This window comes from Solanum lycopersicum, chromosome 1, assembly GCF_036512215.1.
Source record: "Solanum lycopersicum chromosome 1, SLM_r2.1".
NCBI classification, from domain to species: Eukaryota; Viridiplantae; Streptophyta; class Magnoliopsida; order Solanales; family Solanaceae; genus Solanum; species Solanum lycopersicum.
The window spans coordinates 8,319,664-8,391,752 of record NC_090800.1 but is presented as its reverse complement, the minus strand read 5'-3'; the positions used below and the strand labels follow the sequence as shown (position 1 = coordinate 8,391,752).

Here is a 72,089-nt window from a genome sequence, read left to right as displayed (position 1 = left end):
CTATGAAACATACTCAACAAAGTAAAACTAGAATTATATGAAAGAGGAAAACTAAAATTATTTTGTATTTATCTTACGTACCTTCTACCAACAAACTTAAGAAAGAAAAATAACATTACATGAAAACAAATATAATAATGTAATTTTTTTGTTGTAGTAATATGATGGAATCAAGAAATATATTTAAACATATCTAGAAATATTAATATTATCAATGTAATAAACTACTCATCCTGAGAATAAAGTATTGCACAATCAAATAGAGGCTAAAGAATTTGTATTTATAAGCTGTGAATATTCATCTTAAAAATATATGTTATTTGGCTCGAACCAATAATTTTAATGTTAGTTTAACATAAAAAAAAGAACTATTTTGATCATCAAACACCCCTCTTAAAAAATGCTATGTTTTGTTAATTATAGATGATTAATGTAGCATGCAAATATCATGCTAATGAGAGATTATTTATCAAGAGAAAGGTATATGACATGAGAACCCAGTTGTAAAATTCTAGAAATTGCTAAACTAGGTGATATGCCTTAGTTCGTGTAACCCAATAAAGAGTTATTGTTCACGACCCCCTGGAATAATTCATAAAGGCCATGTTTGTATGGTTTGACTATGTGTCCTTAACACAGTTATGAGGTGAAGCCCATTTTTCCTTCGCATTCGTGGGCTCTCCATATCGCGATTGAGAGAAGACACTAACAAGTCATGACCACCTTTGGATATTGTGATAAGTGTAATATCTCGCAAATTGAAATAACTTTGAATGATTTAAGGATTGGAAATAGTGGTTTTTAGAAGGAATAAAATATGGTATTTTTGTTAAGTGAAACATAGTTGATTTTTTTGATCAATTTCAAATGACCATAACTCCTAGAACAAGATGAGTTAGGCGTATTTCCATGTAAGTTTGGGAAGCTCTTGGAATAATATTTCTGACGCTGATGTGTTTGCGCAATTCTGAATTCGTATGAGTGAGTTATTTCCTTTGGAAGTTCGGCTATTTGATTAATGAAAGTCTAATATTATTTTTGGAAGGTAATTTAATGGGGTAAAATAAGATTTTAGTTAGTTTATCAAAGGTGAAGTTTCATACTAGGGCTTTGAGAAAAGAGAAAAGAGGAGAAAGAAGGAGAAACAAGTAAGATTCGTCAAGATCATGCATTATTGGTTATGAATTTCGCCACCAATTCAATCCTACGAGGTATGTGAGATTTGATAACATTAGGTTAGTTCACACGCACACCAACCATGATTCATTTAAGCGAATTTAAGTATTTGAAAGTGTAGAAATCCCTCACTCCTTTCATATTCTTTTTTTTTGCGTTAGAGTTTATCTCTAAAATGTTTCCCTCTAATTCGTGCTTGTGTGTGTTTCAGATCATCGTGCCTCCAAGAAGAGCAGCACAAGGTCGTCCTACTAGTAGCAACTTCGAAGAGCTAGAGGTACCTAATGCACCGAATGTGAAATCTCATGGAGAAGTCACCTCCACTGAATACCGTGAGACTACTAGGATGTTAAGCCAAGCGATGAACAATAAAGTCGCGCAACAGAGAGAAGCTCGATAGGATAAGTGTCAAGCCTAGAGCTACCCCCGTGACGCAGAGACGGAGCCTAGGACCACAAGTCATCCTAAGCTAATCTTGTTGGCATGATCATGAGCATACTACAGATAATAAACTGATGCAGAAGATTTATCTTAATTAAATCTTAAAAGATGGGGAATACCCATATTCTATAACTGAGATATTTGAAAACAATGAGTTTAATACAAAGAAGTTATTAACTCTATATTATGCTGAAACTAACTATGTCTAAAATAAGACTCGAAATTGGATTGGAAATACTGGGACAAGCCCTCGCTAAATCTAGCGAAAACTGAAACTAAATGACTAAAGACAAAAATGAAACTCATGACAGTTGTCCTCGGAGAATAAGGACTCACCACTGAATCTGCTGAACTGGAGATCAAAAATTGATCTACGCGTGATCTCGATGCAGAGAACCTGAACCTACATCAAGAGAAGATGCAGCGCACGTATGCGTTAGTACTTGAAAGGTATTGAGCATGTAGGATATAGTAAAGCTGAAATAAAATATAACTGAACAAGCATAAAAGCAAGTATAATAATCTGACATGATAAATTGAATTCTGAGCTGACTAGATGCAATGAACAATTTATAACATGCTGAAACTGAATACTGAATATACTGATAAATGGTCAATGTAGAGAGTCTGACTTAACTGTGGGAACTACTAATAACCGATAATAAATCCACATGAGCTAAATGTTGAATCTGATGTATACACCCCATTGAGAGTATCCAATATAGCCTGCAATGGTATAAAGGCATGCTGGCGTGATCATTAAACTGATTGCCCTCAAAGGGGACTTACAACCTATTTGGCTAGTAATTCTGGGAATATTGGTTAGGCTAAGCCCTAGTCGAACTCGGTATTATGCTACTCCGAATGAAATTTTTAAAGTTACGGATTATGGCTGAGTTTTTTTAGATACTGGATAGCTTGAAACTCAACATGCAAATAGAGAATGCAACAATTAATCTGGTAACTATGCATTTATAACTGAGCATGTATATTTGAAGAGTCTGAAATATCTGACCTAGCATGAGTAGTTCAAGAACTAAAGATATACAGAGCAAGGGTTCTGAAATTCATGTGATAATCTAAGTAATAACATTATAATCTTATTTGGAACATAAAACTAATAAGTTCATAAAATTCTGTTTAATTTCTAAAAACCCTAGATCTAATTGTGATAAGAGAATCAAGAATCTGACTGAAAACTAGGGATCCAATGGGTGAAAGAAAGCCACTAGTGAAATCTCACATACCTGGTGGTGAAATTCACAAAAAATTACTTAGGTTTTGGGTTGGAACTACTTGAGCTTGTTCTGTTTTTGAACTAGGGTTCTTGAGTTTTTTCTCCTCTCTTGCTTCTAATTTTCTAATTTTTGATATAATGATTTAACTTAGATATGCTTTAGTTAGGTTTCTTTGCTTTAAACTGACTAAAATATGATGATTTAGGGTCAAAACGTCATATCCTAGGGTTTAAACGAATTGGGGAAGGTCCAAAAGGCTCCTCGGAAAGTTGCTGGCGGACCAAACAACGGCCTGGACTGATAGTTAGTTGACTGGGCCTGTTTGATAGACCTCTACTAAAATGGGCATAACGTTTTACTCGGAGGTCTGATTTTAGCAAGGTCAGTGTCTTTGAAAATCTAATTCAGTTATATATCTGTGGGTAGGTCACACACCTAATTCATTTTGTACTAAGATTTGTGACCATTTGAAGTTGACCCAACTTCATTGCCCTTAACTGTCTGAATATTTTCCAACTAGGTCAGACATACAGACCGTAGGTAAACCTACTGACCATTTTGTTCATCCGTAGCTCTTGTCACATAGTTGGTGAATGGGGGTCTCGATCGACGAACACGAACTATGGACAATCGTGGAATTGGAAGGATAGAGTTGAGGATAGTTTGCTTTCATGGATGCTTCTGCTTCCCAAGTAGCTCCCTCTACGGACTGACTTCTCCACAGAACCTTGACTGAAGAGACTTCTTTGTTTCTCAACCTTCTGACTTGACGGTCAAAAATATCAACTGGTACATCCTCATAGGAAATATTATCTTTCACTGCCACACTCTCCAATGCCACAATAGAGGCTGAATCACCCACACACTTCTTCAAAAGTGAGATGTGGAAGATCGGATGCATTGCTGCTATTTCTGCTGGCAACTCTTACTCATATGCCACCTTGCCAACCGTTTTCAAGATCTTGTAAGGGCCTGCATATCTAGGACTGAGCTTCCTTTCTTTACAAATCTCATCACCCCTTTCATAGGTGAGACATTTAGAAAAATCCAATCATCAACTTGGAACTCTAGTTCCCTTCTCCTTACATCTGCATAAGATTTATGACGACTTTGAATTGTCTTAAGTCTATCTCTAGCGAGTTGCACTTTCTCCATAGCATATAAAACTGAGTCTGGCCTTATCAAAGTTGTTTCACCTAGTTCAAACCAACCAGCAAGAGATCTACATCTACGCTCATATAAAGCCTCATAAGGGGCCATCTGAATGCTGGAATTGTAAGTATAACCGTAGGCAAACTCAATAAGAGGAAGGTGGTCATCCCAACTACCTTTGAATCGATTACACAAGCTCTCAACTTATCCTCTAAGGTCTTAATGGTATTCTCCACTTGCCCATCTGTATGTGGATGAAATGTTGTACTAAGGTTAACTTGAGTACCAAGACCTTTCTGAAATGATTTCAAGAAATGAGAGGTAAACTATGGACCTCTATCTGATATGATAGACAAAGGGACCCCATGAAACATCACAATCTCATTAATGTAAAGCCTTATATAGTCTTCTTTCGAATATGTTGTCTTGACCACCAAGAAGCGATAAGACTTATTCATCCTATCAACTATCACCAAAATGGAGTTATGTTGTCTACGAGTATGCGGTAATCTTGTGATGAATTCCAAATTGATGACATCAAACTTCCAAGTAAAAATATCAATCTCTGGAGTCATACCCCCTGGTTTCCGATGTTCTACCTTGACTTACTGGCAATTGGGGCACTTACTCACAATGTCTGCTATATCCCTCTTCATGTCATCCCACCAATAGGCTTCCCACAAATCGCGGTACATCTTAGTATAACCTGGATGAATAAAATACCTAGAGTTATGGGCTTCATCAAGGATAGGCTTTATCAACTCACCCACATCAGGTGCACACAATCTACCCTGGTAGCGAAGTACACCATCTCCCTCTTGGGACAAAACTTCCACACTCTGATTATGGAATGCACCTTTAAGTTCAAGCAAGATTGGATCACTGTCTTTCTTTTCCTTAACCTCAAGTACCAAAGACGATACTTCCCCATTTTGAATTGTTACACCACTGTTTGATATGCTCATAAGACAAAATTCCAAGCGAGCAAGCCAGTGAAGATGCTTTAGTAACTCCCTCCTTTCTTCCTCGGCGTGGCAATGTTAACTTACTGGCAATTGGAGCACTTACTCACAAAGTTTGCTATATCCCTCTTTATGTCATTCCACCAATAGACTTCCCACAAATCGCGGTACATCTTAGTATAAACTGGATGAATAATATACCTAGAGTTATGGGCTTCATCAAGGATATGCTTTATCAACTCACCCACATCAGGTGCTCACAATCTACCCTGGTAGCACAGTACACCAACTCCCCCTTTGGAGAAAACCTCCACTCTCTGATTATGGAATGCACCCTTAAGTTCAAGCAAGATTAGATCAATGTCTTTCTTTGCCTTAACCTCCACTACCAAAGACGATACTTCCCCATTTTGAATTGTTACACCACTGTTTGATATGCTCATAAGACAAAATTCCAAGCGAGCAAGCCTGTGAAGATGCTTTACTAAATCCATCCTTTCTTCCTCGGCATGGCAATGTTAACTTACTGGCAATTGCGGCACTTACTCATAAATTTTTCTATATCCCTCTTCATTTCATTCCACCAATAGACTTCCCGCAAATCGCGGTAAATCTTAGTATAACCTGGATGAATAATATACCTAGAGTTATGGGCTTCATCAAGGATATGCTTTATCAACTCACCCACATCAGGTGCACACAATCTACCCTGGTAGCGAAGTACACCATCTCCCCCTTTGGAGAAAACCTCCACTCTCTGATTATGGAATGCACCTTTAAGTTCAAGCAAGATTGGATCACTGTCTTTCTTTTCCTTAACCTCCACTACCAAAGACGATACTTCCCTATTTTTAATTGTTACACCACTATTTGATATGCTCATAATACAAAATTCCAAGCGAGCAAGCCTGTGAAGATGCTTTACTAACTCCTTCCTTTGTTCCTCGGCATGGGATACACTACCCATGGATAATATACTAAGAGCATATGCTACTATATTCACCTTTCTAGGATGGTAACACAAACTCATATCATAATCATAAGGTTTTCAAGTGATCTCCACTGGCAAAGATTCAACTCTTTCTAGGTGAACACATACTGAAGGTTCTTATGTTCAGTGAACATATCTACATGAATACCATACAAGTAGTATCTTTATATGTTCAGTGCAAATACCACTGTTGCAAGTTCGAGGTCATGAGTTTGATAGTTCTTCTCATGCGCCTTAAGGTGCCTAGAGGCATAAGCTATCACCTTACCTCTCTGCATTAACACACAACCTAGGCCAACCTTGATGCATCATAATATATCATATAACCATCTGAACCCTCTAGTAGAGTCAAGACAGGATCTCTAGTAAATCTAATTTTCAATTCTGTGAAGCTTTTCTCAAAATCAACTTACCATTAGAACTTGACTATCTTCTGAGTTGCCTAGTCAATGGTGAGGATATGGATAAAAATCCATCCACAAACCTTTTGTAATAACCTACTAGACTTGAGAAACTACAGATATCTATAGCATAGGTAGGTCTAGGCCACTGTTTCTTGACTTCTATCTACTATGAATCCACTCGGATCCCTTCACTAGATACAATGTGACCAAAAAAAGCAACAAATTGAAAACAAAACTCATATTTACTAAACTTCGCGAATAACTGGCGATTTTTAGAGTATGCAGAATAACACTCAAATGAATTGAATGTTCTTCCTCACTCCTAGATTATATGCGGATATCATCAATAAAGACGATAACGAACAAGTCCAAGTACTGTTTGAAATCTCTATTTATCAAATCCATGAAAGTTGCAGGATCATTTGTTAGGTCAAACGACATAACTGCAAGTTCATAATGACCATACTGAGTTCTGAAGGCTGTTTTTAGAAGGTCACTATCTCTGACTCTAAGCTGATGATAACCCGATCTGAGGTCTATCTTTGAAAAATGGCTAGAACCATGAAGATGGTCAAACAAGTCATCAATCCTAGGAATCGGATACATATTCTTGATTGTGACCTTGTTCAACTGTCTATAGTCAATTCACATTCTGATAGAACAATCTTTCTTCCTTACGAACAACATCGGTACACCCCATGGTGAAATACTAGGTCTGATGAAGCCCTTATCTAGATGTTCTTTCAACTTCTCTTTCAATTTCATAAGCTCTGCTAGAGCCATTCTATAAGGAGGAATAAAAATAGGTTGGTTATTTTGAAGGAGATCAATTCCAAAGTGTATTTCCCTTTCGAGAGAGACTCCGGGAAGATCTTCTAGAAACACGTCTGGAAATTCACAAAGTACTAGAACTGACTCAAGAGTTGGGGTTGCAAGGCTAGAATCCTTAACCCAAACTAGATGATAGAGATAACCCTTAGATATCATTTTTCTGGCCTTAAATTAAGAAATAAATCGACCCATAGGCGCTAAGCTACTACCCTTCCATTCTAAAATTGGTTTGTCCCAAAACTAAAAACGATTAATCCAGTTCTACAATCAACTGATGCATAACATGAATGTAACCAACCCATGACTAGAATGATATCAAAGTCTACCATTACTAACTCTACTATATATGTTGGGTTCTGAGATACTCTGATAGGGTAATTTCTGTATAGTCGTCTATCTATAACTGGGTCACCGATTGGAGTAGAGATAGAGAAAGGTTCTTAGAGAGTTTTTAGACTAACAGTGAATTGGATTGCTATACTGAGTTATAAAAGACAAAGTCATCTCTATTGTCTTTCCACTTGAATTCGACCGTACGTGAATAAAATCCTTAAGCTACTTGGATGCCATTTCACCCTATAACTACCGGTTACTTGCACAAATACAAATATTTATTGACCTCATCAAGGAACTTATATGGGTCCTCACACAACTTGGGACCCTGAAACTCAGGTGAATCTTTCTAAACAAATGTCGAATACTAGCTGCCACTAAACCTCCATTGTTATTAGTTTGAACTCGAACCTTCTGATTGTTTAAGGTTGTCATACTTTTATCCAAAAGCTGAACTGGCGTTCTGAAACTCTACAGTAGAACTTCTTTATCTGGTACTTGATGAACTTCGTTAGAATTGTGTGAATTAGAAGTCCATGACTAAGCTCTAAGAGGAGGCATGATCTGAAATGTAGAACGTCAATATAGAATGGAATAAGATCATACCTCACGCACGATAAGAGTAACAAAAAAGTGAAGTTTTTCCGAAAACACTTTAAAGCATCCCTCTCATTAGATGTGGTGCACTTCACACCCATGAAAAAGACTCTACTTAGTGCGGATTTTCAGACTACCTAGGACACTTAAACCTAGTGCTCTGATGCAAAGTTTTGTCATGCCACAATCTACCCCCGAGATGCGGACATGGAACCTAGGACCACAAGTGATCCCAAGCTAACCCTACAGACATGATCATCAGCATACTAAAGATAATAAATTGATGTAGAAGCTAAATCATAATTAAATATGAAAAGATGGGGAAAACCCATATTTTATAACTAAGATATTTGAAAATAATGAGTTTAATACAAAGAAGTTATTAACTCAATACTAAGCTGAAACTAACTATGTCTGAAATAAGCCTCTAAACTGGACTAGAAATACTAGGACAAGCCCCAGCTAAATCCAAAAAAAAACTAAAACTAAATGACTAAAGACTGAAATGAAACTCATGATTGTTGTCCTCGGAGAATAAGGACTCACAACTGAATCTGCTGAACTGGAGATCGGAAATCGATCCTTACGTAATTTGGATGCTGAAAACTTGAACCTACATCACGAGAAGATGTACCGCACGTATGCGTCAGTATTAGAAAGGTAATGAGCATGTTGGATAAAGTAAAGCTGAAATAAAATATGACTGAACAAGCATAAAAACAAGTATAATAATCTGACATGATAAACTAAATTTTGACCAGACAAGATCCAATGAACAATTTATAACATGCTGAAACTGAATACTTGGTATACTGATAATCAATGCAAAGAATCTGACTTAACTGTGGGAGCTACTAATAACCAATAATAAAACCACATGAGCTAAATGTGGAGTCCAGTGTATATGCCCCATCAAGAGGACCCAATATACCCTACCAAAGGTATAAAGTCATGCTGGCGTGATCACTAAACTGATTTTCCATAGAGGGGACTTACAAACTACTTGGCTAGTAGTTATGGGACTATTGGGTACGCTAAAACCTAGCCGCACTTGGTATTATGCTACTTATCAATAAAATCTGTAAATATATTGATTATGTCTGAGCTTATGTAAATACTTGATATCTCAAAACTGAACATGTAAAATGAGAATGCAACAATTAATTTGGTAGTAATGCATTTATAACTGAGGTATGTATATCTTAAAAGTCTGAAATATTTGACCTAGCATGTGTAATTTAATAACTAAAGAAATACAAAGCTAGGGTTCTGAAATTCATGCTATAATCTGAGTAATAACATGGTAATCCGATTCGGAACATAAAACTAATAAATTCATAAAGTTCTGTTGAATTTCTAGGAACCCTAGATATAATCGTGCTAAGAGAATCAAGAATCTGACTGAAAACTATGGATGCAATGGGTGAAAGGAACCACTAGTGAGATCAAACATACCTGGTGGTGAAATCAACGGAAAAATAAATAAGTTTCAAAGATGGAACTGCTGGAACTTGTTGCGTTCTTTAACTAAGGTTCTTTAGCTTTTTCTCCTCTCTTGCTTCTAATATTCTAACTTTTTATTTAATTATTTGACTTAGATATGTTTTACTTATGTTTCTAGGCTTAAACTGACTAAATATGATGATTTAGGGTCTAAACAACATAATATAGGGTTTAAACGAAGTGAGAAAGGTCCAAAAGACCCCTGGGAAAGTTACTGTCGGACCAAACAACGACCTGTGGCGACGGTTTGTCGTCTAAGCGATGCCTTATTGTTGGGTCCGTCGACTAGGCCTGTTCTACTGGACTTTAATAAAATGGTAATAACTTTTACTCAGAGGTCTGAATTTAACAAGGTCGGTGTCTATGGAAAGCTAATTCAATTATCTATCTGTGGGGTAGGTCATGGGACACCTAATTCATTTTGTGCTAACTGTTATTACCATTTGAAGTTTACCCAACTGCATTTCCCCTTAACTATCTGCAAATTTTCCACCTAAGGTAAGACCTATGGACCGTAGGTCCACCTACGGACCATGATGGTCATCCATAGCTCCTGTTAGAGAGTGGTTGAATGCGGGTCTTGATCGACGGTCATGGACTACAGAGCGTCTTCTGACTTGCGGACCGTCATCTTACCTACGGACCTTTGGTCCGTCCTTCGATCAAGACTTAACCAATTTTTTTCTTTGCTGAGTTTTTGGGAGTTTCAGATCCCATCCATGGTTGTGCAGGATGGACCGTCGTATGTCCTATGGAACGTCGATGCCACCACTGGTTGCACCTACATATTTTTCTGAAAAAACTAATTTTTGGTCTATTTTGGCTACAAGGTGTTACAATGAGGCAGAAACCTCGAGGATTCGTGAGATCTTGATAATTAATCCTCCTAGCTTCACCGGTTTGAGAACTATAGAGGATCTGAAAAAATTTGTGAAAGAGTTTATGAAGGTCTTCAATGTGATGCATGTGGTCAACATAGAGAGAGGTTAAATAGACGTATTTTAATTGAAGAATGTATCTAGGACTTGGTTTGATCAATGAAAGGAGGACAAAGATGAGGATGCACCACATCCAAGTTGGACTCGCTTTGATGAAGACTTCTTGGGGCATTTATTTCCCCAAGAACTAAAGGAATTAAAGGAAGGGGAGTTCCTTAATTAAAAACAAGACTCCATAAGTGTTGATGAGTATGGGTTAAATTTTACCCAACTATCTTGCTATGCTCCGGAGATGGTAAAGTATATGATGAGCAGAATGATCTTGTTTATTACTGGCTTGGGACGTGCTTCAAGCAAAGGAGGTAGGATGCAATGTTGATAAGCGACATAGACATATCCAGGATGATAGTCTTTGTGCAACAAGTTGAGGAGGAGAAGTTGAGGTACCATAAGGAGTATTGGAACAAGAAAGCTAAGACTGGGAACTAGTCTGGTCAACAGAAGGGTTGTTCAAGTAGACAACAATTTCAGAAACTAAAGGGGCGTGCACCATCATCTACTAGTGCACATATGCCTAGAAATAAAGATGAATATCATGGCTAGAATTCGCAGAACTTCAAGGTTAGACCATCCCAATCCATAGGTAGAGTGACACAATGAGGTAGTTGGGCTCCATTATAAGGTAGGTGTGGTAGAAACCATGCCAGTAAGTATGGGGATGACCAGTCGGGTTGCTTCAAGTGTGGTAAAGAGGAGCACTACATGAAAGAGTTCCTAAGAATAAGCAGGGAACTGGAAATCCGGGAAATAGAGCCCAATCTTAATTCAGTTGATCCACAAGACAAGGCTGCACCTAGAGAGGAATTTTCTGTATAGACAGAGGGTCAAACAACCTCTATGCAATTATTAGCCGCCAAGAGTAAGATAACTCTCCAGATGTTGTCACGGGTATGATCAAAGTCTTTACTTTTGATTTTTATGCTTTGTTGTACCTAGGAGAAATTTTATCTTTTTCAACTCCTTATGTTGAAAATCAGTTTTAGATTCTTCCTGAAAAACTTTATGAACCCTTCTGTGTTTCTACACCTGTTGGGGAGTGTATCGTGATTGTCCAATCCCCATCAATCACAAAAACACCATGGTTGATCTAGTAGCGTTAGACTTTGTAGATTTTGATGTCATTCTATGTATGGACTGGCTTCATACCTGTTATACGTCAATAGATTGTAGAACTCGAGTTATCAAGTTCCATATTCCTAATGGGACAGTCATAGAATGGATTAGTAGTTCAGCAGTACCAAAGGGTCGTTTCACATTAGTTTCAAAGGGGTTTATCTATCACTTTGTTTGAGTTAATGACTCAAGTTATGAGGTAACCTCCCTTCAGTCAGTTCATATAATAAAAGAGTTTCCATTAGTTTTTCCTGATGATCCACCTGAAGTCCCTCATGAGAGAGAAATAGACTTTGCCATAGACATCATTCCAGATACTCATCCTATCTCTATTCCTCCATACGTAATTGCACCATCAGAGTTAAAAAATCTGACAAACAATTGAAAAATTTGTTAAACAAAGGCTTTATTTGACCAAGTGTCTCAGCTTGGGGTGCTCTGGTTTTATTTGTGAGAAGGAAAGATGATATCCTTAGCATTTGTATAGATTAACGTTAGTTGAATAATGTAACCATCAAGAATAAGCATCATCTTCCAAGGATAGATGATCTTTTTTATCATCTTTAGGGTGCTTCTTGCTTCTCAAAAATTGATCTCAAATCACGCTACCCTCTGTTAAAAATTAGAGAATGTGACATTCAAAAGATAGCTTTTAGAACAAGATATGGAAATTATGAGTTTTTGGTTATGTCATTTGGTTTGACAAATGCACCTACAACATTAATGGATCTTATGAACAGGGTCTTAAAACCTTATTTACATCTGTTTGTAATAGTCTTCATTGATGACATATTCATTATTCAAGGAATGAAAAAGATTATACTAGTCACCTTAGGATAGTTTTAGAGAATTTTAAAGATAAGGAGTTATACACAAAATTCTCCAAATGCGAGTTTTGGCTTGTGGCATTCTTGGTCACATCACATCTGCTGATGGGATTAGAGTTGATACCTAAAAGATAGAAGCAGTTCAGAGTTAGACTAGACTCGTATCTCCAAAAAATATAAGGAGTTTCTTGTGTTTAGATGGCTATTATAGGAGATTTGTTGAAGGGTTTTCATATATGTTGTCTCCTTTGACCAAGCTAACTCAGAAGATAGTCAAGTTTCAATGGTCTGAAGCTTGTGAGAAAAACATTCAAGAATTGAAAAAGAGATTGACTATCGCCCCAGTTTTGACCTTACCAGAGGGTACTCAAGGTTTTCTTGTGTACTTTGATAAATCAATAGTTGGTTTAGGTTGTGCATTAATGCAGAATGGCAAGGTTAAAGCTTATGCCTCCAAAAAGTTGAAGGTTGATCACGAGAATTATCTGACTCATGACTTAGAATTGGATGCAATAGTTTTTGCTTTGAAGATATGGACTCACTACTTGTATAGTGTTCATGTTGACATATTCACTAATCACAAGAGCCTCCAATATGTGTTCACTCAGAATGATCTATATATCAGACAGAGGAGGTGATTAAAATTACTCAAGATTATTACATGAGTATTCTTTACCACCCATGTAAGGCTAATGTAGTTGCTGATGCTCTACGAAGGTTATCCATGGAGAGTACCAACCATGTTAAGGATCAAATGATTGAGTTAGCTAAAGATGTGAACAAACTTGAATGCTTGGAATTCAAACTTATGGATTTTACAGAAGGGGAAATAATGGTGACGAATGGGGATGAGTCATGATTAGTTTCAGAGGTGACATAGAAACAAAACCAAGATCCATTTTTCTTGACTTGATGTCAAATGCTCATAAGCAAAGAGTATTAGGTTTTGAATAAGGGGAAGATGGTGAGATAAAGTTTTAAGGTAGGTTGTGTGCACCTAGGGTGGATGGTCTCCAAGAGAGGATCGTGGATGAAGTTCATAGCTCTAGATGTTCCATTAATTCGGGTTCCACAAAGATGTACTGCGATTTAAGAGAGGTATATTGGTGGGAAGGCATGAAGATGGGCATGAAGAGTTTGTTGCTAAGTGCCCAGATTGTCAACTAGAAAAAGTAGAATACCAAAGGCCAAGAGGTTTGGCTCAGAATATAGAACATCCGAAATGGAAGTAGCATATGATTGATATGAAATTTATCACATGCTTCCCAAGATCTCACAAGTATCATGATTCTATTTGTGTGATTGTTGATAGAATGACAAAGTCAACCCGTTCTTGTCAGTAAAGACGATTTTGCCGAGGATTATGCTAAGTTATACCTTCAACAAGTGGTAAGACTTCACGGAGTTCCAATTTCCATTATTTCAGATGGTGGTGCACAATTTAGTGCACATTTCTAGAAATCTTTCCAAAAAGGTTTCGGTTCAAAGGTGAACTTAAGCATTGTTTTTCATTCTACGACAGCTGGATAAGTTAAGGGTATTATCCAAGCTTTAGAAGACAAGTTGAGAGATTGTGTACTTGACTTTAAGGGGAATTGGGATAATCACTTACCTCTTATTGAGTTCTCTTACAAGAATAGTTACCATTCGAGCATCCAAAAGCTCCACATGAAGCTCTTTATGTAAGAAGATGTAGATCCCCAATGTCAGGGTTGATAGAGTTCACCAAGATATGGATAAGGTGAAAGTGATTCAAGAGAGATTCAAAATGGCACAGTCTCCAAAAGTCCTGCAAAGATGTTAGGAGAATGTCGTTAGAGTTTGAGGTTGATTGGGTATATCCAAAAGTTTTACCTATTAAGGGTGTTATAAGGTTTGGTAAGAAGAGGAAACTTAGTCCCCGGTATATTGGTCCTTACAAAGTATTCCAAAGAGTTGGTAATGTATCTTAGGAGTTGGAACTACCCCAAGAATTAGCAGCGGTTGTATTCCATATTTCAATGTTGAAAAAGTGCTTGGGTGATCCATTACTGATTTTACCAACTAAGAATGTTAAGATTAAGGATAGTTTGCCTTTGAAGAGGTTTCAATCCAAATTTTAGATCGTCATGTTCACAAGATGAGAACTAAGGAAATTGCATTAGTCAAGGTCTTTTGGAGGAACCAATTCATTGAAGAAGCGACTTGGAAAGTGAGGAGGTTATGAAGAAGAGATAACCACGTCACTTTGAATCAAGAGAAAATGCAGATAAAGGTACTAAAATCTCTTCTTAGCTCTTTATAATACTATGTGTAAGCATGTCATTACTTTGTTGGTTGAGGGCGGAAATGATGTTACTACCCTTATCTAACTGAAAGAGTTCTTCTTCGAGAATGAATGTTCCCAAGGGGATATATTGTAACATTTTGTAACTCAAAATAACTGGGAATAAGCCAAGAAACAAAAAATAATGTCTTTGCAAATAAAGGGAAAAATTTGGAAAAACTCCTAAGTTTAAAAAATGAGTTTTGGTCATTTTCAAAACGGCCACTTCAAGATCAAGAGGAGTTAGCGTAAGTTCCTTATATGCATGGCAAACCCTTGGGACTTTCCAATGGCTCCAGCCTTTCTTTTAGAAGTTCGGGGTTGTTGGAGTGAGAAAAGTCCCATCCGGATTTTAGTAAGAGTAAAGTAATCTTTTCACCCTACTATTTCATAATTTGTTTTAAGGCTTGTTAGGGGTAAAATAGGACTTAAGTCATTTGTATAAAATTAGAATACGCTGAGGTCTTGGTAGAAAAAAAAGAATAGAAGAAGGTGATAGGATAAAATGCGAGTGGAATTCGCCAGGGTGATCCCAATAAGGTATGTGAGATCGTTCTGTGGTGGGTTATTTAACCCACACACCAATGTGTTTAATTCAGCGCAATTAGAGTAGATTGAATGATGAACATTGAAGTTCCTGACGAACAATTGTTGAATATTTGTTGTTGAGTTGGAGTATACCTTTACTTTTTCATTCATGTTTCTGGGATGTTTTAGGAGCCTAATCTATTTGTTATTGAGAATATTACTAATCCCAAGTTCTTGGGGAAAGATACATGGGTGTAGAGATGAAAAATGGATAAGAAAGTTGAAATTCCCATTTAACAGACCTCGGGGTGCCGCGCCTACCAGAGATCCTAAAGACAGGCTCTTTCAAACAAGACCTGGCACGCCTCGCTAAGAAGAGTGACTTAGACCAAAGACTTTTCATCAATCTTTGGCGCTTCACGCCTCTCAAAGCTCCAAGGTCATCTAGAGACCCCATTCTCTCCATCTCTTTTCGTACTAGTTCCCAAGTGATGTACCCACTTTTCTTAGTTGATTCGAACACTCAAAATTACATATAAACATCATGAAATCATCTATAAAAATGAGATAATGATCCTAGAATCCATAATCCATTCAAGGGAAGTTAAGATAAAAGTCAAAGAACTTAAGAGTCAAGTATAAAAGTTATGGAGAAAGTCAAAGTAAATTCTTAAAGATTTCAATAGTCTTAAGCATTTTAACTTTGTTTTAAGGCTCAAGATACAACTTGAGCAAAGAGTAATGAGTTGATTTGAAAACTCAACTGTTATAATGGAGCTAAGTATTCCCTAAGAGTTAAGTTTCAAGTAAATCAAAGATAAAAGAGTGGGTGCATTTCTCAAAGAGCTATAAGGGAACTAAGTAGTCTCTAAGAATTGACAATGTCTTCAAATTTTGAGAAAAGAAAGGAATCTAGACTTGTACAGAGCCTTTAGCTAGTTTTAAAAAAAGGGAACTATGATTTCCAATTCAGCTTTTAAAGCTAAGTTTGAGCAATTACCTCAAACCAGAGAATAAGTTGTTTCAAAAAAAGATGAGTTATGTATTTTTTTTTGTATTAGAATTGAGCACCGATATGGGGACGTGACTTCATAAAAACTAAAGAATAGACGAGTGGATCCACTTAATAGTTCAGGTTCAATACCAACTGCAAGGTATAGAGAGGTCCTATTACAACGTGAGGTAAGATATTGTACCATCACTTAGGCTCATAGTGATGACAGTCGTTTAGAGAATCTCCCCATAAAATTGTATTACTTTCATTATAAGTAAAGTTGAGTTTGTTATTGCATTATCTTTAACGAACTAAGTTGCTTACACTTCTTTTACAAGGTATGTATACATATATTGCATGGGTCTTTACTATTTATATTGAGTTAGTACTTCATGAGTTGAGCAGAGCCAAGTTAAGTTCTTCTTAGTCGTATCAAGCTAAAGTTGTGGTTTAGTTTTCCAGCTTGCATACTCTTACATAAATAACTGATGCCAGTTGGCCTGCATCATCTTATGATGCAAACGCGGGTAACCGGGATTAGCACCCAATACCTCGTTGAGCATTCGGATTCAGTGGTTAGACTCCTTGCAGTCAAGAGGACACTTTTATTTTCTTTGTAGTAGTTTAATTATAGGATGTTGTTGGGTCTGTCCCAATATCCATCTTAGTGTTATTTATGTTTCATAGACAGTTAGATAGTTTGTTTGAGTCACTCCCTTGAATTGCAGATGTTTTTCTTTGAAAATTTAAGTGTCACTTTGGACAAAATATTATTTTTTAAGTTTTTTATTAGGAATGTTCTCATTTCATAATTGAGTTAAGTTAAATCTTCCGTTGTATAATGTAAGTCGGGCCAAGGGTTAGCTCAAGACCAGAAATAGTCATAGAGTGCCGGGCAAATCAAAGGTGTAGTCTCGGGGCGGGACACCTTCACATCATGATTGTAAGTGTTTTATGAGAATAACATTTCAACAACAGAAGAAAAACAAAACCAAAAACAACAACAACAACATTGACACTTCAATATTGAATTGACCTTGTATGTCTAGCCGTATTTGATCGTGTTTTATGTGTTTGTTTCGTATGAAATTTATGTGAGAGGTGTTAAAAATATATACAATCATAATTGGGTTGTAATTTTCCGGAAAAACATCCCCAAGGACCAACCAAGGGTCCTTGAGGTACGACCCAAAACTGTTGCTAACACAGTCCCAGGCAGGCCCCAGACAACGGAGCAATCGACGGCTCGTGGGGACGGTTTTGTCATGGGGTGCTTGTCCATGGGTGAAGAGGGAATCCTTTGGAGGATACTATAACCATTGACAGTGGCCAGTGACGGCACATCGTGGTGGTGATGCCCCTTCGATGGGCAAGTCGTCTATGAGGCAGTTTTCTGCCTAACTTTCTGTAATGTTAGGGGTTAAGTTGGGATTTCACCCCAAGTCTTTTAAAAATAGGAGGACAATAATTTTAGTTTTTTATGGGTATTTTAGAGTATATAAGTCATTAAAATCTCATTATAACCCTCATGTCTAAATCAAAACCCCTTCCCTTCTACAGTTTCTCCAAAAAAACCTCCATGTGAGTTCAAAGTGAAGATGGAGCTTGAATATGGGTCTTCAATAAAGTTTCTTATTCAATTAGATTTGGATTATTCAAATAAGTTATGGGTGTTTTTCATCTAAGGCTTCGTATCACCTTAGAGAAAATTTCAAAGATGATTTTCAAAGATTTCAAAAAGATGAAAAAGTCCAATTTCTACTCTAAGTCTTTGGTTCTTGCATAAATGGTTTCAAAATGTTAAGATATTATCTTATTGATGTTTAATTGATGTTTTTCAATGAAATTATCCATGAACCCTTGATCTTTTCCAATCTGTAAATTTCACTAAAATATGGGTGAATTGATTATGTTTTTATATTCATGAAATCATGTGTAGATTGTTATGTTCTTTTGATTCATGTATAGATTATGTATGTATGATACAAAGGATGATCCAATTTGATTAATTTAGTAATGGATACTCTTAGATGTATTGCATGCTAAGCTTATTGAATTGATATTGACTTAAGGCTTATGACTTCTTATGTAATTTTCTATGGCACTTCTAATGATGCAATAATTATATTCAATTGATAATCGAAATGGATGATTTAGCCTTAAAATTGAAGTGGTAACATGGAGTGGAGCATGCTGACCTAATTCATTTATTTTTATATTAGTTAGACTTCAATTATGTTGTGATTGGTATGGTCCACTTATGGTGACGGTGTTATGTGTTTTACTTGCAATTGACGTGGCCTTGTCGGCGTTACTTTATGCAATATGATGATCATGGCCTTGTTTGCACTACTTGAAATACTATAATATTTTGTATAGTTGTTTTATGTGAAATATGAGTATATATATCTATATGTGAAGGAATATGAAATTATGTGTTCTTGTAATGTATCTTAGGAAATCATGTAAGCTATGACTATGAGCTTCTATGTGTAGTCTTCGAGTTGATGCATGGTTGTTCCTACTTGACTATATGAGTCTATAATAATTATATCGATGATTATATGGTAGGGTGTAGGATGACTTAAAGATGATAATGGTTATTCATATGTTCTTATAGAATGACTAGTAATATGTGTTAAGGTGAAGTACGTGGTGTCTTGTCTTGTTTGACTTGTGTCCCTTACTTATATGTTGTATGGTTATGAATATGTGATGTTTTGACTTCGGATGATTAGATCTCTTAGTCTTGAATATATAATTGATATGGGACCTTGAATAATGCTAAGAGGGTCTTTTATGTGAAACCTTGAACCAAGTGAAAAGGTTATGTATGTTGAAGTTGAAAGTCGTAATGGTATCCTTCAAAGTAAAGGATGATGGACTTAAGGTTGATTTGCTGGAACACCATCATATCAAACCTTAGGAAATTCATAATAAGCTTCTTGTCACGATTAGAAGGTATCCTTAGTAGGACCTCTTTGGTACGGTAAATGTTATTAGGTTATGAACTTTTTATGGAACCCTCTTATGTGAACCTTTAATGTGAATTACTCTATGAGAATAAAGGCTAGCACCGAGTGAGTATGGCAAGGGGAAGTATTTCTAGTTAAGTATGAGACTAGAATACAAAGCACACCCTTCATATTACTTAACCATGTGCCTATATTAGGATGTGTCCTAGTTCTACTATTGTCATCGGATTAGGTTAGAACTCCGGATTCCATTAGTTTCTATAGGTACATGTCGGTTATTGCCTATTCTCATCATGTGGGATACCTATTAACATTTGAGAAGTTCTATGAAGTTTAGGTGGTGGTATGGGACTTTATCTAGACAATGCACAATAGGCTTTGAAGATGTTATTTGGAATCTTTAGGTCTTGTATAAGACCATTACTTGAATGTTCGTAGTGTGATGAATGTCTCTTAATGAACTAATGAATAGAATTACTCAAGTTTAGGAAGTATAATAAAATGAGGTAGTAATTATCTAGAGTAATTAAGGGTTGTCTAGTTAACGTGTGAATGGTACATAGGAATGGTCACTTCTTATATTACCTAGATAAGTCTTAAGAATGACTATAGTTAGGGAAGTTGGTTGATTAAGTGGACATGATCTAAGCCTTAGGTAATCTTAAGGATTATATAGGTAATAATGAAGAGGTCACGATGGATGTTGTCTTCTTGATTTACTTAAGTAAGTCTTTTGATAGCCTTTTGAAGGAGAATGTAGTATCACCTATGTGCTAATTTTTTAAATGAGAACAATTCTATTTTAGGGAGTCTATTGGATCTCTTAAGTGGGTGTGTAAGGGATTGTATAGGCGGTCGCTTCACAACTCACTCAAGTGAAAATTAGAGTCACCTTGGTAGGAGAATGTCATGTTCTTATGTTAATGCCTCTTAAGTGTGTATGTGAATCATTATAAGTAATCTTGAGGGTCTTTTAGGCACATGTAGAGAGCGTGTATGGGCGATCTCTCTTGGTGTGACTTAAGTGAATCTTAGGATAACTTTTAGTGAGAAGATCACATGGTAAAGGGGGTTTAAACCAAAGTGAAGTGACTTCACTTGTTTTGCTAAAAACGTGACTTCTTTCCTAAATGATTTCTTATGTGTTTCTAAGTTGTTAAATGTTGTTATTATGATTATAGTATGATGTTATAATCGAAGTTCATAAAAAGCATTCTTATTACTAAATATCCCTTTTTTCATAATTTTGGCATAGCTTCCATACTTAGTACATTTAATGTGCTAACCCCTTCTTTTACTTTTTGACTAAAGTGTAGGGAAATGGAATCTTGATTTGCCATGAAGGATGGATCGGTTTCTAAGTGTTAAAGATGAAGTATTGGTGAGTCCTCATCGATTCGAGGACAATAGCCACATGTTCCTTTATGTCTTAAGTCTTTATTTTATGTCTTGTATAGGGTATGTCTTAGTTGTGGTATGAACCACATCTAGTAGAGTCTTGTTTATAATGTGAAGAGTGCCACATTATAAATAAGAGGCTATTGGGTGGTAGGAAAAGTTTCACTTCTTCATTCATCTAATCGTGCCTAAGAGTTTGATATATGGTGTTTTCCCCTTGTTTCCCTTATATGTTGGTCCCTAGAGGGTGAATTTATGAAGTTTGCGTTGAGGGAGAGAACATATGAGATGTATTAGTTAAATGAGGTGTGATAGATGGTGATCTTGTCTTTATATTTGCTTGGTTACCGTTTGAAGGGTATGTAAGTGGGAAAGAATGGTAAGATATAGTGTAAGAATGTGAAGGAGTAGTTGTTAAGATAGTTTGATGTTGTTAAGACCCCAACCATAGGATGGGAGGTAATGGGATTTGAAAGAGTAAAAGTGAGTGCTCCTAGTAAGGGGGATGTAGTGGTTATATAATGAGATCTTTGACAGCCTTCAGTCTCCACGAAATAGAATTGGGTGATAAAGTATTAGTATTGTTTAAGCTACGTTGAGGGAGTTACTTATAGTAAATGTTATGTTGACCTTAGAATGGTTTTCTCCTAATTGGGGGAGTATGGTGAAGGGTAATGCTTGTTGGGATTGAGGTGTCCTTAAACATTCATAATATGTTTATTCAAGCCTAAACCAAAGAGTTATTGGTAACTTGGTTGTAGAGGATTCTTTTGTTGAAGATGAGTTCCTAACTTTCTCCTTATAATATGCATGCTTGATTGAAGTTTTGGTTGAAATTGAATTTCATCAATTTCTTGCATTGTGTATTTTATGAAGTGATGATTATTTTGTAAAATATATTTATATGATGTTACCGTGAATATTAGCATGCATATATCATGAATTGCCTAGAAATTGCATCTTTAAAAAAAATTGCTCAAATCACTATAATGCACGCTGCCAGTTTACAGTGAATTTTTTTGAAATTTGACTAATTGATTCTTTGGTCTAAAATTGTTGTAATGTGGTTAGAAATGAATTATAAAAGTATTATATTGAATATAAAATTATATTTTGCTATTTGGAATGAAGCATGATGAGTTATAGAATGTTTTCTAGTTTCTTGTTGTATTGTGATTCTCTTTATTATGTGAAATTGATGTGTTATTTTTATTGGGTGTTATATGGAATTTTTATGAGTTTAAATTTAATTCTTACTCTTGGAAGTGTTCGGAGAGTGACAAGTGTCATTCGAGAGGATGAATGTTGTCCAAGTGGGGGAGAATGTAAGACCCCGAAAATGATTTAGGTAAAGCTAGAGACTAACACGGTTTCAATGGCAATATAAGGTCCTAATTTGGTTTGTAATATGGGTAAGAGTAAGTATCTTAGAGTTTACGTGCATTGGAAGTCAAACGTCAAAGGACGACTAGGACGTTCGACGACTAAGTCACCTAAGGTCCTCATATATGGTTTTATGTGTTTATATGTGATGCATGAGCTTATATTGTTCTTAAATGAGTTTATGTAGTATTTATAGTCATTATGTCAAGTTTCGTGAAGTTTCGAGGTCAAACGTCCATGACGTTCGAAAAGTATGCCTTGAATTGACCTTGTACATCTAGGTGTATTTCGTCGAGTTTTATGTGTTCATTTAGTATGAAATTCATGTTAGAGATGTTAATTTATACACGATCATAATTGAGTGGGAAAAGTCCGAGCAAACATCCCCAAGGACCAACCAAGGGTCCTTGAGGAAGGGCAAAAAATTGTTGCCAACACAATCCCAGGCAAGCCCCAGACGACGAAGCAGTCGACGACTCGTGGGGCTGTTACCGCCCCGTCGAAGAATGTATTCATGGGGTACTTGTCCATGGGTGAAGAGGGAAGCCTTTGCAGGCTACTATAACCACGGACGTTGGCCAGTGATGGCCCGTCGTGGTGGTGATGCCCCGTCGATGGGCAAGTCGTTAGTGAAGCAGTTTTTTACCAGCTTTTTGTAATGTTAGGGGTGATGTTGGGATTTCACCCCAAGTATTTTAAAAATAGGAGGACGATTATTTTAGGTGTTTATGGATATTTTTAAAAAAAAGTATATAATTCATTAAACTCTCATTACAACCCTCACATCTAAATCAAAACCCCTTCTCTCCTAATGTTTCTCCAAAAACCTCCATGTTAAATATATTTTTCTTATTAACTGAATTTATTTTTTCTGATGCTCTTTCTATGAAACATACTCAACAAAGTCAAACTATAATTATATGAAAGAGGAAAAATAAAACTATTTTGTTTTTTATCTTATGTTCCTTCTACTAAACAAACTTAACAAAGAAAAATAACATTACATGGAAAAAGAACTCTTCGATCAGCACCTAGAGCCTCGTTGACCATTCGGAGTAAGTAGTGAGCCTCCTTTCATTCTGGAGGACCCTTTTATTTGTTTTCTAATACTTCATTTATTGGATGTTGTGGGGTCTGTCCCAACATCCATCTTAGTATTGTAGAGGCTTCATAGAAAGTCACATAGTCAGTTTGAGTCTTTCACTTGAATTGCAGATGTTTTCCTATGAGAATTTAAGAGTTATTTGGCCAAACTATTATGTTTTAAGTATTTATAGTAAGAATATTCTCATTTCATAATTGAGTTTAGTTAAGTCTTCCGCTGAATTAAGTAAGTCAGGCCAAGGGTTCGCTCAAGACCAAAAATAGTCATTGGGTGCCAATGACGTCTGTAGTGTATATTCGGGGCGTGACACTTTCACATCATTATTGTAAGTGTTTTATGAGAATAATATTTCAACAACACAAGATAGACAACAACAACAACAACAACATCATTTACACTTCAATCTCAAAGTACCCTTAAAGCATTTACATAGGTTTCATATGATCATGCATATAATCATACATTGTCCTTTTAAGGTTAAAATTCTAAACCTTGCTAATTTGGGTATTCTACTATTTCAACTAAAGGAATTTTGGGAGTCCATTGGTTGAAGGAACCCATAGATGAAAGCTACCATACCTCAAATCGAATTTCTTATCTTCCATGGAGAATTTTGATCCTTGACTGCAAACCCTAGTTGAATCTTTTTCTTTTACAAGTTATAGACAAAAAATATTCGAGAAGAATTGGTTTTCTTTTCAAATTTAGGAAGAATGAATGAAAGGGGTCTAATTTAGGGGTAAAAAGACTTATATAAAAGGTTATAAAGGTAGGGAAAATGACATATTATAGAATTTAAATAATTAGGAAAATACCCAATTAACCTTAAAAATAAACTGCGAGGTGACCATCAACAAACCCCAGTCACGGACCACTGTCTTGCCCACGGCCCGTACTAGTGTACAGTCATTTGATGGTTAGAGACTATGTTTCGAGGTTCAAACCATAGATCTGACCAGAGATCGTGTTCTTACATACATTCTATATTGAGCCGGTGTTCTGGACCTGTAAACTAAGGCAGGTATCAAACCCATGGACCCAACCTATGATCCATATGTCCATCTACGAACACCGATGGTGGTGTTAATGGGTGGCACCTTAGGTAGTGAAATGTTTTTCTTTATCCTTTTTGGATATGAAGTTTACAAAATTATTGTGTTTGGTGTGCCTTATGTGGTGAGGTTTTACTTGAAATCATGCTTATTGAATAGTAGAAATTTTCTTTTCAGTCCAATAATCTAGCTTTGGTGAATGCAAGAAATTACCTCGGGCACATGTTTTGGGAGAAAACCCAAATTACCATACCTTTTATGACAACCTTGTGAGGGTGTGCAACCATCTTGACACTATTTATGCTTAAACATTTTGTTGGCAACCTTGTTGAAGCCTCTTGAACTATATTCCTATAACTTCTTACCCATGAATCCCTTTTGAAGTATTCATTTCTACGAATAGCCAACTTAGGCATGGCCTAAGTTGGGGGTGTGGAATTCAAATTGGAAAGAAAGCAATCTTGAAGGAAAGACATACTCGAATGAGCTTGTTAACTAAGGTTCAAAAATCTAAATCCTAAAGTAAGAGAGAGCCGAGAGAAATAGAAGATAAAGATCTGTTGAATTATCTTAGCGAGCCTAACTAACATCGCTGAAGTGGTCATGCACTAAATTTTGGGTCAAATTTTTGTAAACTATAAATAGTTAAAAGGAGAAATAAATAAAAGAGTTTTTTCAAAAGAGAGAATTAGAGATTTTTACATTAGAGTTTTCAGTTTGTATCTTTGTATGAGTTTGATGGATGCAATCTCCCTTGATCTCAACTTGCGGACTTCTCTATCTAAAATAGCAACAGGCTCCTCCTCATAAGAGAAATTCTCATCAAGAAGAACTGAATCCGAACGGATAATGTAGTTTCCATCCGCATGGTATCTTTTGAACATAGACACATGAAATACCGGATGTACTCCAGACAGCCCTGGAGACAAGGCTAATTCGTAAGCCACCTCCCCTACTCGCTTAAGCACTTCAAAGGGACCAATATGCCTTGGGCTTTGTTTACCTCTTTTACCAAACCGCATCACCCCTTTCATGGGCGAAACCTTCAACAAGACTTGTTCACCCTCCATGAACTCTAAGTCTCTAACCTTTCGATCTGCATACTCTTTTTGTCTACTTTGCGCTGCTAGAAGATTTTCTTGAATAGATTTCACTTTCTCTAATGAATCCCTCAAAAGGTCAGTACCCCAAGGTCTAACCTCAAATGCATCAAACCACCCAATGGGAGACCTACATATCCTACCATACAATGCTTCAAATGGAGCCATATCAATGCTTGAGTGGTAGCTATTATTGTATGAAAACTCCGCTAAGGGTAGGAAGTTATACCAATGACCACCAAATTCTATCACACATGCACGAAGCATATCCTCCAACACTTGAATTATTCGCTCAGACTGACCATCGGTCTGAGGATGGAACGCAGTACTAAGGTCCAACCTAGTACCCAATTCCGCATGCAATGTTTTCCAAAACTTAGAAGTAAACTGCGTACCTCTATCTGATATGATGGAGAGTGGAACCCCATGCAATCGAACAATCTCTAAGATGTAAAGTTTGGCTAACTTCTCTGCGTTTTAAGTCACCTTGACCGGAATGAAATGAGCAGACTTAGTTAACCTATCGACAACCACCCAAATAGATTCATACTTACCCATTGTCTTTGGAAGACCAACCACGAAATCCATTGCAATTCTCTCCCACTTCCATTCAGGAATGGGCATTCTCTGAAGTGTTCCTCCGGGCCTCTGGTGTTCATACATTACTTGTTGACAGTTTGGACATTTGGCAATAAAATCAACAATATCACGCTTCATTCTACTCCACCAAAAGTGTTGCTTTAGGTCTCGGTACATCTTGGTTGCACCCGGATGTATCGAATACCTTGAACTATGAGCCTCTGTCAGAATAGTGTTGATCAAATCATCGACGCGGGGTACACATACCCTTCCCTTAATCCTCAAAACACCTTCCTCATCGATTGTTGCTTCTTTAGCCTCTCCTTGCAACACTTTTTCTCGGATCCGGATCAATTTTTCATTATTAAATTGCTCTCCCATAATCTTGTCAAGGAAGGAAGATCTTGCCTCCACACAAGCTAAAAATCCTCCCTTCTCATTCACTTCTAATCTCATAAGGTCATTAGCCAGAATCTGAACTTCTCTAGCCAATGGGCGTCTAGAAGCTTGAAAGTGAGCTAGACTTCCCGTGCTTCCCGCCTTTCTACTTAAAGCATCCGCTACAACATTCGCCTTCCCCGGATGATACAAAATAGTGATATCGTAGTCCTTCAGTAGTTCCACCCATATCCTCTGTCTCAAGTTCAAATCTTTCTGAGTAAAGACATACTGTAGGCTACGATGATCCGTGTATACTTCACACTTAACCCCATATAGATAGTGTCTCCATTGCTTTAATGCAAACACTACCGCAGCCAATTCCAAATCATGGGTCGGATAATTTCGTTCATGCACTTTTAATTGTCTTGAAGCATAAGAAATCACATTCTTCTCTTGCATTAGCACTGTACCCAAAACCGAATAGGATGCATCACAATAAACAATGAAATTCTTACCTTCCACTAGCAAGGTGAGAATTGGTGCAATAGTCAACAGAGTCTTGAGCTTCTGAAAGCTTTCCTCACATTCGTCCGACCATACAAATGGAACATTCTGCTTAGTCAAGTTCTTCAATTGGGAAGCAATAGAAGAAAATCCCTTGACAAACCGACGGTAGTACCTAGCTAACCCAACAAAGCTCCTTATTTCGGACACATTAGTAGGTCTTACCCAATTCTTCATTGTCTCAATCTTAGAAGGATCCACCATCACTCCATCCTTAGAAACTACATGCCCCAAGAAGGACACTGCATCTATCCAAAACTCACACTTAGAAAACTTGGCATAAAGCTTTTTCTCTCTCAACATTTCTAATACCATTCTCAAATGCTCCTCATGTTCTTTCTTACTCTTTGAGTATATCAGTATATCATCAATAAATACGATCACAAAGAGATCCAGATATGGCTTAAAAATCCCGTTCATCAAGCTCATAAACGCAGCAGGGCGTTCGTAAGACCAAAAGACATCACTACAAATTCGTAATGCCCATACCTGGTTTGAAAAGCAGTCTTTGGCACATCCGTTGCCCGTATTTTCAATTGATGATAACCGGATCTCAAGTCAATCTTAGCGAAGACACAAGCCCCTTGTAACTGATCGAACAAGTCATCAATGCGAGGAAGAGGGTACTTGTTCTTAATTGTTACTTTGTTCAACTGCCGGTAGTCTATGCACATCCAAAAACTTCCATCCTTCTTCTTCACAAACAAAACCGAAGCACCCCAAGGAGATGCACTTGGTCTAATAAAGCCTTTGCTTAGCAACTCTTGAAGTTGTGCCTTTAACTCTATTAACTCAGCGGGAGCCATTCTATAAGGGGGTATAGAAATGGGGCGAGTACCCGGTTCAAGATCAATGCAGAAGTCAATATCCCTATCTGGTGGCATACCAGGAATATCTGCAGGGAACACATCTAAAAACTCACGGACTACCGAAACCGACTCAATCGAAGGTACTTGGGTAGTGTCATCCTTGAGATGTGCCAAGAAAGCTAAACACCCTTTACTAACCATTTTCTTAGCATGAATAAAGGATATGATACGCACCGGATTGGAAGTGTAGTCCCCCTCCCACACTAACGGATTTGTCCCAGGTTTGGCTAACGTCACAGTCTTAGCATTACAATCCAAGATCGCAAAATTCGGAGAAATCCAAGTCATACCCAGAATTACATCAAAGTCAACCATTTCTAAGATAACCAAATCTACATAAGTGTTAATCCCCACAAAAGTTACCAAACAAGACCTATACACTTTTTCAACTATCACAAACTCACCCACCGGAGTAGAAACACGAATAGGCATATCAAGTAATTCACAATGTAAATTAAGACCATTAGCAAATGATGAAGATACATAAGAAAATGTGGATCCGGGATCAAACAATACAGAAGCCATGCAATCACAAACCAAAAGATTACCTGTGATGACAGCATCAGATGCCTCCGCTTCAGACCGCCCAGGGAAAGCGTAACAATGGGCACTATCGTTTGTCTGTCCGTTGCCCCTACCATGTTGTGATGTAGTGGCTCCAGTTTGCCCATCACCCCGGCCATTTTGGTGACCACCATTACCTCGACCACCACGTCCTCCATAATAACGGCCTCTACCATGACCACCTCTACCTCTAGCTATTGGGGGTCTATAACTCTGTTTTGGACAATTCCTCCTAATATGTCCAGTCTCTCCACATCCATAACACTCTCTAGAGTAAAGCATATGTCTCTCAGAGAAGTGTTGACCGGTCTGAGGTGGACCCCCAACTACAGTCTGTAGTGAAGACTGAATTGGTCGAACTGAGTAACCTCCGGAACCCTGTCCTCTAGAGTAAGAACCATTAAATTCACCTCCCTTTCGAAACCTTTTTGATGTCGATGCCATGGTGAATTCATCTGGCTTCACTCCTTCCACCTCTACCACGAAATCTACTACTTCTTGGAAGGATTTTGCCGTAGCCGCTACCTGTAAGGCTGAAATCCGCAACTCTGAGCTCAAGCCCTTCACAAAACGACGAATCCTCTCTTGTGGCTGAAACAAAGTTGGGTGGCATATCTGGATAGTGCACGAAACTTAGCCTCATATGCAGTAACCGACATCCTACCTTGCTCTAGACTTAAGAATTCATCTCTTTTCCTATCCCTCAAATTCCGTGGGATATACTTCTCCATAAACAAGCTAGAGAATGATGCCCAAGTCATAGGTGTTGCTTCTGTCGGTTAACACTCAACATGTGATCGCCACCACATTTTGGTGTTCCCTTGAAACTGATAAGTCACAAACTCAACACCAAACCGTTCTACTATACCCATTTTGTGTAGTAGCTCATGACAATAAACCATAAAATCGTAGGCATCCTCAGATTCAGCACCCTTGAAGACTGGAGGTTTCAATTTTAAGAACTTACTGAAAAATTCATGCTGATCATTTTTCATTATGGGCCCTGTAGTCAGACGAGGAAACGTGCCTATCTCCAATGAGGCATCCATGCGGGGAGCCCCAGCAGCAGCATGTCGTACCTTTGAAACCGGAGGTGTTGGTGCAGAAAACACTGGAGGTGCCTGACCCTGATCAGATAACCCGCTAAGATAAGCAAAAACCTGATTGATCATCTCTGGGGTAGGTTGGGGTGGCAATTCCACATTTTGCATTTGTTCATTTTCCCCTTCCTCACCCTTTCTTACTACTTCCTCAGTCAGTGGAGGAGTCACCGCCCTAGCATCAGATGGGCTAGGTGCTTGTCCTCTTCCTCTAGACGATGTCCTCCCACGACCTCTACCACGGCCTCTTGCCGCTGCTCTTCCTCGAGCCACAGCCCCAGTGGCTGGCTCAGACGTTTCTTGTCTTGCCGGTGTTGGTGTTGGCGCTGTCGTTGCTCTAGTTCTAACCATCTGCGAAATAGAGTGAAGATGGTCATACCAATTTGTATCACCTAGATACCAATTGGATTCAAGTAGTAGCACGAAAGAAAGAAAGAAAGAATGGAATTTTCCTAAAGTCTTATAGCCTTTCAAAGAAAAGTAAAGGTGTCCCCCTACCGTTCCTTAAGACTCTACTAGACTCGTTCTTGTGTGATGAGACCAACGAACCTAATGCTCTGATACCAACTTTGTCACGACCCAAAACCGAGCCGCGATTGGCACCCACACTTCCCCTCCTATGTGAGCAAACCAACCAATCTAAACTCTAACATTTCAATGTAATATCAACAGAAATAATGCGGAAGACTTAAACTCATAAATAAAAACTAATTCAATAACTTCTAAAATTCAACATCTATTATTCCCCAAAATCTGGAAGTCATCACCACAAGAACATCTATGATCAAATTACTAAACTAAAAATGTCTAAGAAGCTAAAACAAATAAAAGCTAGTCCATGCCGAAAGTTCAAGGCATCAAGACTTGAAGAAGAATATCCAGTCCAAGCTAGAGGCATTAGCTCACCCTGAACTTACGATGTAGTGAAGACTGGCTAGAATTACTGTTGAGTCGAAGACGACGGCACGTTTGCTGCACTCCACAAATACAAAGAAGAAAACATAAAAGTAGGGGGTCAGTACAAACACAAGTACTGAGTAGATATCATCGGCCAACTCGAAATAGAAAACAGTATATACCAAGTAATATCATAAAATCAACTATGATGCTCAACATGTAGCAACAACAAGTACTATATCATTAACAATTACCGTCAAGTTCACACATGAGGACTCAAGCCTCAATGTCATACTCATTTGGGAATTAGATTCATTAGATTGAGTATATTAGCATCTTTCAAGATTCATTATCCATATTACTCTTGTGTCGGTACGTGACACTCCGCTCCTTCATATTCATTAATCCTCTTGTGTCGGTACGTGACACTCCGATCCCCTACTACTATGTGTCGGAACATGACACTCCGATCCCCTAAATCTACGTGTCAGTTCATGACACCCGATCCCCTAAATCTACGTGTCGGTTCGTGACACCCGATCCCCTAAATCTACGTGTCGGTTCGTGACACCCGATCCCCTAAATCTACGTGTCGGTTCATGACACCCGGTCCACCTAATACTACGTGTCAGTTCGTGACACCCGATCCCTTAATTCTATGTGTCGGAACGTGACACTCCGATCCCCTAATCTCCTTCTATGAATTCATCAAGCCTTCTTTCTCACCAAGGTATCATAATCTCATTACTTTAGTTCATCACGCCTTCTTTTATACCAAGGCCTTATCATTAACTAGAGATAAGGTTTTTATCAAGATTTGGGATTCAATAACTTCATCATGCTTATCTTATCACAATTATATAATCACATTCATGCAAGCACACAATTAAGCACATAGCAGGATTTACAATACTATCAATACATATCATTCGCTATTAAGAGTTTACTACGAATAGCATGAAAACCATAACCTACCTCTACCGAAGACTAGTGATCAAGCAAGAAATTCTGAAGCCTTGTGTTTCCTCTCTTCGTTTCTCCTCTCTCGATCGTTTCTCTTTCCCTCTCTTTGTTCTTTCTATTTTTCTTATTCAAACCCTCTTTCTTTTACCCTAATTAGCATGTAATTAAGAATAAAAGATGGCAATAATAACCCACTAATTAACTTAAGGTTACCTCTTTTAACCCCCAACTAATTAGACTTATTAATCTTAACCCTCTAACTTTATAATTAAAGTAGGAATAGTCCAAAATGTTCCTTAAAATGTGTAAAGAAATCTGACCCAGACTGGGATTACGCAACCTGTGACGGCCCGTCGTGCCTGCGACGGTCCGTCCTGTAGGTCGTCGTAAGGGTAAGAGACTCAATTTCCACCAAAGAGTTTGTGACGGTCCGTCACACCTGTGACGGTCCGTCCTGCCATTCCGTTGCAAAGTTCAGAGAGTCGATTCTCAGTACCCAATTTCAGATTTTCTAAGTGTTTTGAAACGAGAACCTGCGACGGTCCGTCGTGCCCATGACGGTCTGTCGTGGGGTCCGTCGCCTCAGCCAGTTTTCCAGAAATAAAATTTGCCGCTCAAAACGACTAAACAGGTCATTACAAAATCCTTCACGTGAAGAGGTTCCTGCCAATCAACAATGGCTTGCACTTTCTTAGGATCCATTCGAACTTGGTTTTTACTAACAAGATATACCAAGAATTTTATCTCTTGTTGAGCAAATTCACACTTTTCCATCTGAACATAAAGTGTGTACTTTCTCAACTAAGACAGAACCAAACTTAAGTGATTAACATGTTCCTCCAATGTTCGACTATAAATGACAATATCATCTAGATATACAAAAACAAAGTCATCAAGATAGTCAAACATTACATTATTCATTAAGTTGCAAAATGTTGCCGGAGCATTAGTCAGCCCAAATGGCATTACAAGGAATTCATATAAACCATATCTAGTTACACATGTTGTTTTTGGTTCATCACCCTCTCCTATCCTAACCATCTAATAAACCTCCCTGAGATCATGTTTTGTGTACCAGCATGCCTTACTTAACCTGTCCAATAAATCCTGCACCAATGGAACTGGATACTTGTTCTTTATAGTTTCCTTGTTCAGCGCCCTGTAGTCTACACACATTCGCATTGTCCCATCTTGTTTCTTTTGAAATAAAACAGGGGCACCATATAGAGACTTAGATGGCTGAATCAATCCAGCATCTAACAACTTGTTCAATTGTTTGCGTAATTCAACCAATTCCTTAGGATCCATACGATAAGGAGCCTGTGCAGGAGCAACCATACCAGCCAACAACTCAATTTTATGATCAATATCCCTCCTTGGTGGTAATTTATTTAGTAATTCAGGCGCTATAACATTAGCTTACTGTTTAAGCAACTCAGCAACACAATCAGGCACTTCCATCATTACATCAGGTTTCACTTCGACCAAGTATAGTGTAGTCACCTTTCTTCAGCCCTTTGTCAATTGTCATAGAAGACAAGAACATTCCCTTGTCATTCTTCTTTGCAACTTTATTAACATTCCCAAATGGATGGACTCCTTTGAGAAATCCAGCATTGCTTCCATTCATGACCATCACTCTATCGAAGTGAGGAAATAGAACAAACTGGAATTTTCTTAGAAAACCAATCCAAAGTATGATTTCAAATTCACCAAGCTGCGTCACCATCAAATTATGTTTTCCTACAAAACTTCCAGTCGACATAGACACACCATAAGCCATACCCACAATGGACTGTGCCTTAGCATTGACTATTTTGATGTAGGAAGGGCTTTTAGACAACTTCAGGCCCAATTTTGTAGCAATTCTCACATCTACAAATGTATGAGTAGCCCCTGTATCAACCATTCCCATCACACGTTGTTCTTTCACTGTCATTTCTATATGAATTAGGGAAGCATGAGGATTCGAAGTACTAGACATTTCTCCAACATTATGAATCCCTGTAATATGGTTGAAGGACAATCACAATGGGTTTGCCATTGCAGACACGATTTCCTAATCCTCCTCCCTTTAAGTCAAATTTCAAGCAAGCAAAGCATTTACTTTTTCCCGGTTCGGATAAGATTTGGCAAAATGAGGACCACCACAAGTCCAACAGCCCTTAGAATTACCATCTTTGTTCTTTGGTCTGTCTTTTCCATCCTTCATTTGTGCCTTTCCTTTGTCATTTATACTGTCCTTACGACTATCCTTTTTCCAATCCCCTTTCTTATCATTCTTTTTCTTAGTTTTTGAAGTGGAGGGAACATCTGTCAGAGGACGAGTCATCCGGAACTAAACCAACGAATCTGCAGCAGCAATCGCGCCAGGCAGATCATTAACAATCTGCCTCCGAAGTTCGTTTTGAGCCCAGCCTTGCATACGCGAAATGAAGTTGTGTAATTTATCCTCATCAGACATATTCTGTATGTCTAACATCAAAGAGATAAATTCTTTAATGTATTCCCTCACCAAAACTGTCTGGCTTAGCCTTTTAAATTTATCCCTTGCAAGCCAAGATGCGTTGCTAGGAAGAAATTGATCACACATTTCTTCTATTAACTTATCCCATGTATCAATTCTATGACGACCAGCACTTACATCATCATTATTTCGAGTCCTCCACAAAAGTTTAGCATCACCCATCAAGTACATTGTGGTAATGTTTAACTTGTCAGCGTCAGGAACCCTTGCAGCAGTAAAATACTGTTCATGTCCCAAATGAAATTTACCAATTCTTTAGCACTTCTTGCGCCACTAAAGGCCTTAGGTTCTGGAATTTTAACCTTAGATGATTCAACACAATTTGAACTTAACGTAGCCACAACCCGACACAATACAACGAGCTCTACACGAAGGTTCTCATTTTTCTTCTGCAGTACTTCAAGTTGGTGCGTAGTTGTGGTACGAAAATCCAAAATTCAAGTGATATGATTATCAACATTCTGTCGATATACACCAATCTCCCCCTGAGCTTTCTCAGCGTCAAGTCTCAAATCAATGACTTGTGTAAACAAATCCACAAACATAGAATCTCCCAAAATATCATCTGTAAACCTAACGAATGCTTCAATTTTTCGTGCCAGTTCCCACAGTTCTACGTTCTTCACCATCGTTCGACGGTGGTCTGATACCAATTGAAAGAGGGTCGATTTATTTTTACCCAACACCACCCTAGACAGTCTTACAAACGTCTGTAACACTCAGCCTATTTTACACCCACGAATTTGAATAAGTATAGAAAAACACTAACAACAATGTTAAACAAGAAATAGACTTTACAGGAACTTGTCCTAACCTTTTTAATCTGATAATTAATACAACGGAAGAATTCACGAATTTGTCTAAGACTAAAAACACTCTGTCTAAGCCTTAGATGAATTTCCACCCTTAATTAATTTTTTGCACATAGCAGTTACATGCGGCAGTTACAACACCCAAGCACCTTGAACTTGTGTTGCACTCTTTTGCCCTCATCCATGTCAAGATCAATGCCCAAGTCCTTGACATGTCTGCACGCAGTTAGATCAAGTAGTTTGCGGGTCTAACAGGGGGCGAGCATAGGGACTGGTTGAGTTCCTTGGTAATAGTCGTTTTAGGCTTAAAATTTTATATTTTGCTCTCTAGTTCTATGTTCTGAGAAGTTAGCCTTTGCAATAATTCTTGAAAAGTTTCTTATCAAGTTGCAAAAACTAACCATAATGTTTAGGAAAGTGCCTTTTATATGGAAAAGTCACTTTCCTTAAACTCTTTGCCATTGGTTGGAGAAGTCCTACTTTCTGACGTCATTGGGAAGAGTGCACCTACTTTTTGTATCTTATCCAGCTGGCAGTCAACCGGCTCGCCACATTGAGAGCCAGGTACCTTTACAAGGTCCCTGAGTTTGTTTTCATCTTCAACACTCAAGTAAGAAACCTGGTACCTTTACAAGGTCCCTAAGTTTGTCATCAAAAATGCAAAAAAACATTTTCTCCCTATTTGATGATGACAAACAATAGTCTTAGATCCTTAGATCCACTCCCGCTTTGTTCACCCTTACTATATTCCCCCTCACTTTGTTCCCCCTCACTATATTCCCCCACATGTACAATCATTTAGCTACTTACCAGTTTACTTCCCCCTTTTGGCATCATAAAAAAGATATGCAGTAAACTAATGATGTCAGCAGCAATACTGAATAAGACCAAAGCTAAATAGCAATCAATCAGGAAGAGAAAAGCATTCACAAAAGATTATAATCAGAACAACAGAGGAATAAGTTAACCAGCAATGCACAATAACACTTAATACATTAAAGTTAAACAGATAATCCAAAAACACAAAGATAAGCCACAAAAATAAAGACACAGGGGAGGTTTTTTAACAGGCTAGGAAGGAGGAGGTTGATGAGACAGGGACTGGATGATGAGAGTGAGTCGTGCATTGGCAGCATCATTATCTTTAATTGCCTTCTCCTGTAAGGCAGTGATCTTAGCCTTCAACTCTCCATTCTCTCGCTCCAGAGCTTGTACCACGGAAGTAACAGGTCCCTCATTCTGTGCAGTAAGTAGTTCTGCTTTGAGTATGGCAATTTCGGCCTCTTTACCACTCAAACGCACAGTGAGCTCCTCAACCTCATGCTTTAGTTGATCCTGATCTTCGAGGAGCTGAGCCATCTTGCTCTTGGGATTGCCTCTCCCTTCAATACACTCACACTCGACCAGGGTACTCTCTGAAACAGTTTGTTTCACCGTCCCAACCTTCCCAACACTGAGAGGAATTTGAAAGTGCTTGAATACTTCTGTGAGAAAGTATTCGTATCCGATTCCATGAACCCCTTTCCTCTCGATGACGGTTTTGTAGATATGCTCAAGCATAAGACCAGGGAGATTCAGGGCTTCGAAACTACACAACATCTCCATCAGAAACAAGTTAGCAGAAGTTGGTGAGGTCCTCTTTTCAGTGCGAGGAAGGAGATCTTTGTTGACTAATTCAAACACCAGATGGTATTCGCTCTTCATGACCTTCTTATAAATCCCAACAACCTTGGTTGTGGGTATCTTAGAAACCAAGGACACAAACTCAGTAGAGCAAGTCTTTCCTAACACAGACCCGGTCCCCTCCCTAGGTACCCTGAGAATTTTACTCAACAGACTCTCATCTAGATGTACAGCAATGGCATTGACCCTTGTGAGAATACTCCCATCTTCTTTGAATTGAATATTATAATAAAATTCCTGCACTTCTTCTTCATAGAGGATAGGAGATTTTCTGTTGAACAAATGCAGCCATGATTGAATTTCTACCATATCATGAAGAGAGTCCATGCTGGGAAGATTGATTATTCCCATATCAAAGAGTCTCCTAGCCAAGACTGTTTGCTTTATTAGGCTGTCAACAACTTCCTGCATGTTGACACTCTCATCACTCTTGTTTTGGGCACCAGGTCCCTGTGATCTCTTCCTTTTTCCTGCAGAACTCTTCCTTTTGGACTTTGCTTTTTCAACCTTCTTTAAATCCTTTGCCTTCTTGTTTCCTGACCTTTTCTTCTTACTTTTCTTTTCAAAATCCTCAGCAGACAACTCAACAACATCAGACTCAGGCATTTTGATGTTTGATACCTTAAAGGTTCTGGCACTTCTAATTGCAGCAGTATAACGTGCACATGCCTTTAAGGCATCGGCCATCAATTTTGGAGCAGCAGACCTAGTAGTAGGTCTTCTCCTGGGGGCCTTTTCTACAACCTTATCTTTTCCCTTCCTAGACATTTCACCCTCTCTTCGCTCAACCTTCCACTTTAAGGGTTCCTCCTCACTTTCAGAGTCTGAAGAGGTGGAAGAGGAATACCTTCCAATATTAGGAGTTTTATCAAAAATGGGTTGAGTATCTCTTACCTCTTCCCTCTGCAAAACTTTAGATTGCTCAGCCCTTGCCTCTTCCCACATCATAGACAAACTCTAAATAACTAATTCTTTACTTGCTGCCAAGATATTAGACTCAGACGCTTTATGCTTAGGTAGATCTCCTTCAAAAAATTTATCAGGCAGCATTTCTTACAAAGGACCAGGTCCGGTAGGCAAGCATGTGATGTTTAGATCAAGGGAGTAGAACGGATTCTCAGGTGTATCTTTCTAAGAACTTGAAAGGGCATTGGATCTGGACTCCATAGCAGAAGGAGAGTAGAAAGCAATGGGCTATATTTCACTAAAAGCAGTAAGCATTTGTTTGGATGTAGAAGAAGGCGAAGACATTTTTGACTAGAAAGAGAACAAAAAAAGACTTTCCGAGCAGAAAAAGGAAGAAAAAGGTACAAAGTTTGTCTTTTAACATTTGCTTAATCCCTTCTTGAAGCAAAAAGAATGTTAAAGGACGGATGAGAATTTAGAAAAGAAGTAATGTGGGTTTTTAAAAGACGTGAAAAAGTGCCAGGTCCGTGATTGGACGTGTCTCTTGAGAGATAAGCGATGGGACTAACGGTCAGAATGACCAATGACTGACACGTGGCATTATCAACGGTCATAATTTTCAGTTTAAAATTAATGTGTAAATGCTAACCTAGACAGGCACCAGGTACCATAGCACAGTTCTATCCTCATTCCCCAGTTTTTCTAGTCATGTTCTTTGTTAGTCCAGTCCTTCCTGAGAGTATACCTACAAAAGGTACAAAAAGAATCTTTATTCAGATATTTAATTATTCGCACAATGGATGCCTGCACTGCAATTTTAGCCATTAAGGGAATTCAACTGTTGGAAGCTAAGAACATCACTTAGAGATCATCATGCCCAACTTCAGCCGATTTCTCTCAAATTGATCTTTACTGAGAGCCTTGGTGAAGATGTCTGCAATTTGCTCCACCGTTAGACAATATGTAAGCATAACATTTCCCTTCTCAACATTGTCTCTCAAAAACTGATGTCTAACATCAATAAGCTTTGTTCTCTTATGGTGGACTGGATTCTTTCCCATACTAACAGCACTCGTATTGTCACACATAAGAGGAATAGCTTTGATGTGTATCCCAAAATCTTCCAGGTGTTGCCTGATCCACAACAACTGCGAATAGCAGGCTGCAGCAGCTACATACTCACTTCAGCAGTTAAAAGAGTCACAGAACTCTGTTTCTTTGTTCCCCAAGATATGAGTGATGATCCAAGGAAATGAGCCATTCCAGAAGTATTCTTCCAGTAAACTTGATAACCAGCAAAATCAGCATCTGCGAAACCAACTAGATCAAAAGTATCACCTGCTGGATAGAAGAGAATCAGGTCCTCTATTTTCTTTAGGTATCTAAGAATACGTTTTGCCGCCTTCAAGTGTGAATCACGAGGAAATTCTTGACACCTGGCACACATTCCAACACTATAAACAATATCAGGTCTGCTAGCAGTCAGATACAGCAAGGATCTAATGATTCCCTGTACATTGTTTGATTCACAGGAGGATCAGATCCTCTACTACAAGCTTGGAATTTGTTCCCATAGGATTATCAATAGGTTTAGAGTCAAACATATTGAATTTCTTAAGTAGCTCCTTGATGTACTTCTCCTGGCAGATTGAAATCCCATTTGATGATTGCTTGATTTGTAGACCAAGGAAATATGTCAGTTCACCCATCATGCTCATTTCAAATTCCTTTCTCATTAGTGATGAGAATTCTTCACACAAATGTTCTGAGGTGGCTCCAAAAGTTATATCATCCACATAAACTTGAATAATAAGCAATTCTTGTTCCCTTTTTAATAAGAACAAAATATTGTTTATTTTTCCTCTTTTGAAACCATTTTCCAGCAGAAACTTTGACAATCTCTCATACCATGCTTTAGGAGCTTGTTTCAGACCGTACAGAGCCTTATTCAATTTGAACACATGATCTAGTAGTTCAGCATCTTCAAAACCAGGAGGTTGTTTGACAAATACTTCATCTTTCCGGTCTCCATTCAGAAATGCACTTTTGACATCCTTCGATATAGCTTGAATCCTATGAATGCAGCAAAAGCTATTAAAATTCTAATAGCCTCCATCCTGGCAACTGGTGCAAAAGTCTCATCATAATCTATTCCTTCTTCTTGATTGTATCCTTGAACCACCAACCTTGATTTGTTTCTAGTGATCACTCCATTTTCATCTAGCTTGTTTCTGAACACCCATCTGGTTCCTTTTATTGTTCTTCCTGCATGTCAAGGAACCAGGTACAATACCTTGCTTCTTTTAAACTGATGAAGTTCTTCTCTCATAGAGTTGATCCAATCAGCATCACTTAATGCTTCTTTCACATTCCTGGGCTCAATAGATGATATGAATGCTGAAAATGCAACTAGATTTCTTATTTTTGATCTAGTATGAATTTCAGAGTTCAAGGGAGAGATAAGATTATCAAGAGGATGTGATGAACTATGTTTCCATCCTGGTTTTGGAGCAGACTGATCGAGCTGATCATCATGTTCTTCTTCATCAAGAGTGTCATCATTTTCTGGGGATTTTAGAGTACTCTAACTGTAATTCAGAGTAGTACCAGGTACCTCATCACACTTTTCAACTTCATCAGCCTCTTCAGGTAGACTATGATTTTACTCATCAAAGTCATTTTTCAATTATTGTTCTGTATCAGCTTCACTTTCTTCAATTTTCTGTGAATTGATTAGTTTGATCACGTCATCTTCATTATTTGATCCAGTATTTTCAAGCTTCCATCTTCATCAAATACAACATGAATGCTTTCTTCAATGCATTGAGTCCTTTTGTTGAATATTATGTAAGCCTTACTTGATGAATAATATCCAACAAACACTCGTTCATCACTCCTAGGATCAAATTTTCCCAGATCATCTTTTCCATTGTTCAGCGCAAAACATCTGAACCCAAAAGCTCTAAGATAGCTCAGCATAGGCTTTCTGCTGTTGAGCAACTCATAGGGGTCTTATTCAAAACAGCTCTTATCAGACACCTGTTGGTAACATGACATGCTGTGTTGACAATTTCAGCCCAGAAATTTTGAGGAAGATTTGACTCAATAATCATAGTTTTGGCAATGTTCACCAAGGTTCTGTTTTTTCTTTCCACCACTCCATTTTGTTGAGGAGTTCTTGGAACAGAAAAGTTATGACTCGTACCATTCTTCATGCAGAATTGATCCAATTTTGAGTTCTCAAATTCAGTTACATGATCAGATCGAATGCTACAGATCACTTGTTTCAATTTAGTTTGAATCATTTTGAAAAATACCACCAATTCTTCAGGTGTTTCGGCCTTTGATTTTAAGAATCTTGTCCACGTATATCTTGAGTAATCAACAACTATCACCAGAATGTATTTCTTGTAATTTCTGCTTTGAACCTTCAAAGGTCCACATAAATCCATGTGGAACATCTCCAGTGTTCTTGATGAGATTACTTGCGTTTTGGGCTTAAATGATGATCTGATTTGTTTTCCTTTGACACAAGCTTTACAAATTTTGTTTTCAGCAAACTTCAGCTTTGGTAGACCTCGGACCAGGTCCTTATAAATCAGTTTGTTCAATAAAGATGATATCACATGCCCTATCCTACGATGCCAAAGATCAGCATTTTCATTTTGAGCACTACGACATGTCAGATCATCTCCATGAGACGTTTCTAGGTTGGCCACATACATGTTTTTACTTCTGAAAGCATGAGAATGACTTTATTTGTAGTTAGACTAACCACAGTGCCCTTCTCAGAAGTAAACTTGACTTAATTTCCCTTGTCACAAATTTGAGAAACACTCAAAAGACGGTACTTCAACCCATTAACATGATACACAATGTCAATTGTATCTTCAAGAGACCTTCCCACTTTACCAACTCCCAAAATGTACCCCTTCTTTCCATCACCAAAAGAGACACCTCCTCCCTGAAGTGTCTTGAGTGAGAGGAAATTTTTTATGTCACAAGTCATACGTTTAGAGCATCCACTGTCCATATACCAACATTGACTGTTGCTCATCTCACTCACCTGCACCAAGAATCACTTGTTTAGCTTGGGAACCCATTTCAATTTGAGTTCCCAGAAGGCAGACAGAGGAGTGATCAGATTGTATTTAGTCCAATAGGGCAGTTTTTGAAACTTTCTAACAAAGGACATAGGAGCAGTGACAAATTTTTTCTTTGAAAATCTATCAGTTGAAACGGGTTTTGGAGGACCAGGTCTCTCTTTTGAAAAGTTTTGCCTTACAGCATAATTATAGAGTCTTTCATGGGAATTTCTCCATCCATGACACTCTCCCTTTAAGAGCCCATTTTTACCACAGTGAAGACAAAGCAGATTGTCAAACACAAAAACGTACTTACTGTGAGGATTAAAGGGAGGAGTGATATTCAAACTTCCTAGTCCTTTCTTATTGAAATTACTCTTGTTTGTTGCAGTTGACAGCAACTTAGAGGATTTTATCCACTTATGAGATTTTTCAAGCTCTTCCTTAAGTTTGACAATATCCTTTTCTAATCTGTTGCTTTTCTCCAAAGACAATCCTAGATTTTTCTCAGAGTTTTTCAATTTTTCTTCAATTTCAACTCGTAAACCATTTGACATTCCATTTAGCTTTTCAGCTTCTTCAGTTATCTGATTCAACTGTTTTTCAAGATCAGTGTTATCAGACTCTCGAGACACCATTTTTGACATTCTCTCCTCCAGTTTAACTTTGTTTTCAGTTAAACTATCAAGTTCAGCATTCATGATGTCTCTTTCAGAGGTTAACTCAATTACAGAATCAATCATAACTTTTGTCATTCTTCTCAATTTTTTAAGAGAATAATTATTCAGATCATTTTTCATATCAAGAAGAGTTACCTTGTCATCCTCTTCTTCATTTTTTGTATGAGCCATGTGAGCAAACATTTCATTGCAAATGGTTTCCTCTTCATGCACAGCCACCATAGACACATCATTTGGTTCATCAGGATCTTTTGAATCACTTGAAGAATCACCCCATGCAGCAAGAGCTTTTTTGACCAAATAGTTAGCAGTAGCCTTTCGATCATTCTTACCGAGTACCGGGACCCTTCTCTTCTCTTTGTCACTTCTTGGTTTTGGATGTTCCTTGTTTTCATTTTTGAGCAGAGGACACTCTCTGATAAAGTGTCCAACTTTTCCACACTTGTAACAGGTATCATATTGAGTAGCATTTCAAGGACCATTTGTTCCTCTTTTAAAACCTTTGTTCTTTCTCACAATTTTTTGAAATCTATTGATGAGATATGCCATATCATCATCACTGGAATCTTCATCTGACTTGTACTTTAGCATCAATGACTTATCCTTTTTGCGTCCTTCTTTGATGAATCATGATTTCAATTCATCTCATGAGTCTTCATATTTCCAATGAGAGCATCCATTGTCAGCACCTTCAAATGTTTAGCTTCAGTGATGGTATCAACCTTGCTTTCCCAGGACTTTGGAAGGATTCGAAGTACTTTTCTCACTTTTTTGCTCATGCTAATGGGTTCACCAAGACTTCTCATCTCATTAGTAATGGAGGACAATTTTGTGAACATCTCATGAATGGTTTCTCTTTCCTTCATTTTGAAGTTTTCATACCGTGAGGTAAACATATCAATATTTGATTCTTTGACTTGTTCAGTTCCTTCATGAGTTGTCTTTAAACAATCCCAAATCTCTTTAGCAGACTCACAAGCTGAGACACGATTGAACTAATCAGGCCCTATCCCACAGACAAGAAGACTTTTTGCCTTGTAGCCCTTTTCTATCTTTTTTCTATCAGCTTCATCGTAATTCTGTCTAGGCTTTGGAACAAGACTAGTTTTCTCTCCATCATTTTCTTCTATCATTGGAATAAACGGTCCATCAAGTACAATATCCCATAACTTGTTGTCTTCGGCCATGAGGAAATCATGCATTCTAAATTTCCACCAAATGTAGAAATGTTCATGGAAACGAGGAGGTCTTGTTGAAGACTGACCTTCTTCTAGATTAAGTGGAGCAGCCATTATAGAACAGATATCACTTCCTTGGGGTTAACCAAATAGAGAGTGTCTGCTCTGATACCACTAGATAGAATATATGCCTTCACTTAACATATAATGGACCAGGTCCCTTACTACACTAACAAGTATAAACAGAAAGTTAAATACAGTTTGAACTAACACAACAATTTTACGTGGAAACCTCCTTGCTTAAGGGAGTAAAACCACGACCTGTATCGCAGGATTTTTAATCATTTTCACTAATCTTCAAAAGAAAAAGTAAAACACGATTACAACAAATGTGAGAAGAAGTTTTTAATCTCACGTTCAAGCAATAGTTTCTATTGCTTAACAAGCCTAAGTAGAAATGAATCTACCCACTAAGCTATCCCACTTAGATAACTTAGAATTTCAACACTACCCACTGATTCCTTTATAGTTTCAGGAATAGTTTACAATATAAGAACAAGAGAATATATTCTTGAACAGCAACACTAAATGCTCCAGAGATTTCTGCTGTTCTTGGAATAATTCTGTCTTTTCTTGGTAATGGCCTTTGCAATAATTCTTGAAAAGTTTCTTATCAAGTTGCAAAAACTAACCATAATGTTTAGGAAAGTTCCTTTTATATGGACAAGTCACTTTCCTTAAACTCTTTGCCATTGGTTGGAGAAGTCCCACTTTCTGACGTCGTTGGGAAGAGTGCACCTACTTTCTGTACCTTCTCCAGCTGGCAGTCAACCGGCTCGTCACATTGAGATCCAGGTACCTTTACAAGGTCCCTGAGTTTGTTTTCATCTTCAACACTCAAGTAAGAAACATGGTACCTTTACAAGGTCCCTAAGTTTGTCAAATCATCAAAACTGCAAATTACAATTTTCATCATTGAATTAAATTTGTTTGCTTTTGTTATAAGCTAATGTTTTGCCTTCTGTTCTAGTAGGTTGGTATTACTAGGTAAATTTCAATATTGTGGAAAGTAAGTTGTTTAATTCATATCTTACGTATTTTTCTTAAGTCTCAGCCTGCCCATATCTTTGTTTATGTCCTCGGTTAAACACTAAAGTTCATATCTATTATATAAGGGGTGATTGTTAGCATATTTCTCCCTTGTTCATCAAGAATAGCTCTGGTGATAAGCTCCATTTGTCCTTATTTTAACCTGTAGTTTTTTTATTCTGCTAGAGGTCTTGTTCTTTCTCTTCTTAGCATGTTAGCTAAAAGGGAAGTAATAATTTGACTTTCGTATGCTCCATTTGTCTTGTTGTCTCTCTAATATCGCTTATTGTTACTTTAAGACGATTAAATTTTGCTTAACATTGTTGAATATGGCAACAGTTGGCAACTCTTGTTAGTATGCATTCATTTGTTATCATGCATTTATTTGTCATTTGTTATATTGGTTGCATTCATCTGCATGACTTAAATTTTTAGTTCCTGTGTATTAGTTTAGGAGCTGTCATGATAATTTTTCTTAGGTACGCTATCTCTATTTTTATTTTCGGATGCTAAAACGTCATTATTATTTTCGCATGTAATACCAATCCGAGTTCACTTTGGACTCAACTTTTCCATATCCTTGCGTCGTTACGAGTCATCCTCATATTTTTGGTGAAAGAGAAGCTTAAACAGGCCCCCAAACTTCCGCAAATGTGTTGTATATCTGTCATATGCAGCAATATACACTGGTATACATAAAGAATATTGATATACAGGTCTAAAATCGGAATACAGGTGTTTGGAAGCTGAATTTGGTTGTATATTAAAGGTATATAGCCCAAGCTACAGAACATGAGGCTGATATGAGCGTCGTATACACTGATATACAACTTTTGTATACAAAAAGGGAAGTGATATAAAAGTCCAAAATCAGCAGCTTCGGCCCAATGTTTCTGGGCAGTAAAAGGCCCAAAAGGCCCACACTCTCTTCCTCTCTTTATTATTTAATGGAAAAATAACTTAAATGCACAACTATAAGTTTAGTATTCTCTAATTTTCCCTTCTTTTTTTAAATATTACATAATTCTCTTTTTTTTTATTTTAGTAGAAGTTTAGAGATACATAATGTTCTCACTCCTATAACACACACTTCCCCACTATCATGCCTATTTTTTCTCCACTAAAACACTCAATCTTCTGAATCACTTTTTGAATTTTGAATTATTAATTTTAATTAAAAACGTTTCACCACATTTAATATTTTTGAATTTCAAAATTCAAAAAAATTGAAATTTCAGAAAGCTGGACAATTGTTCTCTGGTTCTTCTTCTTAACCCATCATCTGTTCTTAGTTTCTTCTTCTTTTTTTCTTGTTCATTGATTTGTTACATCAGCCGTATCTAGGTCTTCTTTTTCTTCTTACTCCATCATCCGTTCTTTTTTTCTTCTTTTTTTGTTTTGGTTAATTGTTCTATTACATCATAATAATGGATCTTTTAACTAATAGAAGGATTTATGATTCGAACGATGAAAATTGAAAAGAAAATAGAAAAAAGTCTTTGCATGATCCTATGAATGTTCAGAAGGATTCAAACAAAGATTTTGGCGAAACATCAAAATCAAAGGTTGACAAAATACACCAACAAAAAAGAGAAAAGAAGCAGCAACCATCGTTATCAGGCCTACATTGCTTCGGGTATGTCTTTTTTATACTTATTTTTAAATTGTTGTTGAAATTAGTAAAAAATTTAAGGAATCTCATATGTATCAAGAACTTTTGAAAATTGTTATCACGTATCAGACAATAAGTTTAATACATAAGTACTAAGTAGATTATAGTGTTTAGTCAATGCATTAATACATGAATTAGATGTGTATCATATGATTTCCTATGTATCAAGGGTTTTTGAAATTTTTTATCATGTATCAGTCAATAAGTTTAATAACTACATCATCAAGTGTGCTTGCTAATACATTTTGACTCAGTGTGTTATAGTGTTTTAGACGATGCATTGATACATGAATTTGATGTGTATCATATGATTTTCTATGTATCATGAGGTTTTGAAAATTGTTATCATGTATTGTTCAATAAGTTTAATAACTGCGCCATCAACTGTGCTTGCTGATACATATAGAATCAGTGTGTATAGTGTTTAGTCGATGCATTGATACATGAATTAGATGTGTATCACATGTTTTCCATGAAGTATGAATTTCTAAAAATTGATATCATGTATCAGTAAGGTATTAGTTGTTTATTTAGTATTAGTTGTTTTATTTAGTATTTATATATCAATATCGTTATAATGTGTTGTTTTTTTTCAAATTGCAGTCACTCAAGTACAAGATAAAAAAGATACCAACACATCCCATAAGGTTTGCTGTCAATTTTAACAACACTTTTCTAAAGGACTTTGAAAAATACATAGGGGAGAATGTTATCCAACTGTTTAGGGATACAATTTTTGGACCCTTTTTAGATATTACTAAATGTAATTTTTAGGGCCAAATCACTAAGTGCTTGTTGCTTTTAGAGTTGGAACAAAGCAACCCTAATGTGTTGCATATTAGACATTCAAACGGGTGTGTCCTAAAATTTGGTATAGATGAATTTGCAATTATTAATTGGACTTAATGTCAGAGGCAATACCAATGATTTCAAATACCCAGAACCAACTAATTGTATGCTTTTCCAAAAGTATTTTCCTGGTGCAGTCAATAGTGTTACCAAGTATCAATTAGTTAAACGGTTTAAGATGGGTAATTGGGGGAACGATCAGGATGCACTCCAATTGTCTATACTGTTTTTTATTCATACATTCGTATTGGCTACTCTTGATAATACAACTATATCCATTGTGGACTTTCTGATGGTTGAAGATGGTAGATATCAAGATTATTCTTGGGGTCAGCTATCATTCTCAAAACTAATTGGTTCACTTAGACAGGATTTTGATGTTAGAAAAAAGTTGTATCGATTATATGGGATGCCATATACACTTAACATTTGGATATACGAAAGTGCATCCCAGTTAAATTCTGAAATAGTTGTTAAAGAACGAAATGTCATCCCAAAAATGTGCAATTGGAGAGTTGTGTCTGATAAGGCAAAGTTTGAAATGCTTATGTCTACCATTTTCCAAGAGGTAAAATTTTATGTTTGTCTATGGAATGTCGTTATTTATGTCTTGTGATCATTGTGAAATGTTATTATATTAATAGTTAAATTATCTTATGTGTTGTGATACATTCAGAATGCATGTTCAAACATTGTCCCAACAGCAGAGGAAATTGAAGCTTTTGACCTTGCTCAAGTTGAACATGCTCATTCTTCTTCATTTCCATCAGTACAACCAAATGAGGAAGATGATTTTGATAATTGCTCCACCAAACCTCCCGAATAGTTATTGAGGAGATATTATAGAGTGTCTAATACTTCTCCTCCACCACCGCCAAAAAGAAGAAAAAAAGTGGCTATACAAAAAAAGAAAGTGTCAGAACAAAACCAGCCTGATCAATCAAATGTGTCTCCGACACTGGATGATGATGTACACGTTTCTATGTTAAATCTGTCTCCCAATTCGAATGCTGATGATGTACATGGTTCTGTTCCAGACGTGTCTCCAAAATTGACTGCTGATGTACATGGTTCTGTTCCAGACGTGTCTCCGAACTCGGCTGCTGATGAACATGGTTCTGCAGATACTCAGAAAGTCAACAATATAATTCCATATATTGAAAAGTTGAAAGGACATTTGAAAACTTACGTAAGTAAATTATTTGATATTTTTAATCAAATGCATTTTTATTTTTATCCTAAATGTATCTACAATTTGTAGGTTGAAAACAAATTTGAGGAACTGATTATATTGATAAAAAAAACCACTCCCAGTTGGTGCAATCTCTAGGCAAGGAAAATATCAATTTTGAGGCTTATACAAGCACATTTCAGTATGATAAATAAACATCTCCGCAAATACCAATTGATCTTTCTGATATGGGTGGTGTAGCTGACGATGGTGTTGATTTTTCTGGTAAAAATGGTGAACATCAAATCATCGACGATGCAGGGAATGTCGCTGAGGATGGTGTTGGTGTTTCTATAAACGAGGGTGAACAACAAGTCAATGATACTCCAAAGGTAATGTTTATGATACATCGGACACTTTCTTTTTCATTTTAGTTGATGTCATGTATCATGCACATATAGTCAATGTTATGTATCATGTGAGTATAATCACTTTACGTATCAACACAAATTATATTAACAATTTTTATTTCTAAACTGCATATTCAAGATGGTGATGCACATCAGTCGCGCCAAGATTTAAATGAACATATCATGGAGCAAGATGGTGATGACAATGTTCAACACAACATCCCTCACATTTTACCTGTAAAACAACAATAGATGCATCGGTAGATTTTTCAAAATTTTGATTTATGACACACCACTTTAGTACACACAAATTTATTTTAAAAATCATTACATCATATTATACAGGAATCTTCCACTTCAACAACAATATCGTCATCAACTCAAGCAGCAATAGATGCACTTATCAAAGATTTGGGTAAAGATCCTACTGATGCTAGACTATTATATTCTTACAATCCACAGAATATAACTAGCAGCCACTACTTGTTGACCGACAGTCAATTACCCACTGACATTCCAATAACTGATATTGGTGTTAGAACCGATTCAGTCACACCTGTCCATAGAAATAGAATGCCTTCAAGAAGGATTAAATCTCCATATTGTACTTCTTTTGGGTCAAGCGAGAAGGGAAAAGAGAAATTGAAGGATATGGCTCGACTCCATTTTCCGTTCAAAGGATGTGACATTACAGATCAAGTTTCGCCAAAACTTATTGAGGATTATATGAATTGGTTATCAAGGGGGCTCCTAAAAAATCATAACAATAAGTAAGTTTTATATATTATTTTTCCAAGTGTTTGGCGTAATTATTTTTTATATAACTAATTCATGATACTTTGTTGTATAAAAATTGTAATTAAGTGACTCTTATGTATCATGTCTATATACTCAAACTTATGTATCATATATGCAAGAACCCATCAGACGATAAATACAGATCAAAATCTTCTTCTTTTGGATTTACGATAATGGACTTTGTTGTTGCTTTTCCAATGAACAAGAATTAGTTCTATGCCATGTCACAGCCAAACAAAGTTGGTCTGATGAGGTAAAAATCTTAAACTAATTATTAAATATGTATCAGTCACACTTATATTATTATAACATGATACATTCTGTAGAAGTATCATACTATTTAATTAGCAAAATTTATGATCAATTTTTTAATAATTATATTTTTTATATTGTTTAGATGTATATAATTTCTTACTATGTTTTCATTTTGTTTATAGCACATCGATGTGATTTTTTACTACCTTCGTAAAAAATCAAAACTTTGCAACATGGATCACTACATATACACAACAAACCACTGCTTGTTCATGTCACATGTAAAAAATTGATATGATAGATATTACATGGAAAATGATGATGATAGCCTTAGTAAACAACAACATGTTGATCGCGCTTCAGTTGTTTCTGTATATGAGAGGTCAATAATTAACATCATCAAAGGTTTTGAAATTTCAGCTGCTTTACCATTGCATCTTATAGATGAGGTCTACATCCCAATTAACTGCGATCAAGAATTCCATTGGGTGCAGCAAGTTGTTGAGTTGAAAAACAGGGTGATAAGAGTTTTTGACTCATCAATATGCACAAGGAAAAAAGCAATTCCTTATGAGATAAAAATGTTATCTAAAATGCTTCCTTCTTACCTACTGGACAGTAAATTCTTTGAAGAAACTGAACGCACAAATTTTGTTGATTGTCATGCATACAAACACAACATTACTGGTTCACTTCTGGAGCCTCAAGTTCCTTTCATGATTAAATTTGCACAAGACATTGCTAAACAGGATTGTGATATCCTGTAAGTATCAAGAATTTTTTGTTTGTCCTTAATCATGTATCATTAAGTTTTAAATTTATTCTGTATTTTTTGTAGAGAATGTGGGTTATATGTTACTGCATTTGCCGAGTATATAAGTGACCAAATCAATATATCATATGCTGAGTTTAGTCCTGATTACCTACGTCAAAGATATGGAGCATTGATGTGGAGTTATGGCAACAAGAAGGCTAAGTGCGGATATGTTAGTGACAATGATGATCCACCAGAATCTAGGGGCGTAGTCACACCACCACTAGAAGAAGATCTAGTTCACATAGTGTAACATTTTATGATTAAACAATGTTTTAATGTTATATTTCTTGTATTGATACGTTATTGAACAAGTATTTTGATGTTTTTTAATGTTATTTTTTTGGTTTTGTCAATTTCCATGAATATTTTTTTTGTTGCATTACGTAACAAGTATTTTTGTCTTGAAAATATAAATATCAGACATATAATAGCATCACACAGGTTTAACAAAGTATAGTCAAAGTATTTATAATTAAACATAAAAATAAATAGTTTATTTGAAAACTAAATTTTACATGATACTTAGTTACAAAGAATAGCATAGTTATATGAATTGCGATAAATTTGTAAAAGTAAAGTTATTTACTGTATATTTCAAGTAAAACATATCAAAAAATGCATTACACAAGTTAAATTATATAAAATCACATCACATGATTTATAGTCATTGTAAAGTACACACTAACCTCAATAATATTTTTTATTTTTTATTTAATGGAGATGATACATTGAGCAAAGCAAATGATACATGTGTACTAAGTTACCCAAACACACATTAAAAGTACATGATACATTGACTAAACCATATGTATCATGTACAATATGTTACCTAATAATCCTTAAATTTATATCTCTTAGTGTAATATAAGATTTACAAAATTTTATATTAAAAAGAAATATTGACACAAATATATTTCTCAACACCAATAATAACAAAGTATTTATAATCAAAAGCGAGACTTAAAATTTAATTAACACGTGTTATTTATAAGTTTATTTATCTAAACAAAAAGTGTTCAAATTGCAACTGTAATGAATACTGAACATCATTAAAATGTTTACGTTATAAATTATTCAAAAAAAAATATTGATATCTTAGAAACATTACGACTAATTCACTTCTCTTTTGGGTAGAAAGTACAAGTTCTTATGTTCTGTCCTTCTTGACCACATTTCCACAACAGTTTGTATTCACCGAAATCTTTTCATCTGTATTCTTTCTTCTTCTTTTTCTTGGTCATCCAGATGATCTTCTGTATCTAGGGGGATACACAGTTTTAGCTACCACATTATTAGGATCTGACCAATATTCCTTATCTGGCATTGGTACCATTGGAATTTCATATGTTTTTGCCAATACATCAGGCTTGTAGTAATCAGAGAAATACGGATTTATATATGTGACATTCTTTTTGTTCAATACAACGATTGCATGTGAACAAGGTATCTCATCTAGTTGAAATCTACCACAAGAACATACTTTCTGCTCAAGACAAACAATATATCTTCTTCCAGTTTCATAAACTGAGAAAATAAATTCAGATGATGGAACAACCTGTGTACATTCAAAATTTTAAATATATAATTTTTAAAAAACAAATCATGTTCAAAATGCAGAATGATACAATGAATTAGATATATATGATATAAAGTATTATATAATGATACATACCTCCATTTTTGAACTTTTATCCGCGTTTATAATCAACAATTCCTCAAATTTTCTCCCTAATGTGTCCTTTGTGTATGAGGCTACTTCTCTGTTTTTGCAATGCCAAGAACCAAAAAAAATTCTAACTTCTTCTAAGAATTCTAATATGGTTAATTGACGTGTTTCAACAAGACAGCCATTGACGCATTCTGCAATGTTTGAAGTCATCATTCTAACTCTGTTTACTGTTGCATGAACTCTTGACCACTTTTCGTAACCTGTATTTTCAAGGTACTCCTTAACCCTGTGATCAATTCTATCAACCTTAGCCATCAACTTATAAAAATCTTCCTTTCTATATGCCTTGGTCATAGAATAGAATAGATCACTTATGGTCTTTCTACTCCTTTTGAAGTTTCCACATACATTCTTCCAAAGATGCCAGATGCATGCATAATGAGGTACATTTGGGAACACAATCCTCACACTGTTCATGATACTCTCATTTCTATCTGAAACAACACACATATCTTTTCTCACACCAAATGCATGTTTGAATTGTTCGAAAAACCATGTCCACGAACAATCATTTTTGGTGTCAACAACACCATATGCCAATGGAAATATGCAACCTGATTACATACACATTATATCATTTGATACGAAACATATAAAAACACATCATAACTATAAAAAAATACATGCGCCATCAAGTATGCTTGCTGATATAAATGTCCCTTTGTAAGCTCCACTCAGATGTGCATCATCCACAACAACTACTGGTCTGCAGTAATTAAATCCCCTAATGAATGGTCTTAAGGCGATGAACAGATACATAAATTCATCCTCTTCAGTCTTACGCATTCTTATATAAGAATTTGGATACACGGTTTTTAATATGTGTATGTATCGCGGCAACCGTCTATATCTTGCAGATGGTTTTCCCCTAATCATGGAGAGTGCACGTTCTTTAGCACGTCATGCTTTCTGGGAAGATATTTCAACCCCATAATATTATTATCTAATATCATCATTTATATCTCTTGGAGTATAAATTCGTTTACGATTGACCAATTTTGGAGCAGTAACTCCACTTACAAATCCGACTGTTGATTGGACTTTGGTTAATACACTCTCCCTCATCGGACACATATGTTCACTATTGAAACTTCTAACAATGAATATATTAGATTTTTCCTGCAGGACGCCTTCATAGTCCAACCACATTTGTCTGAAAAGCATACCAACTGAAGGAATATTAATTGTACTAAAGTGTTAACCTAATAAGGGAATACATGGGAGATATATATAGGAGATATAGGAAGGAGAACTAATCCTAATAGGACTAGGATTAAGAAGTACTAATCCTAATAGGACTACGATTAGTACATAGTAAATACTAATATTATTTAATACTATTTATTTAATACTATCTGTTATTATCCCCCCTCAACCTGAGCTGAGCGGAAGCGAAAGGAAGCTTGGAACTGAGGTAATCGTGCTGTCGGCTCGGGAGAGTCTTGGTGAGAATATCAGTCGGTTGTTCTTCAGTGGGTACATACTGCACAGTCATGGTGTCGGCCTGAATTTCATCGCGAACAAAGAGACAATCGGTATTAACATGCTTCATTCTGGTGTGTAGGACGGAATTCTTGGCCACACAGATGGTTAATTTGTTGTCACAATAGAGAGCAGGAACAGTGTGAGTGGCGCGGAGTTCGCGAAGAATATATGTGACCCACATGGTCTCAGCAGCAAGAAGAGCAAGGGCGCGCTATTCAGCTTCAGTCGAGGACCGAGAGACCTTGGGTTGTTTTATTGTACACCAGGAGATCAGGTTCGGCCCCAAAAAAACGAGAAACCCCGATGTAGATTTTCTGTCATTTTTATCATTCGCCCAATCTGAATCTGAGAAACCCCGAAGATCCAAGTCCCTGGGTCGAATGAGTAAACCACGACCAAGAGTGCCAAAAATGTACCTGAGAATGCATTTTAGACAATGGTAATCATGTTCACTTGGTTGATGCATGCGCTGAGCAACTCGGTTGACAGCAAACTGGATGTCGGGACGGGTAATGGCCAGATACTGTAGAGCCCCAATGAGGCTGCGGAAGTGGGTGATATCGGCAAAGGGGGTGTCGTCTCCATTCGTAGACAAAGAGACTGCCATCGGTGTTGTTGAATGGTCCATTTTTCCAGTCTAGCTTTCTGCAACAGATCTCGAGCATATTTTGACTGATGAAGAAACAAGCCGCTGCCTGTCCGAGAAACCTACATTCCCAGAAAATAATGTTATGGGCCAAGGTCCTTCATTTTGAAGGTAGTATGCATAGCTTGAGTGACATCCTGTGCTGAATGTCGAGTAAACAGACTCGTATCGTGTACGCAACACGTGAAGACGAGTCCCTGGAGGAACATTTTCAGACGTGTGTACCAAGCACGGGGGGCTTGCTTGAGCCCATACAGAGACTTCTGGAGTTTGCCATCATTTTGAGGGAAGCGGGGATCAACATAGCCCTGTGGTTACGTCATGTAGATAGTTTCATCAAGCATGCCATGAAGAAAAGCATTAGAAACATCCAACTGATTCATGGGCCAATTGTTGCGCACGGCGAGTGACAGTACCAGGCGAATGGTTTCCTTCCGAATAACAGGACTGAATGTCTCGGAGTAATCAAGCCCATTCTCCTGATTGTAGCCTTTAGCAACCAAACGAGCCTTGTACCTGGAAATACTGTCATCCGCATTGTGTTTAATTTTGTACACCCATTTACAGCCCATTGGGTGCCGCCCATGGGGCTTAGGTACAAGAACCCAAGTTTTCTTATCAGTCAAAGCCTTAAACTCGTCATCCATAGCATGACGCCAATAAGCATTTTTTGAGGAAACAGAGTAGGTTGTTAGTTCACTACATAAGCATTTTTTGAGGCAACAGAGTAAGTTGTTGGTTCACTATCGGGAAGGGGTGTATTTGGTAGTATGGTAGCCTGAAAGGTTTTGGGTTTAAAGATACCGGCTTTGCCACAGGTTAACATGGGATGAGTATTGGGGGTGGCACAGGCGGTGGTGATTCGGGGGTGGCCGGGAAGGACCCAAAACGGATCGGGCTGGAGATGTTGTGGGTATGGGGTGGTTCAGTTTGGTTGTGAGTGTGGGTGGTGGTTGCGGGTGTATTGTGGGTGACGGTCAAAGGGGTGATGAGGGTTGGTTGGGTAGTGGGTAGAGGTGTGGGGGAAGGTGGTGAGAAACCTTGTGAGTATGTTGGAAAAAAGAGAAGGACGCCAATGAATGATGTATTTGTGGAGGAGGAAATAGACTCGTAGGGAAACTCATTTTCGACAAATTTGACATGACGAGATATGTAGACTTTATGAGTTTGTGGGTCAAGACAGCGATAACCCTTTGAGGTAGGATGGTAGCCCAAAAAAATGCAAGGACGGGATCGGGGTTGTAATTTGTGAGTAATATGAGGGCGTAGCCAAGGGTAGGCAAGACACCCAAAGACGCGGAGGTTGGTATAATTGGGAAGTTTTTGGTAAAGGAGTTGATAGGGTGATTTGTTGGAGAGAGTGTGACTGGGCATTCTGTTAATGAGGTAGTGTGCGGTGGCTAGAGCTTCTACCCAAAAGGAGACAGAGAGATGAGATTGATGTAGAAGAGTAACCACCGTTTCAATGAGATGGCTATGCTTACGCTCAGCCACCTCATTCTGTTCGGGAGTGTATGGACAGGAGGTTTGATGTATAATTCCCAGGGATTGCAGAAACTCGCCAAAGATGCTATTGACATATTCCTTTCCATTGTCACTTCGAAAAAGTTTAACATGAGAATTGAATTGTGTTTTGACCATTTTTTCAAAAGTGATAAAGGTGGTGTATGCCTGTGATTTGTGTTTTAGTGGGTACAACCAACTGTATTTGGTAAAATCATCCACAAAACAAATATAATAGCGAAAACCAGCAAATGAAGGAACAGCAGTAGGACCCCATAGGTCAGAATGAATAAGTTGAAAAGGTGTAGTTGTACGCTTCTCAGATAAAGTAAAAGGTAATTTATGAGATTTAGCAATTGAACAGGAGTCACAATTGTTTACATGAATGGAAGAAAAACCTAATTGAGACATTAAAGAATTTATTATTTGAGTAGACGGGTGACCCAGACGACAGTGCCAGAACAGACTGTGGCCATCAGCCGAAAGAGCCACCGGAGCCACAGGAACACTTTCTGAAACTGGGTGGGCAGGCGAACTTGTGCCAGGAAGAACGTACAGACCATTCTCACAAGGGCCCTAAAAAATCACCCTCTTGGTAGTATTGTCTAGGATCTGAAAATCATTAGAGGTGAACAAGAGTGAGCAATTATTGTCTTTTGTGAATTGGTGAACTGAAAGGAGATTGGATTTAATAGAAGGGACGTGGGTAAGGTTACCTAGGTGAAAGATAGCGGTGGGGTTTTTAATGGTACCCGTGCAAGTGTGAAAAATATTAAGGGACTCACCGTTGACAACAGTAATACCATTGGAGCCATGATATTTATTTGGAGCGTTAAGCTTGGATAGATCAGAAGTAACGTGCATGTTGGCCCCAGTATCCAACAGCCATTTAGAGGAAGGGCCGGCTTGCGATGCATAATTGGCACGGTTATCACTATTTCGGCTCTTCTCATACCGAAACCAGCAACGAACAGCGGTGTGTCATGTTTTCTGACAGATTTAACAAGTTGGACGATCCCGCTCGTAAGTGCCCTGCCCGCCGCTGGAAGATGACTGCTCGCCGCTGCCGAAGGAGTGCAACCTGTTGTTGTTGCCGTGCTGCTGACCGTCGTACAGCGGATGACTGCCCTGCCGACCGCCGTGCCCGCGGCCTCTGCTGTTTCTGCCGTAGCCGCCGCGGCTCCCCTGCCGGCCACCACCACGCCCCCCGTGATAGTTCTGGCTTGCGGTGAGGGCGGTGGCCGGCTCCATAACAGCGGCTACTCTGAGAAGAAGTTTGCTCTCCATATCCACGTTGATTTCTTCACTTTTTAGCCATGAGGAGAGAGTAGTCAGGTCAACAGGAGTTGGACTGATGCGAACCGCCTGTGTAATGGAGGAGTAAGCTAATGGGAGCCCCCGAACGACGCACATGACGAGATCTTTTTCGGGAATGATTTTGTTCACGGTGCCGAGGGCTGTGATGATGATGGAGACCTCATCTAAATACTCCGCCATAGTTTTCGTGCCTTTGGTAATTGTGTGGAGACGATCACGCAATTGAAAAATATGAGAGTGGAAATTGATGCATAGCGTGTTGCGAGGGCCGTCCACAGGGCTGAAGAAGTTGTGTAGGATCGGACGTGTTTTTTGAACCGTGGGAGAGATGACCTCAATCAAACATGATCGTATCTGGCCATCCACGGTTTTCCAGGCTGCATGGGCCGGATTAGCTTTTTCTGATTTGTCCGTGGCGGTGATGACTGCCGGCAGCGGTTCTGTGCTTCCATCGACGTATTTGAGAAGGTAATTAGCCTCAAGGGCTGTAAGAACGGTGATTTTCCATGTAGGGTAATTTATGTCTGATAATTTTTCGGGAATCAGGGCATAAAGATGCCTGAGAAGGAGTTTAACGCCATAAGGAAGGGAATCGAGAGGATCCACCTCGGTTGTCATGGCTGCCACCGCCCAAGAGAAGAGAGGGAACGATCGGTGCCCTAAAGAGAGAAAAAATAACCTAGAGAAAAGAAGATCTAGGTTTTCTGGCTCTTGATACCATGAAGGAATATCGGTTAAGGGAATAAATGGGAGATATATATAGGGGATATAGGAAGGAGTACTAATCCTAATAGGACTAGGATTAAGGAGTACTAATCCTAATAGGACTAGGATTAGTACACAGTAAATACTAATATTATTTAATACTATCTGTTATTACCAACACATAGCTGAGTACATTTTTTAAGCATATTAGTACTTATAGCAATTGCACCATATAATATATTCAACAATAATGTTTAAAGTAATCAAACAATGAATTACACAAAAAGTATCTACCAGTTTTTAAGAAATTAATGAAATGGTGATACATTAATGAAAAGTATCTACCAGTTTTGATATGCTTGTTTAAATTGATACAGTCCTTACTATATCAGCAGTAGTATATTAAAGTATCAAAATAGTTATTTCAATGTATCAAAAAAATTAATGAAATCGTGATACATTAAAATATCAAAGAACAAATGATACATTTAGGTTTTAATAGAAAATAGTAATGTTTCATTTACTAATTTTGAACAGCATGTATATATATATATATATATATATATATTCAAAACACTATTATACCTTTGTTGATCAGACCTCTTTACTTTGCAATTGAAGTTGTTCTTTATCTTATATTTCGTCATCATATCTACAAGTGTTACTTTATCCTTATATATCTGACCTGTCTTCATATCTACAATATCTTAATTGATTATAACATTTGTAACTCCAACTTCTGGATTTTCATATGAATCAAATAATCTAGTTACATCCATTGCCAAAGCCTCTGTATCATGTGTTGTGCCTTCTACACACATATTTTCTCCACATGTTCCATCAATGTTATGTACAGTACCACCAATCTTTTCAATTGTGTCAATACATAATGGATACATTGAAAATCCAGGCTCATTTTTTTCAGTTGTAAATATAGTTTAACACTCATATCGTTCTTAAGCTTCATTGGACAGGAGTTACCTTCTACAATGTAACGAATTTCAATATCTTTCCTTGATACATCGATATCCAACTCGGCTGCAATTTTTGCTTTGAGATTAGAAAATGAAATTTAATCTCCAACAACGATTCCATTGATTTGCTAACTTTCATATTGTAGTTCGTTCACCCTAATTCCGGAATGTCTCATCAAAATTGATGTATTCATCATGAATCTTCCATAATAAAACAATCAAATTTGTATTGTTCGAAATTTAACTGGATGTTCATAAAAATGTATTCAAACTAGATGATGTAATCTTGATTTTTCAAAATTTGAAATTGTTATCCAATTACGTGCTGAATTAATGCTTATTAATGAACTGTTACCGTAAATTAAGCTGATTTAGTTAACAAGTTTAAATGTTCCATTTTTCCCCCTTTTATTCTTAACAGTTTTAAGTTACTATGTATCATTTACCATGTATCACAAGATTCTAATGTATCACGCGACACCAATTTTAAGGGATTATAAGTAAATACTAAATTTATCGGGACAGAGTGTAATTATTGAATTACACTATGGGATTCCTTAAATTTTTACTTATTTCATTGTCTTTATGTACTCCTTGTTTTTTTATCATTTAACTCTTAACTTTAGAATTGGTAATTAACTTACTTAAATGCCCAAAAGATAAGTTAATTTATTTATGTTGGTTTACTATTTAAACACATTTTGTAATCATCTATTTTTATGTCAAGTATATGATTGAAATTAATATCTTTAGTTATGTCAAATCTATGTTCTTAAAATATATATTCTTTAATGCTTTTCACTTAACCACATTTTACTATTTTAAAAAACTATTTTAAGTAAGGTAAAACTTTTATTCTTCCATTACTTTGAAATGGGTTATCATGCTCAAATTGATCAGTTTTGTTTGAGTTATTCTCTTTTAAAATGATTCAAAAAAAAGACTTTCCAATTTGCTTAAATTGTATTCACTTATAATCAATTTCAAAAATTCTAATTAAGTTCCATTTTCTTTAAAAAAATTAATCTTTGTTTAAATATCTTCTTAAAATTGATCGAATCTTGTTAATTATTATATTATATTAAATTATGTTACTAAGAATAGGAAAAAATGATTAACCTAAGTCATAGGATAACTCCGTGTTAGCGAACGCTTCAAATGCCTTAAAAACCTTCTTGACACGTAAATAAGGACCTATTACCCTTTTACTTTGAATTCCGAACCGTACGTGGGATGAGTTTTTGCCTCATACAGCTCGGGCCGAAGACCGGGGGAAGTTTAGAAGAGATGGGGAAACCTAGCAGCTGCCGGTCGGGGCGGGGATAAGCTTGCTTCTTCACAAGCCTATCAGAGAGAGATTTGAGATTTTATCTTCGAATTGAATATTCTATTAAATAGATGTAATTCATCATCATTCGGTTAGGATCAATCTAAACCAACCCATCATATTATGTATACGATTCAACATGCCAACTATTAAACAACATTTTACTTTTAAGTTTTCTAATTTCTTTAAAAAATTAAGTGGCTACTCTTTTCTAAGTATTTTTCTCACATTGTTTCATACTTAGAACATTTCAAAAAGTGACTTTTCTAAATATAGATAAAATTACGGCATAACAACCAATATCAGTATCCAGTGCCTCATTGATCAGGTTCAAAACTCAGAATTAGTTGGTGATTCTCCTTGCTTTCCGGAGGGCTCCGTTTGACATTGTTCTTTCTAGTTTTTAGGTATCTTCGTTGATCGGCGGTCCTGTACCGACATCCCTGTTTGTTTTAGAGGCTTCATCGATAGTCACTAGTTCAGTTGTCTTTACATTATCATGTCATATGTTAAAACTTGAATGCCATTTTGGCCAAGTTTAATGTTTGAATTTTAAGCATTCTTAGTATTTTATTATTCAAGTGATTATAGTGCTATTAATCATTATAAATATGAATAGAGTCTTTCGGTGAGTAATTAAGACATGCTAAGGGTTCACTAGGGGCCAGCAATGGATCTTGAGTGCCAGCTATGTCTGGGTATAGGCTCGGGGCATGATAAACTTGGTATTGAGCACAATGTTCAAGAGTCCTAGGGAGTATGTGAAGTTGTGTCTGTAGATTCCTAGTTAATTGTGTGAAGCATCACATCTATAATTAGGAGGCTGCAACATTTAGGAATTTAATCACTTCTTTCATACTCACTTTGTGCGATAGAGTTTATCTCTATAAAAGTTTCATTCTAACTTGTTCTTACACGTAATCAATTTTGAGTTGGCCTATGGTCGAGAGTGCCTTGATGATGTGTTTCTTTCCTCATGAGGTAAGAGAAGCAAAAAGATGGTTGCTGACATGAGGAGCAGGATAAGTTTATTCGTATTTGGGTTGACTCGTTTGTCAGGTAAGGTAAGTAAGCCAGTCATGCTAATAGATTACATGGACATAGCAAGGGTAATGATCCATGTGAAACAAGTTGAGGACAAGCTGAGGGATAGAGAAGAATTTAAGATTATGAGGGCTATGACATCAGGGAATGAGTCTGGGCAGTGAAACAGTAATGCAAGCCAACCTTCTTTCCAACATAAGAACAAGGGACCAACTCCATCATCTGTTAGTACACATGCACCAATACAAAGGTGAGTAGAATAATAAGAATTCATAACATTTTAAGGGCTAGACCTGCACAATCTTAGGGTAGTGTGGAATAAAGAGGTAACTAGGCTCTTGCATGTGCTAATTATGTTAAAACCCACCTGGATAAGTGTCGTGATTGCTCCACGGGGTGTTTAAAGTATGGACAAGAGGCTCACTTCATGAAAGAGTGTCCTAAGAATCGACACGGTAATGTGAAACGGGGCATTAGAGACCAGTCCTTATCAGTTGCTCCACCACAAAGGGATGCACCTAGAGGAGCTACTTCCGTACTAGCGGAGGAACAAATCGTCTTTATGAGATCACTAGTCATCAAGATCAAGATAACTCTCCAGATGTTGTTATTGGTATGATCAAAGTCTTTACTCTTAACGTTTATTCTTTGCTAGACTTAGGAGCAAGTTTATCTTTTGTGACTCCTTATGTTGCAAATAAGTTTAATATTATTTTTTGAGAAACTTAGTGATCCCTTCAGTGTTTAAACACTTGTTGTTGAGTCTATTCAAACTAAGAGAGCTTATTATGATTGTGTCATTTCAATCAATCACAAAGACACTATGATTAATTTAATTGAGTTAGAGATGATATATTTTGATGTCATTCTGTGTATGGACTGCTTATACCTCAGTTGATTATATAACTCAAGTTGACAAGTTTTAGTTTCCAAATGAGTCAGCCTTAGAGAGGAAAAGTAGTTCAGCAGTGCCTAAGAGTCATTTCATTCCGTACCACAAGGCAAGAAAGTTAGTTTCCAAGGAGAATGTCTATCCAAAGTCCAATTTAATGATTCTAGAGTTAAGACACCTCATAATCTATCAGTTCATGTAGTAAAATAGTTTCCAGAAGTCTTTACATATAATCAACATGGATCCCTACTGAGAGAGATATAAACATTGGTATAGATATTCTTCCAGATATTCGTCCTATATCTATTCCGACATATAGAATGGCACGAGCATAGTTGATAAGCTTAAACAATAGTTGAAAGATCTACCAGATAAAGGTTTCATTTGACCAAGTGTCTCATCTTGGGGTGCTCCTGTCTTATTTGTGAGAAAGAAAGATGGTTCCCTTAGGATGTGTATAGATTATCGCTAGTTGAACATGGTTACCATCAAAAATAGGTATCATCTTCCGATAATTGATGATCTTTTCAATAAGCTTCATGGTGCTTCTTGTTTTACTAAGATAGACCTCAGATTTTTCTACCATCGATTGAGAGTAATCGAATGTGATATTATAAAGACAACCTTAAGAACTCGTTATGGCCCCTATGAGCTTATGTTCATGTCCTTTGGTTTGACCAATAAGCTTGCAGCGTTCATGGACCTCATGAATAGAGTATTCAAACCTTATTTATTCATGTTTTGTATCGTCTTCATTGATGACATATTAATATATTTAAGAAATAAAGAAAATCATGCTAGTTATCTCATAATAGTTCTCAACACTTTGAAAGATAAGAAGTTATATGAAGTCCTTTAAGTGCGAGCTTTAGCTTGAGTCTGTGACATTGTTAGGACACTTGTGTCTGGAGAGGAGATTAAAGTTGATACTAAGAATATTGAGGTGGTACAAAATTATCCTAGACCCACATCTCCAACTGATATTAGGAGATTCTTTGATTTGGCTGGCTATTATAGAAGGTTTGTAGTGAGGTTCTGATCCATTTTGTCTCCTTCGACCAAGTTAACTAAAAAACAATGAAGTTTCAATGGTCTGAATCTTGTGAGAAAATCTTTGAGAAATTGAAAAAAGAAGTTGACTACTGTCCAATTTTTGCCTTACTAGAAGGCACTCAATGCTTTGTGGTGTATTGTGATGCATCTAGAGTTGGTTTAGGTTGCGTATTAATTCAGAATGACAAGGTTATAGCTTATGCCTACAAACAATTGCAAATTCATGCAAAGAATTACCTAGACTATGACTTAGAGTAGGTTGTTGTAGTATTTTCCTTGAAGATATGCCATCAATATTTATATGGTGTCCATGTTGATGTATTTACTAATCACTAGAGTCTCCAATATGTGTTCACTTAGAAAGAGTTTAATCTCAAACAAATAAGGTTGTCAGAATTACTCAAGGATTACGACATGAGTATTTTTTATCACCCAGGTAAGGCTAATGTTGTTATTGTTGACCAAGTTGTTTATGGGTAGTACCACCCATTTTGAGGAAGATAAGAAGGAGCTAGCAATAGTTGAACATAGACTTTCACAATTGGGAGTTCGATTAATAAACTCCATAGAAGGAGGATTAGTGGTGATGAACAGTGCTGAATTATCATTAGTATCAGAATATATAGAAAAGAATGACCAAGATCCTATTTTGCTTGAATTGAAGGAAAGTGTTCATAAGAAAAAAGTGATGGCTTTTGAACAAGGGAAAGATGGTGTTTGGAGGTATCAAGGTAGATTGTGTGTCGATTCCAAAGGTAATTTGGATGATCACCTACCTCACATCAAGTTCGCTTACAACAATAGTCACCACACTAGCATCCAAATGGCTCCTTATGACGCTCTTTATGGGAAAAGATGTAGATCTCATGTTCGATGGTTTGAAGTTGGTAAGCTGGGTTGATAGGACCTGATTTAGATCATTAAGGCATGGAGAAGGTGAAAGTGATTCAAGAAAGGTTGGAAAAACTCAAGAGTTATAAGAAATTCTACACTGATGTTAAAAGAAGGGAGTTAGAGTTTGAAGCAGAGGATTGGGTATATCTTATAATTTCACCCATGAAAGGTGTTATGCGATTTGGTGTCACGACTCAAGGCTAGCCCCTAGACGCGACGCGACGTACTTAACCCTGGATAGGTCGCATAAAAGCCTCATAGTATTCATGAATATTAAAGCAGAAGAAAAATAGCGGAAAACTAAAACTTTTCTATACAATCTAAGACTTCATAAAATAAGGGAAATTCTATGACACTATGTCCCAAATCACCTATAACATTAGACTTTAAATATCTTTAATAAAATTAGGGACACGACCCTTACATAAGTCTAAAAACATAATAACAAAGGCCTAAGTGTACAAGGGGGGGTTTGTCCTCTAATTTACGAGGACTTCTCAATTCTTCATCTCCAAGCCCCTTAGAAAACTATCTTCCAAGTATAAGACACCGCATCTCCAAACCCCACTTTGTAAAAAAATGTAGAAGAAGGAGTTAGCACAAAAATACTAAGTATGGAAGTCATGCAATAAAACCATTTAAATCATGCTTAAAAGGGACATTTAGTTTAAATCATGATTTATGCACTTTTGAACATCATTTATTAAAAGAGTTGAAGAAAATTAGTCATAAACATCTCCACATATAGTTCATGATGTACAAGTGTCACGACCGGAGTCTAGAACCTAGCCGAAATCGACGTCGTTGACCTCTCAAAGGTCGCAAATGAGCCTACATACGTCATCGTTACATCATCTAGGTGAACTTTAGCTATAAATTTGAACTTTTTGTTTACTTAGACTTCATAGTAAGAAACATTGAACTCGCATAACACTATCTACATAACTCATAAGTGTTCACAACAACCATCTAATATCAATATAATCAAATGAAAGACATCGTCAATATCTGTACCAAATATAGAATTGCCAAAATGGCACCAATACAATATCTGAAAATAACTGGGAAAGAAACACTACTGGAACATACTCCACTAGCTAATGTCCACGTCTAATGCTAGAATAAAATAGTAAGCATTCTCGAAAGCATGAGGGCCTACCATATTAGTATGAAAGCTCAACGTCCGGATAACTTCAGCGTCGATTCGTAAAACCTAGCGTCCAGCTGCACGTGCACCTAAAAGTAGAGAGTTGTATGAGATTAGTACACACTTGTACTAAGTATGGGTATATGCAAAAGCACACACCAAGGACATGCATGATTAAGAAGAGCTCTCCTCTAAAGATATGAACTATGGAAAGTCAAGTCAGTGGACTTGCCAAAATTGGATTAGGAAAGTCATGCTATAAGAGTAACATGCATCATCATACGTAACATATTGCACACAACACATAACATATTGCTTATTATCACATAACATATTTCATATCATTCATCCATATGCCATGAGACCTTGGAATCATGGACTTGACATTAGGATTTCCCAAAATGAGGGTTCAACATATGAGACCTCAATTAGGGAGATTTCTTTAGCAAACACAGAGTCTGCTTCATTCATTCATATGTACTTCATTTTTATTCGTTCGTAAGCTAGTGTAAACCCCAGTCATACCTAGGATGTAGTTTAAGTATAGAAGCTGATAGATTAGTCCTCGACGTCAAGATCTAACCCTCGTCTCTACTATCTATAAGTTGCAAAAGACGGAACGAACGATCACCACTAGTAGTTTATACTAGATCATGCATCACGAAATGATGCAGACTTGTAGCATAAGTACAAAAACAAATCCAGAAGAGCAAGAATGGTTAAAACAATCTGAAAATATAGAATTTAGAAAAAACTAGAGGTAAAGGCAGATATGAAAAGAAGTACATGAGCGTACCAAAAACTAATTTTAAGTATAGGTAAAGGAAACTTAGCAAGAACCCATATTCGTAGTACTTAAACCCATGCACTAGTTTAAGTAAACCAAATTATCCCTCACAAGCCAACATACATAAAATAGCTAACTCTCCAAAAAAAGAGTAATGCATTCTGAATCCAACAACATTAGTCGGGTTCCATCCCAAGTAATCAAGAGCCGGTCAACTCCCAACCCAGCTAGCAAGAGTGATAATCAACCTAGGTCGTCCAGCCAAACAATCCACTCCCAAGGGTGTTAACCGCTTAGCTAGATAGAGTACCTTGGAGTAATGTGATCTCCGTAGAGGATATCATGTATCCATGCCACCCAGCCATCTCACTCCTACTGGTGGCGGCCTCTCACCTAGCAAGAGTGATCGGAGACGTATCAACTCCTAAGTGGATCTTAAGTAGGCTGAAAAGCCACTCTAGATCGATGTCCACCCTCAATGATATTGTAAAAGGCTCCAAGACGGTAGCACTGCAATCCCGAGAAAGCAAAGAATCTCCAATAACGCATCACAACCATTGAAATAGGGAGAGGAGATAGAAAGAGACAACAAACCGCACAACCGCCTAAACTAAGGCTTATTCAATTAAACCCAAGTTTTTATTCCAATTTACATGGACCTAGTTCATCCGAAATAACGTTAGAGACATACCATAGTCACAAGGTGCATAGGTCTAAGCACTAGTCTATCCTAGACTAAGGCCAAAACATGCTCTAAAACAAGTAATCATCCTAGCAAATCATATAGCATGTTACAACATACATACAATCCTTTTTCAGTATGGTACTACCCTCTAAATAGTGGTAATCAACTTAAAATCATGGTTTTAAAGAATAAAATTAGAAATAACTAGGTACCCAACCACTATTCATACTATTCATCATAAATTTACACGTTCGTGCTCATTTTAATTAGAAAGGAATTTGTTACCTACATGTTGACTGATTACCCATTCTCCAAATCACAAGGTTAGATATTTTCCCTTCTGAACGTTGTCACACTATCAAAAATAGGATCTTAAAATCACTAGGATCGTTTAGACACCAAAATCACTCAAAATAGAGACGGACCAATTTTTAGAGTCAAATGAGAATCATGGGACCCGCACCGAAATTTGTAAAATTGACTTCGTCAAAAGGTCTTAATCTATGTCTTGATGTTGTATCCCAAAATAAGACATAATTCGTGGCCCAAAATAACGCAAACAACAAAACACTACAAAAACAAAAATAAAGGGAAATGGGCACTAACTTCCACACCAAAATTACCTGAGACGGAATATCACCGAGAAAATCCAATCACTCCACCATGTAGCCCAAAAATTTAAAGCATGTGGAACTTCGAATCACCAAAATGCAAGCTCGAATGATGGAGAAATCGCCTTGAAAATTGGGGGGTGAAAGTTGAAGATTCTGGGTATAAATCCTGAAAATGGTCGCTAAAAGTATGAATCATATATTACCACTTCCATTGATTTGCTCAACTCTAAATGTCTTATGAGATATCAGTATTCATTCGAAATCTCATGCGCCAAACAAAATATGTTACCCGTTGAATCCATCCATTCGAGGTTGTTTTGATTTAAATTGGATCCCACACCCAATTTTGATTTTAAGCTGAAAACCATATGAAGGCTCAAAATGAGACCGTAAGCCTAAGGAACCACAAGAAAGGTTGTTATAGACCAAGCTCAATATTCTGTAGCTAACCGCACTAATGAGATTCTCATCCGAGCATGTTTACCAAAAATGTTGATCAAAGTCAATCCTTGTCGTAAGCTTCAAAGTTAAAACGCCTAATGGCACAAACTCATACCAGAAATCTCGAGGTCCGAACCAACTATACCCTTAGCCTAAATGGCCCTTTCGAGGTTGATGAAACCTTCACAACTACATTCTGATGTCGTCTTCCTGAATTTTTGATAAAAAATGAATATTCGAGGTTCAAAAGCTCTCAAAACACTAAAACTCGCATAAATTCAAAGGAACGGCCAGGTGACCGAACTGTCTCCTATCAAGTCATATATGACTTGGAGTCATTACAAGAATGATCTAAACAGTGAAAGGCGGAGGCGGAGGCAAGATTTTCAATAAGAGGGTTCAAAATATGTAGAATAAATAGCCAAATGGGTTTCGACATCATCTATATATACATATAAAGTTATTTAACCATGTATAAATAATATAATTTTTCGCCGAAAAGGGTTCGGATGAACCCACTTGTATGAAGGTAGCTCCGCCCCTGACAAAAAGGATGCATAAACACAAAAATGACCTAGAGGTCAAATTTTTTCAGAGATTTGAATTTAGAATGGAAATCGATTTTGGGATAATTCTTCATTTTGAAAAAAAAAATAGAAGGAAAGTAGAGAGAAGCGGGAAGGATGAGAGAGAGAGTGGGGTTGAGGGAGAGTGAAATTTGACTTTATTTTAGGAGGTTAAGTATAAACAACAGATTTACTGTTAAAAAAAACATATAGTGGTTCGTTGTACTTTAATTTTCAAAACTATAATTGTGTTCTATAAATAAATAGCACATGTATGTTTTGTTGCGTAATTTTTTCATGTAAAAGTTTTGCCTAAATTTTAGAGATACATATATCAATGTATATCTCCTATAATATTGTAGATTTATCCCATCTTGTTCTTTCTTTTTTCCCTTTTAGGCAATTAAATTATCACTATTTGAATCTTCAAAACTTTAGACCAAGTCTTTGCTTCTAAATCCAATAAATGATAAAGGATAAAGCTAGGAAAAGCATAATACAGAGCCTACTTTGTCTTTCACTATGAACTTCTTTCAAGAAAGTACCATCCTTATTTTTATAACTTGCCAGCCTTAATTCTCCTCTCTAAAATGGATTTAGGTTTTATATGTAACTTAAAGTGTATATGTGTTTAAGTTCTATGTATTGGAGATGTAAAAAAGAAATTTACTTTTTATAATAAGTTACTAGAAAATATGGTAAGCATTAATTGACAATTCACTACAAAGCTAAGTAACTTGCTACTTCATGCATCAAATTTAAAACATTTATATTGTTCATATATATCATAAATTTCATAGAAATAAATTGTTTTTTGAGTTTACAATTGTTTCAACTAAACTAACGGAGAAAGGAGGAGAAAAGTATTGCCAGCATCAAATGAATTAGAGTTCATCATAATTTATTGATACTTTCAATATAATTTAACTGATTATAGCAGGTTATTCTAAATTATTATTACAAAGTATTTTTGCACCAACTTAGTTCTTTCAAGATTTGGATTGTCATGCTATAAATTAGAGAATCTCTCTTCTTGATTTAGATTGCCATGCTAGAAACCAGAAAATCTCTCTTCTTGATTTTAGAACAATGTTTGAATGGACAAAAGGCCAAAAAAGTTGTCACAAAAACAAAGAATCTTATGAAAAGGACTAACACATAGAGGCAATCCCTACCTTTTCCCTTTGCATTTTCAACACTTTTTAATGGTGGATTTGCTTTAGTTTCTGAACACATGCTATTTCATAAGCAAAACAACCAATAATTAGAGAATAAAACAACTTCTTTTTCACAAGCCAAAGCTTCTATCGTCCTCCCTAAAAAATTATCCCTTTTTTTCTTGTAAATTTAAAAATAATTTAACTTAAACTATCTATTTTACACTTAATAGCAAAATTTTATAGTCACATACATATATAATGTTATAACTAAATATATGAGTTAAATGCAATCATTATGATGACATATTAACTTGTAAATTTCAAATATTTCTGCAAACTCATTTGTAGTTTAATAAGTTCACATAAAATAATAGGAGTACAGAAAGTTATATATATAATGGTGTATGTACAAAATATGATATAAATTTGACAACAAAAAGTAACTTTGATTGAAACCTTGAATATAAATCTACAATATATGATATGAATTCTATAAAAACAAATCAAATACATAAATTTTAAATTCGAATTTATTTGTCTCTCATATACTTGCACTATATTAAAAAAAAAAATGGGGGGGGGGGGGGGGGAGTTGGAGGGTGGGCTGAGATATTTATTTGGGATTCTCTACCCAATATAATGACTGATCAATTTTTAAAAAAGAATTTCCTTGTGTAAGACAAATTCATTATTAATATCTTTTCATTCCACCTCTTAAGATTCTAAACAACTTTTGTAGTAAAAATAACTAACAAATTAAATTAAGCTGGGGTTTAATATGAAATTTCATCTCTCACAATATATATTGACAAACCCATTTTCAATAAATTACATATACAAGATAGGAAATTTAATTAAATTAATTTATTTATTCATGGCTTGCCAAATTCTCCTTTTGTAACTTGACCATGTGGTTGATGAGAATTTCCCACTCTTCTGTTACAGACAAACAAAAAAATAAGTATTAGACTATAGTGAATGAAGTAATTAATTTTTATTCTAGAGAAAAAAAAACACATACACGTATATATAGTGACAGATTCTCAGAATTTTCGTCTTGAGAGTTCGAAAAATAAAAATATAAACGTGTAGATAAATCTTTCGAATTGGGACGCTTGAATTTTTTTGGCTTAAAACCACACTTTTAGCACCTTTTTGAAAATAAAATATAAAGCTAAAAAATGTTGGGATTTGAACTAGGGACATCCAACTTAATATTCAAGGCTCTTGTCACTGAGCCATCTATTTCTATTAGTTTTTTAGGGAGTTCAAAATATATATATATATATATATATATATATATATATATATATATATATATATATATGACATACCTACGCGCTTGACTTATGAGAAAAGAATTCTGGAATTGCAAGTGAAAAACGACACATGTTGAAATATATAAGTTAATTTAAATATACACTATGTTATTTGAAAATTTCAAATGGAACTACTACCGGTACAATATTTTTTAAAAAAAGAAATCATTGTGTGATTAATCCATTATGAAAAATCCGGCTCTCATATAAAAGTACATCTTGAAAATGAAATTTAGTAGACAAAATATAATATTATTTGAATTTTTTAATTTGAGGTATATCAGCAGATGTTACAACAAAACGTATAGGACTCTTTGCTGGTAGAATTACTCTATTGTCGACTTCTAATATTATTTATTTTTTGAATAAGATGGTTATCACCATTAAAATAATGCACATAGAATATTAGAATATTTAATATCAAAAAATAAATTCAAGGAATACATGTAACTAGGAGAAGGAAAACAAGAAGAAAGAATCAAAGGTAGGACAAAGGAATAGGAGAGAAAAGTTACACCTTGAAATATAAAATATTTAATTAAATTGGCTCACGTCCGTTTAGTTGAGACAATCATTAGATGTTAAAGAGTATTTTGTTTACATAATAGTACCTTCATGACTATAGTCATTTGAGAAAATGATGAGAATAATTTAATGAAATATAATTTATTATTGATACATTCAAATATTTTTCTTAATGAATGACAACATTAGTAACATGATGAAAGTTCAATAATAATAATTTTCTGTGGGAATATGTTTCACCTATTTCATCGGACACACGTGTGTCTAGAAGTAAAAAATTACAAAAACTAAATGAAGAATTAAAGGCATATATAATTAAAACATTGATATACCTGTTATGGATAGGGTCTGGGCCATTAGGAACTCTTCTTTTAATACTCATGAAGTTGAGATTCATCTTTGAATGAATACTATTTGTCCTTTGCTTCTTCATTATCTTTGTTGCTCTATTCTCCAAGACACTAACCAACAATAACCAAACAACTAATAATAATACAATTGAACCCCATAACCTCTTGTACAACCTAATTCTATCACTACTACTATCCATATGTATATATTTTTAAAATTTCTATTAGGGTAAGAAGAAGAAAAAGGGAACACAAAAGTATAGAGTTTTTACTATAGATTTATTTTATTTTATTTTTACCTTAGAAGAGAAAGACATAGAAAGTGAGAAATTTATGAAGGAATTAGACAAAAGGAGAGAAGCAAAAGTAGAGAGTATTAGATTTACCACTTGGACTATGGGTGATTGGTTTTTCTTTATAGGTTGGAGTGAAGTGATTCTCCTACTTTAATTTTTTGAAGCTAGAGAGAGATGAGGTGGTGACATGGAGGGAGCACCTTCACAAATTTAAAATTTAAAATTTATGAATTTTTGTTGTTTCTCTGAGTGATTCGAGTCTAAATTGTTGAATTCTGATAGATCCTACATTTAATATTTATGTCGTCTTCGATTATTAAGATGTCTATACTAGTAATAACTAATAGCATACGTAAAGAATAAATTGTGGATTCA

General features: G+C 36.5%; 3 protein-coding genes and 1 long non-coding RNA gene across 4 annotated transcripts; all 4 read right to left on the bottom strand.

The window, feature by feature from the left end:
* Window positions 1–3,809: 3,809 nt before the first annotated feature.
* Window positions 3,810–5,936, bottom strand: LOC138340385 (uncharacterized). The gene is made up of 4 exons (XM_069292117.1): window positions 5,497–5,936; window positions 5,231–5,395; window positions 4,617–4,955; window positions 3,810–4,122 (listed from the first exon to the last, which is right to left on the bottom strand). The coding sequence occupies exons 1-4, from the start codon at window positions 5,934–5,936 to the stop codon at window positions 3,810–3,812; spliced, it is 1,257 nt and encodes a 418-aa protein (XP_069148218.1).
* Window positions 5,937–41,056: 35,120 nt separating this feature from the next.
* On the bottom strand, window positions 41,057–43,308 carry LOC138340303 (MAR-binding filament-like protein 1). Its single transcript, XM_069292029.1, has 4 exons — window positions 43,044–43,308; window positions 42,706–42,995; window positions 41,438–42,457; window positions 41,057–41,317 (listed from the first exon to the last, which is right to left on the bottom strand). The coding sequence occupies exons 1-4, from the start codon at window positions 43,306–43,308 to the stop codon at window positions 41,057–41,059; spliced, it is 1,836 nt and encodes a 611-aa protein (XP_069148130.1).
* Window positions 43,309–51,492: 8,184 nt separating this feature from the next.
* On the bottom strand, window positions 51,493–52,278 carry LOC101255024 (uncharacterized). The gene is made up of 2 exons (XM_069293058.1): window positions 51,928–52,278; window positions 51,493–51,810 (listed from the first exon to the last, which is right to left on the bottom strand). Exons 1-2 carry the CDS (start codon window positions 52,276–52,278, stop codon window positions 51,493–51,495), a joined length of 669 nt encoding a protein of 222 aa, XP_069149159.1.
* Window positions 52,279–69,894: 17,616 nt separating this feature from the next.
* Window positions 69,895–71,842, bottom strand: LOC101268784 (uncharacterized). Its single transcript, XR_741602.4, has 2 exons — window positions 71,401–71,842; window positions 69,895–70,160 (listed from the first exon to the last, which is right to left on the bottom strand). It is a non-coding gene; the product is annotated as an uncharacterized lncRNA (long non-coding RNA).
* Between the last annotated feature and the right edge of the window lie 247 nt (window positions 71,843–72,089).

Coding starts and splice junctions, on each gene's coding strand:
- LOC101255024 (XM_069293058.1), bottom strand. CDS start 52,278: ATGACCAAGGCATATAGAAAGGAAGATTTTTATAAGTTGATGGCTAAG. Junction 51,811..51,927: donor ATAAAAGTTCAAAAATGGAG/GTATGTATCATT, acceptor GAATGTACACAG/GTTGTTCCATCATCTGAATT.
- LOC138340385 (XM_069292117.1), bottom strand. CDS start 5,936: ATGGGTAGTGTATCCCATGCCGAGGAACAAAGGAAGGAGTTAGTAAAG. Junction 4,956..5,230: donor CTGTGCTACCAGGGTAGATT/GTGAGCACCTGA, acceptor CATATCAAACAG/TGGTGTAACAATTCAAAATG. Junction 4,123..4,616: donor AGTAAGTGCCCCAATTGCCA/GTAAGTCAAGGT, acceptor TTACAATTCCAG/CATTCAGATGGCCCCTTATG.
- LOC138340303 (XM_069292029.1), bottom strand. CDS start 43,308: ATGGCTGCTCCACTTAATCTAGAAGAAGGTCAGTCTTCAACAAGACCT. Junction 42,458..42,705: donor CTGAAGCTAAACATTTGAAG/GTGCTGACAATG, acceptor ACCTGTTACAAG/TGTGGAAAAGTTGGACACTT. Junction 41,318..41,437: donor TCACTGCTCCTATGTCCTTT/GTTAGAAAGTTT, acceptor TTCTTGGTGCAG/GTGAGTGAGATGAGCAACAG.